This window comes from Nuphar pumila, chromosome 1 (genome assembly GCF_984573655.1).
Source record: "Nuphar pumila chromosome 1, dmNupPumi1.hap1.1, whole genome shotgun sequence".
NCBI classification, from domain to species: Eukaryota; Viridiplantae; Streptophyta; class Magnoliopsida; order Nymphaeales; family Nymphaeaceae; genus Nuphar; species Nuphar pumila.
The window spans coordinates 120807550-120879638 of NC_143249.1; the positions used below are offsets into that span (position 1 = coordinate 120807550).

Sequence of the window (72089 nt, forward strand, 5' to 3'; positions counted from 1 at the left end):
TTCACTAACAAGATTTATATATTACCGTGTAACAACAAGATCAATAGCTTATATGGTGACCTGCCGGAAATTGCAAAGATTCCAATGGATTCAACCTCAAATTTCAGTTATCACGAATCTCAGATTTCATGACAGTGCTTCACAACAGTATCTATTAGTTTTCACTCTCTTACGATAATAATGACAGAGCATTCCTTGTTTGAACTCCATTCTTCAGATCATTCACCGGAATATCACCGGATTCAGAGATTAGAATTCACCGTACTCTGCCTGGTCATTAAAATTTGTTCACCTGACTCAGAAACAGTAAAATCATGGCTGCGATCGCTGGATTTCAGTAGATGTTTCATTGTTATCAGATACACATCGTCATCCCTCTGTCAAATGCCAATCGTGATAGGATTTCATGATCTGAAACAGGAAATTCCTGCAGGCTCTCTACGGCAGGTCCATAGTTCACATCGTCATCCCTCTGTGGATTTCACGATCTGAAACAGGAAATTCTGGCCGGTTCTCTATGGCAGGTCCATAGCTCACAACGGTACCAGAAATCTCTTTCAAGAATCTTTGAGAAAAAAAAATTTGATTGCCGGAAAAAAAAATCGATCCAGAAGATCGATTGAACTTTTGTAGAAATTTGTTAATTGCTCCAGATCCAGACGATCTGGATGCTCCGGTGACAATTTCAGATCAATGTAAACGGAGGTTTCAAATCATATATTGACAACTTTGAATCCGATTAAAAAAAACATTCAAATCATATTCAAATCATATATCCAGCAGTATCTGATTTTTTTTTCTCTGTTTTTTTTTATATTTTTTTATTTAAATGCAGAAACAATTCACTAAAAATGCATATAAGTACAAACTAAAATCTATTCTAAAGATTTATGAAACAAAAACAGTAAATCAGAACAAATTTCTTTTAACATGAGTTATGAATGCTTAACAGAAAATAAAATGAAAATTCAGAAAGAAGAAGAAGAAGAAGATAAGAAGAACTCACCGAAGGGGTTAGAAGAGAGGTGGAATCCTCTCCCTTGCTTCAGCCGTTGTTGGGATTCTCCACCGGAAAGAGGATGAGAAAAAGAAGGGAAAATAGGGAGAAGGAGAAGAAGAGGTAAGAAGAGGTGGAGAGGAAGGGGAAGAAGAGAGGGCTTGGGCAAAAGAGAGAAGACAAGCTTTTCTTCCCCCTACGTATCATATTTAAAGAGTTTGAGTTTTTCCATAAGTCCATTTCTTTTTAAAGAATTTCATTTCAAAACCTCTCTTCAAAAAGTATTTGCAAAACAACTCAAAATGACTATGTTCTAGAAATTATAAAACTAAGTCTATTTTAAATCTAATTTTTTTATGATTTTCAAAAACTAAACAACTACAACTATGACAAAAACTAAAATAGGCATTAAAATGTAAAATAAAACTATTTTTCATGCATTTTCTATTTTTAAATCATTTTAGCACATTTACTCGAAACTAACATAAATTTGGGTTTTTAAATCATTTTCTCATGAAATCATGCATATTTTTATATAAAATATCCCTAAAATATATGCATGATCAATGATCAAGAACCTAATTTAGCCATTAAAAGAGGGATTTGATCCTTAGAGGGATCGAATCTTGTTCTTTTTTAGGCATTAACGAAATAATTCAAATGTAAGCCTTATTCATGGATCAAAAACGTGTAAAGAACATCAAATACTCTTTAGATCATCATTTTGAATCATGAACATGGTTCTTAAAAAAAAAGACTAACTACAAGGGGCGGCAATAGTGGATTTAATGGAAAATCCAAAGAAAATAAATAAAAAATAATAAAGAAGCAAGAAGAAGAAGGAGCTCACCTTGGATCTTCAATGGAGGCTTCTGAAATTTGGAGGAGAGGAGGAGAACATGAGGGGGTCGACCCCTAGAGGTAGGTATTTATAGAATTTGTTTTGGCTTTGTTAATTAGGGAGTTTGGATTAACATTAAAGAGTTTTAAAAAATTAAAACTAAGGGGGACGATTTTTCTAAAGAGTCCTCATGGGATTCATTTTGACTTTTCAAACTTCAACTTAATTAAAACACTAACTAAACCTAAATGGACTTAAATGCTTTTAAATGTGGTGCCCTATATGGGCCCCATTTGGTTTTTCAAAAATGATTTTAAAAGGGTAAAATAAAGGGGTTAAAAACAAGATTTTTACGAAGCTTTAAAAGACACCTAGATCCACTAAAATTTTTGTATTTTTGAAACAAGAAAAACATGAAACTGAATAAAGATGGAAAAATTAGGGTTTGGCGCCCCCTCTCTTGCAGGGTGGGGCTCACTCAAAGAAAATTAAAAATTGGTTTAGAAATCAAGTTTAAAACGAATTCAGATCATTTTTCTAAGGAAAATACTTTGAAATAAGGAGATATGAAGTCCTGGGGTTGGCCAAATGGCGAAAATTGGTTTTAAAACCCTGGTTTTTTAAATTGGTTTCGAAAGAAAGGTTTTAAAATCAAGTCTGGATTTGATATTTTAAAAACAAGAATGTTGGATCTCAAAAATGATATGCAATGATATGAAATGCAATAAAATGACATGAAATGACATGCAATGACATGCGAAATACAAAACCCTGAATGAGGGATTTGAAGTCTCAGACCCCTGGTAGAGACAAAGAATTAAAAAATCTTGTCTTACGATAGAAATTGGGTATTAGATATTAGATCTGATATTGGATCTGATCCAAATGTGAATTGGATCTCAAATATAGCTAAAATTTCAGAAAAGGAATTGATCCTAGCCCAGATTGGCAATTGTACGAGCTTAGAAAATGATAGAAATGACTTGAGAAATTATTTTGCACCTACATGGCAAAGAGTGACACTGGAAAATGAGGTTTGAACTGGTTTGAACTGAATTCTAGGGTTTTTAAACTCAAATTAACTAAAAGGACACTGACTCAACCAAATTCCTTGACTTGATGATCAACAAATGACCCAGTTTCCAGAGAAATGGTAGGAAATGCACACTGGAGCGAAGTGAATGACGAGGGTGTCTTGAGTGTGAGCTGAAATGAAGGTCAGTTATACTGAGATGAACTAAATTTGAAGCTCATACACTAGCTAGACAGACTGGGATTAGCTCAATTCTAACTGAAATGAGCTGATTTGAGTCGAAATGAACTCCAAGACTATGGAAAAGGAATCTGAATTGGAATTGGACCACTTGAACTTTTGGTGAGCTCAAGTTAGATTCAGGGGAACAAGGTTGACTAGAATTAACTGATTTAAAGATAATTGGCCAGAATTCGAGCTAGAATTGAGCTCATTCCTCATAAAATAGATCAATTTTAGCTGAAATGGTCAGAAATGAACAAGATTCGCTCATCGTGAGCTCAGGAGAGCTAGAAATGATAGACATGCTAACTATTTTGAACTTAAAATGAGCTTGGTTGGGTCTAACTGATGAGGGTTTAAGGTGACCTAGGAGTAACATGGTAATTTTATTGATAAAAAGGGGGTGAAATGATACCTAAACTGGAATGGACCTATGGTTAGACTCCTACACTAATCTATAGAGTTGACTGACATCTGTGAGAGGGTGTCCAAAATGGATTTGGAAAATTGGGGGTGTTTACACACACAAACCAATGATCATAAAGAGGTGTTTCGATTTATCAAGCACAACATCTTTAATAGGTTCGATGTCCCAAGAGCTATGATTAATGATGGAGGTAAGCACTTCAAGAATGTACATGTGGCTTCCTTACTCAGGAAGTACTATGTACATCATCGGATTACTATGTAATACCATCCACAAATGAGTGGCCAGGTTGAGGTCTCTAACAGAAAGATCAAACGGATTCTTGAAAAGACAGTCTGGCCAAACCGAAAGGACTAGCCCCAGTGCTTAGACGATGCATTATGGGCATACAGGACTGCTTTCAAGACTCTGATTAGTATGTCTCCTTACCGATTGATTTTTGGAAAGTCATGTCATCTCCCTATTGAGTTGGAGCATAGAGCGTATTGGGAAATTAAGCGCGAAGCACAAGTTACAGATGAGTGAGCTTAAAGAGTTGCAAAATGATGTGTACAAGAGAACTAAAATCTACAAGGCTCAAACTAAGCATTTTCATGATCAGCATATTTTGATAAAACAGTTTGAGCCTGATCAGAAGGTTTGGCTTTTTAAATCGCGACTCCATCTATTTCTAGAAAAGTTGAAGTCTAGATGGAATAATCCATTTATAGTCTAGGAAGTTTTTCTGCATGGTTCTATTGATATCTTGGACCCACTAACGGGCAACAATTTCAAGATCAATGGGAAATGGTTGAAGCCCTACATTTCTAAGGTTGTTACTAGTCAAGACATCGAGGTCATTGACCCCATTGATGTGTGAGCCAGTACGCAGTGTATGTATGTTGTACCATTAGTATTTAGGTTTATTTCTTTCATAGTTTTTTATAGTCTTTTGCATATTTCTTTTTGCCTTGATTTCTAAGCATTTATGATAGATCATGTATACATTTCATTCTTTTTGCATATATGATTTATGAGTTATAGGTGACAGGATAGATTCCTAGCACGAATCAAGTGACTTTTACTCATTACCTTTCATGTCTTTTGTTCCATAGTGTGCATTCATATAGTTTCACATAAGCATGGGGGAGTGCCACTGAAGACAGTGGCATTCCAGCATGGGAGAGGGTATAATTTGTACACCCAAATATTTGTCTTTGTATCCATGTATTTGCACTGATGAAAACTCATACAAATTAGGCTTTTAAGGAATGAGTCTTAACCTATATGAATGTTTTACATAATTTAATAATTTTAAAGAATTTTTAAGCCCCACAAAAAAAATTCTGACACTAATCTAGAAAATTGTGGTCACTTATGTGGATTTCAAAGAAATGATGGTAAATGCATGTTAGAGTTTTATTTTGAATCACAAGTATGAATATACACGATTTATTTTTTAAAACTAAGCAAATGAACAATATTGAAAATAAGAGCTCAAAAGTAAAAATGAGCATACATTTAGTCATTTGATGTCTTCGTATTACCCAGTAGTTGGGCTCAGACACAAGTTAAAGTGTTTTATTCCTATGTCAAAAAGGATAACGAAGGAAATCACTTCTTTGTCTAAGTTGATATCTGTGGCCTATTTGGTTCGAGCGAGTAGAGTCTGAGGGGTGTTTACACCTGGTGCCCTAAAGCCATTTGGGTTGGGGACCACTGGCCTGAAAGCCCGTTACATGGATTTTATAGAGAGTCTAATAGATGCTGACATTGCACATGACAAGAAGCAAGTTATACGTAAAACTATCAAAATTGAAGGTTTAATGACTTCAATAATTAAGTTCGAAGAATACTTTTTATCTAATGCCCTAAGGTAGTCTAGCTTGGGAGTCACTGACCCAAAGCTTATTACATGGGTCATGAAAAATTAAAATTTGATATAGTGCTCAACAAAAACAAAGAAAAAGGGTGAAAATTAAAAATCTGGAAAAAGAAAAAAAAATCAAGAGTATAAAGATAAAGTTCACTACTTAGGAATAATCTTTGAGAAACCTGTGCAGAAAATATATAAGTGAGGATAAATAAACAATGATATGTGTATGTTTGATTTTCTAAGAATAAAGCATAAATGATTATGATATTTAGAAAAGTAAAAAAAAGTTTTACTCTGTGGTGGCATGTTAAAGACTCTAAATATGTTTTGAAAGTATAATGGCATGAAATATTTGTGAAAACAAACTCCTTAACTGTTTAATGTTTTTTGAATTAGAATCTTTTGTATACATGACAGAGATGTTTGTGAGTAGCATCACTGCAAACCCTCACAAAACCTTATTCATCTGCTGGGGTAACACAGGGGTTTAAAGAGCTTGTTGCATGCATTAAATGCAACTGTGATTCTTACGAAAGTGAGTTAGGATTTTGCTTTGTTAGTTTGCTTTTTGTTATTCAGAGTTAGTTTGCTCGAGGACTAACAAACAATAAGCATAGGAAAATTTGATCATGCATTAATTTTGTATTTTATATACATATTTTTATGCATGATCTATCAAAAAATTGCATTAAAAACTCATTCTTGTCAACATTTTTTAGAAACTGCTTTAAAATCAAAATAATGCTAAAATCGCTAATTTCCAAGTCTTCCCTGAATTTTTCAGTGTTTTGATTAGTTTAGGACATTTTAATTGATAGTTTAATTAGTTTAGGAATTGTTAATTAATATTCTAATTGGTTTAGACATTTTTTTATGAAATACGTTTATAGAGGAGAGAAGTTTTTAGACTTTTTGAAATTTAGTTGGACATTTTTAAAATTTTAGTTCTAACCTAATGTTTTCAATATAAATAGTATTATTTTAACAGAGGGGGCGTCTCCCTCTTGAGAAAAAATGTGATCTCCTTCTCCCTCTCTCTTCTCTTCCTCCTCCTTCTCGTTCCCAACTGATTCTCCCTATTCTCTTCCTCTTTCTCTCCCGTTTTCGTCTTGCTTCTAATTTCTTTTGGCGTTGGTTCTTCTTACCCTTATCGACGGAGGCACGTGCAGTTCGGAAGAAAGATCGTTTCTTCTTCTCAACCCCTCCATCGAAGGTGAATCATGAGGTTTGATTAGTTTTTATTTATCCCATAGAATACATGCATTATATTTCATCATGGCATATAGCATAGTTTAATCTTCGTATACTCATTGCATTTAATTTAGATTGCTTGTTTTTATTCATTGCAAAAAGGAATATATACATATTGAAAACATATATATATCATATCTAACATTGCATATACCATAGTTTACATGCAAACTAATATAGATCGTTAGGTTTAAAATAGTTTTTTTTTTTTAATTTTATGATTTTAAGATAGTTTAGGTTTAGAATTAGTGTAGATTTAATTTAGAATAGGTCCTTTACTTTTAGTATTTATTAGATTAAATTATTTAGAAAAATAACTTAGTCGATTTAGGGTTTTGATAATTTTTTATTTTTTTAAATTTTTTGTCAATTATATCTGATCAATTCTTGTTTATTTACAATATTAAGTTAGTTTATTTAGTTTTTAATTCCTGTTCATGACTTCCATTAATTGTTTGAGTTAGTTTTTATTATTAGTTAAATTAGATAAATCGATGAAAAATAGATTAGTTATTTAGTTTTCTTGTTAATTCAACCAAATAAATTAGTTCTATTTATCAGTTAGTTAATGTTAACTTTAATTCCAGAATCTTTGATTTCGTCACTTAGATATTTAATCACGTTATTTCTTAATTATCATTTTTAATCAATAGAATTAGTTAACCAATTTATGCTTTTATCGTTTTCCATTTAAATAATAAAGTAGTAGTTGTTTTCTTCATAGAATAATCATAGTCTTCTGCAGTTTATTTTCATTCAATTCATTAGTTAGTAGTAGTTTAATGCACGTTGGTTTGCTTAGCTTTAATTTCAATTCGGTAGTCATAATAGCTTTAGTTTTATTAAATACATAATAGCCAATTTTTTTATGCATTTATGTGCATTGATAATCAATTAGTTAGATATTTTAATTCAGTTCGTTATTAATTTCAGCATTCATTAGTAGTTAGATTTAGATTTAATTCATTAGTTTACTTCAGCTTTTGATTTCAATCTTGCATGTAAATCGCGTAGGTTAGTCAATTAGCATAGCTGATTCTTTATTTTGTTTATTATGTTGTTAATTAGAATAGCTAGCATAGGTTAGTTTGTATTATTCTTTAGTTCCAGATTTGTTAAAGTTAGTTCTATAATCCGTACAGTAGCCTAGTTAGTTTATTATTAGGTTGTTACTTAGTTATTTTATCAAATTCTTGAATTAGTAGTTAGCTGGTTAGAGCGTTTCTTGTTTAGTAAATTAAATTTTTTGAGTTAGTTAGTTGTTTGTTAGTTTGACTTCTTGAAAGTAAATTTAGTTAGTCTTTATTTCTTTCTTGCTTGTTAGTTTATCAATTAATTGAGTTTCTTGAATTTGGTTAGCTTGTTTTCTTGCTTTCTTAGTTTGTTTGTTTTGATTCATTTCAAGATTACATAGTTTGTTATTTAGTTAGCTAGTTGTTACATGTTAGTTTCTTTATTGTTTCTAGTTAGTTAGTTTGTTATTTAGTTAGTTTAGTTGTTACACATGAAAGACCACTATTTTTTTTAAAAATTTATTTATATGTTAAGTTTAGTTGCTTTTGCTCAATAGAGAAGATGGCGTTAATGTGGAACTACTTAAAAAGACTATAATAATAATATATCAGATTGTATATAATTTGAATTGGTAGGTTTAGCATGTTAGATAACCTGAAAAGTACATGTTACCTAAGAAAATTAAAGCTTACCCCGGAACCAATGGAATAGGCTTCAGCCCAAGAACCGTATAACCAGGTACACGTTCGTTACAAGCCCACCTACGGGAAGCCACTTTCCCATGAAACCCATGCAGGAAAGTGCTTCTCCTTGGTGGGATGTGTGATCCCGTTTCCATAAGGTATCATCATTTATTATGTGATCTCCCCCACATATTCTACATGGGAGCATTTGTTTCACCCTCCATGGGAAACAGAAACTCTTTTATAAGAAAGAGGGTCGCTTTCATAAGAAAGGGTGTGAAACAAACCCCCCTAAGTCTACGAATTGGGCCCGGCTAACCATATCGTGGCCCATTTGGAGGAGGCCTGTATTAGGTTCTGAGGCTTTGCCATGCCGAAAGAGTAGGCTGGATCACTTAACCAGTCCATGGCCCCAGGCTAGGGCCTGCCCAAAAAGAGACTCAGACCTGGCTTGCTTATCCCAACCCATTGTGCATTTTTTCAACCGAGACAGATGGCCTATGAGTTATGAACAGCCTGGCTCATTTGAACTTGGCTTATCGTAGGTTTTGGGACTTTGACCTAGTCAGGCCTTTTAGAAGGTGGCATTTGACTAGGCCACAGCCCATCCACAGGACGGTCAGCCTGTACAAAACCGGGCCAGTCCAAGTTGTGCTGGCTGGTTACTTGCTCCTATGTATCATTGAAGTATGCAGACTGACAACATTGACCATGGAAAATATATAAAAGTCAGCTTGTATTTTTAATTTTGTAAACAATCCAGTAGGTTTGAATCACATTAATCCAATGTTTTGCTAGAGAAATTGCTCAAAACAATTCAAAAAAGCAGAGTTTAGAGCAGTGACAGTTGATCAAATTATCAATTGTAAGCGTCCATATAGCATGGCTGAAAAAGAGACTTCTATGGATATGCGTACTATCAAACGAACTTCAGTCATGGAGGAGAAACTGCTATTTCTCAATTGCTTTTTCTATTTCCATGATGATTCAGGAAAAGATTCTATACAAGCGGGTAAGAAAGCTTTTAAGAATCCTATTTAAACTCTTATGAATAAAAAGAGCACAGATTAAAGTCGCCATTAAGGAACTGAAGAAGAAATAAGAGATGCAAAAGCATCATATAGGAATACGAGTTGCAAGAGTTGTAAAGACTCTTTGAAAGTCTTAGCCCTGGGCAGGGCGTAGCTAGGATTCATGTGAGGGGGGGGGGGGGGGGGGGGCAAACAGGGGTGTAGCAAAAAAAAAAATTTATTTGTGCAATAGTCGGGGGTTCGGGGGCAGCGCCCCGAAAATTTTTTTTTTGAGATAAAATAAAAAATGGCTACAATTATTAATAAAAATCTATTTCATATGGACAAATCAAACTATTTGCTGCAGTAAGGGCTGGGCTAGGACTGGGCTACAAAAATGGATAAAAATCTATTTCATATGGAATCAGGGCTGGGCTTTTAAAAAAAAAATTAACTGTTTCGGGAGGCAGGACTGGGCTACAGCCCAGTCCTGCCCCCCCTTAGCTACGCCCTTGGCCCTGGGGCCCTGTTTTTGGGTGTGCTTCTTTTTACGAACCCTTTTCTAATAGTTATTAGTTGGTATATAACATTACTTTAAATCTTCCTCAAACAAAACATTCCTTTAAACGATTGAAAACCACAACCCAATGTTTGACTCGATTAAATTTATCATAGATCCACATAAATGTTGGGTAATCTTTGGCTGTTTCATGTTTAACGGCATCTAGAATACAGTGAAACCCCAGATGCATCAATAATTGTATAATGCTTAAAAATCTGAATTTTCATTGTGAATTGATGGGGAACAGGTCAACCTCGCTAACCTGGTGAAAATCCATACCTTGTCTCGAGCCAATCCGATACAATTATTATCCAACCCGCAGCAATGAGTTCATAGCCAAAACATCCACCCACGAATGAAAGCTTTTTTCAACCTAGGGTCGCGGTTCGTCACCCTGAACTCGTTCGTGTTTGGTTCATGTAGCTGAGATTATAATAAATTTTTAGAATGATTTGTCATTAAAAGATAATTTTGTGCAGTTGATAAGTCTTATGGTTTATGAATGATGGGGTCAGAAGTTAATATCTCTGTCATTGTAAAATACTTGGCTATTTTTTTAACGAGCCACCTCGCGGCTTGGCTCAGTTGACTCAAGCTCGGTTCATTTAGTTACGATCATGAACCGAGATCGAGCTGACTTAAATAGTAAAGGCTAACTTAAACAGTAAAGGCTAAGTTCAGCTCATTTACCCGCCCTAATCATATGTACTTCATACCAAACCCAATTAAATCATAGTGGTCAGTAGATTTTAGAGCAATCATTGACATCTCTATTTCAATAGACCAGGCTCTTCATGTAAAACAAATAGAATTTCAAGTCCCAACAAGTCTAGGTTTGATCGTTACATCTCTTATCTTGAATATCAGAATAGAAATCATTTACATCATTTAATAGAATTTCCCAAGTCCATGCCATCATTCGTTATAAAACATGCAACTGCTTAGGACCTGTGAACATAAATTAGTCCAGTACCGGAGAGTGAGTGAGTGAGTGAGTGAGAGAGAGAGAGAGAGAGATGCAACAACACCAAACAGAGAGGGATAGACATTCACTCAGATCAGATCACTAAATCTAAAAAACACTCGGAAAATCAAAATGGGATGATAAGGAAATCATAAATGTATGACTCGTGGAAAATGCCTTCCATGAGACAAAGATGAATACCACCAGACCTTAAAAGCTCCTCAAAGGTTCAGAACTACTCTGGCTGAAACTTGCAAGGTAGCTGCCAGTGAGTCATCAAAGTACATCCATCAGCAACGGCCGTCAAGAAGACATCATCACCTGGTCACATGCCTGGAGAGCCTGATTGGCATAGTATCTCACATCGACGTCTGGATCTTCACTGAGTTCGACCAAGCATGGTCTGATCATCTGGTCGACTAGCTGCATCACAAGATACATAAAATTCAAGCCTGTGCATCTGAAGCCAGAAGAGTGGACAGATTCTCTTAAAACCCAGCAGGCTGGATCAATAAAAAATGATACCATGGCACAAGATTAGCTTACAGATTGATCGACTATCGGAATGAGGGATTGTATCACCTTTGCCACGTTAAATTTGATATTAGGCACCCTGTCAAGGATCAAGTTCACTGGGTTAATTAATAGGATGGGCACAGATGGGGCAAAATGATTAAAATTTGTGAGCCAACTCGGGATTCCGAGGTCTCAAGTCATCTTCAACAACTCCATCTCAGTGAAATACCAACTTAGTTGAGTTGGAGCACCTGGTTACTAAAGCCTGAGTCACTCTAGGATCAAGTTTTACCAACTCCTGAGTTAGGTTAGGAACTTCTGAAAACAGTCAAGTAGGCGTAACAACAGCTTCTGGTAATGACCATTTCCATTCGAATCTTCAAGTGCATGCATACCTATCCTTTGAGGCAGTGATGACAACAGGCAATAGCTTATGGCACGTGATATCAGGTCCCATGACAGGCGCAAGCAAAGAAATTGCATGCAGAATTGTCATCCGATACAAGTAGTGTGGGTTGGCAATCATGTTCAAAACCTACAGATGAAGCAAGAAAATTAGAAAAAACAAAAATACAAATAAAAACATAAATATTAAAAAAATATACAAAAAATAGCTAATCTGTCATACTTGATGAAGCATCACTATACAGCATTAGCATGACAACTAGTTTTTTCTATTAGACAGGGTTCTTGTTTTGTATTTAAGTTTGGATCCGGATCCAAACTACTTGTGTGTATCATGTCCAACATATAATGGACATCCTTGTAAATACCCTCAACTTATCAGGGTCATAGTGAAGACCATGTATTAGGTTTTTGTCTATATATTAAAGAAAGAGGTCACGGTTTTTTATTATGAAAACCATGAATCGTTGCAGCCTCACTCTCTCTTCCTCCTCTTAGTTTCTCGTTCGCAGGTTCTGGAGAAAACTTTCATGGTATCAAAGCACATTTGATCCGAGGGCTGAAATTCTTCTACACAGCTACGTCCATACGAGATCTTTTCTTTTCGTATTCTCTCAAATCTTTCTTCCTCTCTTTTCTTATTCGGTGTGGCTGCTGGAATACGAGCCCAGATCTTCCTTCATCTATTCATCTGCTGGAATACGAGCCTCAGATCCTTCTTCTATCTGCTAGTTTCTTTCTGCAACAAGTCAGTCTGATTTGCGTATCAGATCTGACGTCTTACCTTCCCATTCTTCTTCACCTCGCTTTGCGTCAAATTTGATTGCTGAAACTGATTTGGGTATCGGCCAAATCAGTTTTCACGATACTCTTGTTCATCAAATCAGTTGATCTCTCGAACTGATTTGAATTCTCTGATTTGGGTTTGTGCCAAATTTGTTTTCACGATTTCCCTATTTCCAGGGATATTCTTTTGAGGTTTTATCGGCTGCTCCAGATCTGTACATCAGATCTATCATTTTAATTACATTCTCCCCTTCCCATTTGATTTCGCAGATCTGTACATCAGATCTGTCTCTCCCCTTTCCATTTGATTTTGCAGATCTGTACATCAGATCTGTCCTTTTTTTTGTTTCTGTTTTATTATTGCTGTGTGCAATATATATATATATATATACACAAAAAAAAAGAGGAGAAATCTTACTTATTTGATGAAATCAGATTAGACCTGATAATCTGGATATCAGATCTGATAATCAGATTCACGCTGAATACTCAACTCTCCACTAGTTAAAAAAAAATTTGCTGCATTTATATACTGATTGCACACGCCAATAATATTTTTCCTATTCTAAGTCATGGATTCTTCTTCTTCTCAAACTTTTCTCTCATCCAACTTTCTTGGCCAACTCATTTCTGAAAAACTTACCAATTCCAATTTCTTGATCTGGAAGAGACAAATTCTTCTATTCATCAAAAGTCAAGGTCTTTCTGGACATCTAAATGGATCAATTTCAGCCCCTCCAGAATTTATCACACAAGAAACTAAGGATGGAAACGAGGCTAATTTTATACAACGAATACCAAATCCTCAATATGAGAATTGGATGAAGCGTGATCAAGTTGCAGTTGCTTTTCTTATCTCCACTATCTCTCAAGAAGTATTGGTGGGAAATTCAGATGAGTGTTCAACAAAAGAATTATGGGACAGGCTAGTGAAGACATATTCTCAAATTTCAGAGGCTAGAATTTCCTTCCTTCCGCGTGAATTTCAACTCCTCACTAAGGTCATTGAGTACTTGAACAAGGTTAAGAACATAAGTGATCAACTAGCTTTTGTCGGCTATGAAGTGACAGACAAAGATAAAGTCAAGCAAGCCTTGAATGGATTGGGACCGGAATTTCATGTTCTTTCGACCTCATTGTTATGTCTACCCAGCTTACCATCGTTTGAGGACTTGCAAGCGAAACTACTTCAATATGAGATGACCTTAAAGGGGATGTCACATGATAGTTCTTGATACTGGTGTTTCTTTTGGCCAGGGACGTGGTGATAGTCATTTTGGTGCAGGCAAAGGACGAGGACGAGGTACTCCAGGGGGTGTGGGTTACTACCCACCTTGAATGCTTCTCCTTCTTATAATGTGAAAAACATGCCCACCTGTTATCTTTGTAACAAGCGAGGTCGCGTCAAAGCCAACTGTTGGCACAATCCACAGAACAAAGGAAAGTTCCAGAAAGATGAGAGCTCGTCAGGACGAAAGGAGAACCCTACAAAGTTTGGTGGAGATGTGAAAGAGCTTCTTTTGGCCACGTTGTCTAAACTTGATCTGAAACGCGATGATAAAGAAGTGTGGTACATTGATTCAGGGGCAGCTACTCATGCCACAAGTAATGCGGGTAAATTCTCTACTTTAACTCCCTATTTTGGCAAAAGTAACATCGTCACTGGAGATGGGTCACACCATCCCATCACGCACATTGGAAATGTTTCTATTCCCTTGCCTAAATCTTCACTTCATCTTTCTAATGTTTTACATGCTCCAGATATTAAAAAGAATATTGTTTCTGTTTCTAAACTTGTTGATCATACCAATTCTTCTGTCGAATTTACTCAGTCTTTTGTTTATGTCAAGGACCTACAAACGAAGGAGACATTCGCTAGAGGGGAACGCCAGGGAAATATGTATGTCTTCCAAGAAAATCCTTCTACTTGTGTCCGACCCACCTTGAAGTCCTCTCCTCAGTCTATGTCGTCAAAGAGTATTCATGTGTTTAGTTTGCAACATTCAAATAAATGTAATAAGCCTGATTTTTGACATTCACGTCTTGGTCATTGTGGTCGAGTCTTCGTTGAGAGACTGGTATCTAATGGGCTTATTCTTGAATCTAGCTTTATTCCTAGATCAGATGATAAAATATGTTTCAGTTGTCAATTGTGTAAGAGTCATGTTCTTCCTTTTCATTCAATAAATGAGAGAGCTTCAAGGCCTTTTGAAATCGTTTGTTCTGATGTGTGGGGACCAGCCCCTAATTCCTCTAATTCTGGCAGCAGATATTATGTTATTTTTATCGATAGTTTCTCTCGTTTCACTTGGATATATTTCATGAAAAATAAATCGAAAGTCTTCTCTATTTTTCGTTGTTTTCATGTATTTATCAAAAGTCATTTCTCTTGTAATATCTTACATTTCCAATGGGGGGGATACTCCTCCAGAGAATTTATCAATTACCTCCAAGATAGTGGAATAAATCGTAGAGTATCTTGCCCGCATACGCCTCAACAGAATGGAGTTGCAGAACGGAAACATCGTCACATTGTGGAGAGTGCTATGAGCATGATGCACAGAAGTCGTGTTCCCATAAGATTATGGACAAAGGCCTTTCACTCTTCTGTTCACATTATTAATCGCCTGCCCATGAAGCTTTTAGAAAATAAATCACCTTATGTCGTCCTATTTGGGAAACATCCTAATTATGATGAACTAAAGATTTTTGATTGCATGTGCTATGTTCATATTGACTCCTCTCTGCGAAACAAATTTCAAGCTAAGGCATCAAAGTGCAGATTTGTTGAATATGCAGATCATCACAAAGGGTACAGATGTTATGATCCTGACAGTAGGCGAATCAAGATATCTAGAAATGTAGTTTTTGATGAAAATGATTTTGGAGACGAAGAACATGTTTCTGCTCAAACCAATATGAATGTGTCCTTTTATGATCCACGGCTCAGTGCAAAGCTTTTTCCTGGAACAAACAATGATTGTTCTTCCTCCTGTGCTCAAAGGGTATTCTATCAAGATGGAAACAGTGGAATTCAGGAACTTGAAATAGAAAATCCATTAGAGATTGATAAGTTTGTTGGGCAGGTTTATAGTAGAAGAGAGAGGGACTCTCTCCTGACCCCGAACGATGTTGAACAAGAAGCTATTGTGTCTCATTCGTCCAATGACATCACTTCTCCAGTTTCTAATGCAATAGCACTCCCGATCAGACGATCTGAGAGAGCCCGACATCCTATTGAAAGGTGGGTTAGTTTTGAGAATTTCACCATGGATTTTTAGCTATTTTTGTCACAGATCAAGAAAGAAACCGAGCCTAGATATTTTCATCAAGCTATTAACTCCAAAAAATGGATTCAAGCCATGAATGAAGAGATGGAAGCTTTGTATCAATGTCAAACATGGACAATTGTTCCTCGACCTCCAGATAAGAATGTTGTTGGGTCACAATGGGTCTACAAGATCAAATACAAACCGGATGGGAGTGTTGAGCGATACAAAGCTCGTCTCGTAGCAAAAGGTTTTACCCAAAAATTTGAACAGGATTATGATGAAACTTTTAGTCCAGTCGTGAAAATGGGCACAATTCGCATTGTTCTTTCATTAGCTGTAGATTATGGTTGGAGAATAAGTCAGCTAGATGTGAAGAATGCTTTTCTTCATAGGGACTTAAAGGAAGAAGTTTATATGGAACAACCGTCAGGATATACAGAAGGAGATTCAAAAGAGTATGTATGCAAATTAAATCGAGCACTCTATGGCCTGAAACAAGTGTCTCGATCTTGGTTTGAGAGTTTTCCCCTAAAAATTCAAAGACATGGTTTTTATCGGTCACAATTGGATCATTCCCTTTTTATTCTTCAAGGTAAGAAGTTTATTACCTTCTTGTTGATATATGTTGATGATATAATTATTACAGGAAGTAGTGAGAACCATGTTCAAGAAACTAAAGATCTATTAAGCCAAAGATTCAAAATGAAGGACCTTGAAAATCTTCGGTACTTTCTTGGAGTAGAGGTGGATAATCAAGAAAATAAGCTTACTTTGACCCAGCATAAATACACCTTAGATATGTTAGAAAAGGGTGGAATGAAAGATTGCAAACCTCTTGCTACTCCTAGTGTACTTAACGAGAAATTAAGTGCGCAAGACGGAGACTTGTATCATGATCCCACCAAATATCGGAGTTTAGTTGGGATGCTTCAGTATCTTACATTTACTGGGCCCGATATCACATACTCAGTCAATCAAGTTTCTCAATTTATGCATGAGCCAAGGACATAACACATGGATGCAGTAAAAAGGATATTAAGATACTTGAAGAGTACTGTTGGAGATGGACTTTTGTACACCAAAAGCAGATCCATAAATATTGCTCATGACATCATTGCTTATTCAGATGCAGACTGGGCCGGAGATCCTGATGATCGAAAATCAGTTTCAGGGTATGGCGTTTTCATTGGTGTCAATCTTATTTCTTGGAGTAGTAGAAAACAGAAAGCAGTGGCTAGATCTAGCACAGAAGCAGAATACAGGGTGATGGTTGCAGCTACGGCAGAAGTAACATGGACTAGACATTTGTTAACAGAGCTAAAAGAGTCGATTGCTAGTTGTTTTCTCTTTTGTGACAACCAAAGTACTATTCAAATATCTCTTAATCCCATTCATCACAGCAAGACCAAGCACATTGAGATTGATCAGCATTTTATCAAGCAAAAGATTGAAGAAAAAGAGATTGAGCCTCATTATATTAGAACAAAAAACCAAGTGGTTGATTTTCACTAAAAGACTCACAAAGTGTCATTTTTGGTTCCTAAAGAGCAAGTTGTCCATGATCCAAAATCATGCACAACTTGAGGAAGACTATTAGACAGGGTTCTTGTTTTGTATTTAAGTTTGGATCCGGATCCAAACTACTTATGTGTATAATGTCCAACATATAATGGACATACTTGTAAATACCCTCAACTTATCAGGGTCATAGTGAAGACCATGTATTAGGTTTTTGTCTATATATTAAAGAAAGAGGTCACGGTTTTTCATTATGAAAACTGTGACTCGTTGCAGCCTCACTCTCTCTTCCTCCTCTTAGTTTCTCGTTCGCAGGTTCTGGAGAAAACTTTCAGATCCGGATCCAAACTTAAATACAAAACAAGAACCCTGTCTAATATTTTCCACACACACGCACCCCTAGCTTTTCCACACACCAAAAGAAGCAAACACTACACAATCTTTAAAAAATTTCATGCAAAGGGACCATGTCTTTATAACCAACCTACAATACCATGAAAGCAAATGGACCAAATGCAATTTAATTAATCTTAAATATCAAATAACAAATCATCCGCATCTGCTCCAGTTAGTGTACAGAATTTTTCATCTTATGTTATCCCATCCGTTAATTCATCTAAAATGCATCATATATGGCAATAATGAGAAATGAAAAAACTGATTGACCTGCAGACCAACATAAATTTCTATCTACCTAAAATCGTTTACATGCAGAGGTTTAACCAATTCGATAGATACAATCGTTTGCATATGAATTAGATCCATAAAAAAAACACCAGTTGACAGTTAAAAGTTTTTAAGTTTTCTTTAGAACCAAAAGTTCCAGCTTTTATGTGAAAACGATCATAGCAAAACCATGTTATGTTGGAATAATTTGTGAAAAAACATACGAGCACAAGAAATACACAGGAAGTTGACCAAGTTCATTAACTGACCTGAGGGATTATATGACTCATCGCCCACTCTGGGCCAAATTCTTCAGCAAGCCGCTTCAAGTTATTTGCAGCAGCATCACGGATAGAGAAAACCTACAAAATGAAACCAATAACTTACTAAAAGAAAAGGCATTACCAACTAAAGATACTCAAACAGAATGGATGTGATTATGGACTCATAACTGAGTCAAGCTGACAAGGACTATGATCAAAGTGGCATAAGAAAGAAGCAATTGAACAAAAACTACAAGTGCATGTTGAAAGACAGAACTCCAAAATTTGCAACAAATGGTTTATGGATCAGAAAGAAGAAAACATGTTTAATCCATCATCTCTAAAGACACCGGAACAAGAAAGAGAGTATCTAAACCTGATCTTCAAGCCACTGCATGCAAAGTGTACCAAGCTTATCATCAAAAAATCCAACACCTAATTGACTTGCCAATAGAGGAATATATTCAATTATGGCAAGCCGGACTCTCCAATGCCTATCCTCTGCAAGCTCCACAATTGCTGGAAGGAGGGATTGTGACAAGAGATCAATTCCAATCACCTGAAATAAGGTAGTAACTTAAATGATTAAAATTTCTAAAGCTTAAATCAATTACGGAAAACTTGAAGTTCTACACACATCGCCATGATGTGAACTTCAACACAAGCTTGCAGTCATGATTCAATCATAATGATGGAACAAATACAAAAAGAAAACAAGGAAAATATATCTGAAATAGACGAAATGCAAAATCGTAGTGACAGCATTTTCAACATGTGATGGATGAGCTTACGAGATCAATTCAAGAAAATGTGTCGTGGTGTATGTTGTTTGTTGATGATATTGTTTTGATTGATGAGTCTAGAGCTGGGGTTAATGCTAAGTTAGAATGATGGAGACAGACATTGGAAGCAAGAGGTTTTAAGTTGAGTAAGAGTAAGACAAAATATATGAAATGTCGGACGAAGTAGTGATGGGAGTGTAGTGAAGCTTGGTGAGCAAGAAATACCGGTGGATGATTGTTTTAAATATTTGGGATCTATCTTTCAAAAGTATGGAGAAATTGATGGAGATGTAAATCATAGGATAAAGGTTGGGTGGATGAAATGGAAAAGTGCAACTGGAGTGTTGTGTGATCGTAGAATGCCATTGCGGTTGAAGGAAAAGTTTTATAGGACGACTATTAGGCCCGCTTTACTATATGGTACGGAATGTTGGGCTGCCAAGAGGCATCATATTCAAAAAATGAGTGTAGTTGAGATGCGTATGCCTAGATGGATGTGTGGAAATACAATAAAAGATAAGATTCGGAATGAGGAGATACGTAAGAAGGTATGCGTTGCACCCATTGAAAATAAGATGAGAGAGAATCGTTTACGGTGGTTTGGGCATATTCGGCGAAGGCCTAATGATGCTCCAGTTAGAAGGATGGAGAAATGGGAAAATATATTAGTTAAAAGAGGTCGGGGTAGGCCTAGGAAGACATGGATGGAGATGATAGGAAAGGATATGAATGCTTTGAACCTCACCGAGGACATGGCATTGGATAGAAATGATTGGAGGAGAAGGATTCATGTGGAAGACCCAGAATGATTTTCTTTTTTGGTTCATATCGCCGACCCCAATTGTTTTGGGATGAAGGCATAGTTGTTGTTGTTGTTGTTGTAGACGAAATGCAAAATCATAGTGACAGCATTTTCAACATGTAGGACGACAAAGAACATTGTATGATTTCTTGGAACACCTTTGCCAGGTGCATTCCTTGACCAGCACCAAGTTGCCAGTAGATAATAAATTTAAACAAAAAACTCTTACAGTTCCACATAATTCAATGCAATTTCCACTCAAATGGAGATGCACTTATTTGGAGTTATATTTCACAATGATCCATTTTATATAGGCACACTTTTTTAAAGTCATGTTAATGATGGGATAATATTGTGATAAAACAACATATTTTCAAAATAGGTGATATTTTGAAAATATCACTTTTTCCCCAAGATTGTACTGGTTTTTGAAAACCTTGCAATAAAAGTGCGACAATTTCATAAGACTGATATTTGTGACTGGTCTATACCAAATACCAGCTAACCTGTCACATGGGTGCGGGTGCGGGTGCGGGGATTCGGCACTTCCAAAAAACCAGGGTGTGGGGGGTGTGGCAGGGGCAAAAATGTAAATATATATATATATATATAAAAAGGGGGTCAGCTGCTGTCAGCAGCTGACAGACAGCTGCTGTCAGCAGACTGCTGCAGCTGTTCTGACAGCTGCTGCTGCTGTCAGCAGCTGACCAGCATTACTTTTTTTTTTTTAAAAATCGCAGCCCATTTGGGCAAATTTTAAAAAAAAAAAAATCCAAAACAAGAATGGACCTAAATGATCCTGGGTGCGGTCAACGCACCCAGGATAGGGTTGACCGCACCCGCGTCGAGTCGCGTCGACGCGGGTGCGGCACCCTGCTAGCCGAATCCCTGTGACATAGCAGCTAAACGGTGAGAGATTTGCAAAACAAGTTATCATCTGCATTGAATCATTTTATAGACAACAAATTCAATGAAATTGAAGAAGCTACTGATTATTTTCTATAAATAAAATTGAAAACATGGGTTGGTTATATAATCAAGAATATTCAGGTGGTCCATAAATTGGATAAATACATTTTTGTTTTCACTACCAAAGATGAATATAATAAAATATAATATCTCCTGTAGCAGGGCAGCAATGAAAAATAGTCAGTGTTATGAACATCACATCGGATACAGGTAAAAAAATAGATTTGTTCAATATTGAGCTTTAAAAAAGAATTGATCAAGGAAAACAACAGTAGCATTATTAGTGGCAATAGCATGAAAACAGACCTGATTTACTTGATCAAGTTTGCTAATAATATTCAGCCGCACATCAGGAAACTCATCTTTCAATAGGGAAAGAAATATTGGAAGAAGTTGCTCAATGGTTGCATCCTGCATATTACCATCAAGATAAGCATTTGAAACAAATTATGAAACAAAAATAAAAAATTCGCAGGGTTCAGCAAATTAGATATAGAAGATTATATTAAACTCTAGTTTTCATTAAGTGTAAAAGCATGGCTCTGTAGTACTTTATAGCCTGCACTATTCTCCAAACAGTGAATGATTCCAGGCAGACAGCACACTCAGTAACCTTTTAGAAGATGACGCAGGAAAAAAGAAAAGGGTATGTGTGTGGGTTCATTCTATGTCCATGCTGGTTGGTGCTATTAACAAGACTGCAAATGTCACAAATCCAAGAGGAAGCAAGGAAAAAATCTTGAAATAGATTAATGGAAATCTTTTATTATTATATATAACTTTTGAAAACATACAAAACATAAATAAAAAATATAAAAATATTTTTAAAATGTAGATATCATGATAAAATCATGATATTTTGAAAATATCACAGCTCCACCAAGATCTTATCCTCTTTTGCATATCATCATAGGATTGCAAGTTTTCAAGATATCACCAATAGTTGTGACCACGCTTGTCAACTAAAGATGCCCAAGAGTAGATCATCCACAAAAAACTCACCTTCCCTAAGACTGGTGCCATTCCCATTATGACGGATGCTAATGCAGAACGTACATGCTGAGAAGAATCTGATGACAATTCCTGCAAAAGTGTTGGCTTTCTCAATCTCACAAACAATTACACAAGGTTACTAGACCAGATATTCTAAACATAAAATAACTTGGAAAGTGTATAGGTGTATGTTCATAAGAAAGAGAAATGGCTCGAGTCTACATTGTAGTAGTAATGACATGGGTGACAGAACAGGCACTAAAACTCAAGCCCGTAGCGTGTTGCCACCGCTTTTACCAAAAGAGAAAAAGGGAATGCTTTTTCATTTAGCAAAAGATGTTGCATTGTGAGATCTTCTTTGTTAAATTCAACAGTAGGCTTGTCTTTAACATTCAATAGCTCATTCACGGATCATTTTCACCTGCACACATACATGCAGACATACATTTTATATATATATATATATATAGAGAGAGAGAGAGAGAATATGAGAACTAATTGTGAACCGCTATTTTCATGGATTTTTTGTCCTTTTCTCTTGAATCTAACTGTATGGATGTGATCTACATGTTTGGATTTATAGGAACCTACTCTTGAATCATCCGATTTTGATGCATAAACATGATTTTTTAAAGGTTTAAAAATCAACGGCTAATAATCTTTATAAATATTCAAGCATTCAAAAATCACATTTTTTCATCGAAAAGACATGATCCAATGGTTGATTCCTAGAAAATTCACCATGACAAGCACATCCACATGGTTGGATTTGCAAAAAAAGTGTTGGAAACAACCATATTTCTAGTTCTCATGTTCTAGTTACTCCATATATATATACATATATATATATATATATACACACACACACACACGCGCGCGCACGCGTAGCAGATGCATGTGTGCAAACAACACAGCCAAAAACTCAATGAAGCACAAAACCAACACCTTGACACAAGGAAGAATGTGCTGAATGGCAAGTTGTGGGTTCAATATTCTGCAAAATTTGGTCACTTTTCCCGCAGCTGCAATGCGCACTTCTGCCTCATTGTCTCGTAGAAGCCGGACATATGCAGGCACCAGGTCCACCCTTAAAAACCAAACCACTAGAATCAGCTCGACTTACCCAAAAAAAAAAAAGTGGAAATCAGAATCTGCTCCACAATCACGTGAACAAATATCACCACATTGTTGAACATATAAAAAATCCTGCAAGAATTAAAGCATTGAGTACACCGCAATATGTTGAAAATATCATGATATTATTGCCAAAATGACTACATGACCAATTAATTGCAATATATGACAAAAGAAACACATTTAGTTTTTTTTTATTTTGTTGTTTTATGCCTTATTATATCTTTTAATTAATTTAGTTTATTTATTTTTTAAGACTTTCCCAGAAATAACTGTGAAAAACCAAAAAAAAAAAAAAGGAAAGTGAATCTCCTGAGATAATCATCAGAAATAAAATGCTAACCTTAACACATAACACACTAGACATTGAAGAGATGGACCATAATGCAACTTGGCAATGTAATGGTCCAACTAATTGGCATGAAGGAAATAGGGACTAAACTATGAGAAATGGGAGGTAAATTACAAGGATACAAAACAATAATAAGGAAGTGAACCATTGAAATAAATTCTTTAAGGTGAATGTCAACAGTATGGGAGATCCTTTAAAGCAAAAAAATCACATAAACCAACACCTGGAAGACATTCCACGCAATAACAAAGCAGGGTTGAAGAGAAGATTGAATTCCAAAGGTCCACATTACTGGAAAATAAAGCAAAGGTGCATTATTACCTAGTGGGCTCAGGACCAACAGCTTCACAAAGCTCGTATAATTGATTTGCAACCATATAGCGAACACGCCAAGACTTGTCCTGTATAAGCACTTGAGAAATTCAGCGTGGATAAACATTTCACTGATGTATCAAACATAGATTTAAACCAAAGTCTGTTATGAACTTTTGCTGCGACTCCCATGCAGAGAAACTGTAGAGAAAAAAGTACATAGACAAACCACAACAATTGATGAACCCAACGATTTCTGAAAAATACTGATAGTTTAGACTAGACACTATTAAAATTAATGAATTCATCCAACATCTCAACAAACAAAGAAGCATTAGATTTTGCTGTGGATAATCAAACATGACAATGAAAGGTCATAAAGAACCCAAAAACAGAAAAACATACCATAAAAAGCTAGCAGTTGAAACTTATAGCAAAGCATTAGGAAACTAATTTTGACATTGAATTTGCACCTATCTCACATAGGTGCGGGTGCGGATGCGGCACTTTAAAAAAATTTGGTGCGGGGAGGGTATATATATATTAACAGTTTTAAGTTAACACTATGTGTATGTGTATGTGTATGTGTATGTGTATGTGTATGTGTATGTGTATGTGTATGTGTATGTGTATGTGTATGTGTATGTGTATGTGTGTGCATTTATGTATTTATATATATAATATAGATAAATCTGGACTTGGTTAGGGTTAACTGAATCTACTTTTGGACAGAAATGGACCACAGTATGGTTGACTTCACCTGACACAAAGGAATCTGTGTCCAAGTGTCGCACCCGCATGGCTGCGGGTGCAACGCAAGTGCGGTGCCCTGTTAGAAGAGTCCGTGTTACACAGATTTGCACATATTTCAAAACTGACGCTAAGAGAGGAAATTTAAGGATGTAGAAAAAAGAACAAAGAATTCCTAGCCTACCAAGATAGTTTCATGAATATTGAGCAGAGTACATCATTACATGGATGATCAAGATAATCTTTTAAAAGAAATTCTTACAAGACAAATGCCAATTTATGCCAGCAAGCTTATGTTAAGCACACTGGCAAATAGATTGTCAGAATACTAACTTGTATAACTGATAAATTCGTTAAAGAAACAAAGATTTTGGGGGGATCAGTATCTGGAAACATATCTAAATAGATGCCGCAACAACATCAATTTATATCAGATGAATCAAAAGAGGTCGCTTGGAATACAAGAAAAAATATTCATCATTTTTGTGTCAAAAAAATATTATTCATTACAATGCACTTTTCAACCTTGGAAAAGTAACACGTTATTACAGAAGTAAACACCCATCAAGGGAAAAAAGTAGAAAAGGAAACAGATAAAATCAATCTAGCCTTTATAAACCTAAACTTTTTGAGTTTGCTTACGGGCATACCTGGGAGAAGTTAACAATGACAGGAAGTATATGAGCTACACAATCTTGAGGCTCTAACAACTTCCCGAGTGCTGCACATCCCTCAACAGCCAACAATCTAACAGAATCTTGATCTGAAATGCATAATACAATGAACATGGTCCCATGAGATAGAAGAGAATGATAGAGAAAATTGAGAAATCATTAACAAGAAAAAAGAAAAAGGAAAATGAACTTCTAAATAAACCAATCAACCAGTATAAACAGGAATATCCCACCCATATATACTGACACAAATCTTCATTAAATTTCCTATAAATACACAAGTTTTTATGATCAGCTTCTGTTGATGGTCAAGAATTAAGTAGCCAATATCCAACCAGGCAATATATCTGGATTAGAAATTGACTAATCAACATCAAATTAACAAATAAGTTGGATTCTACATACCTTGCACCAAGAAGCAAACCTAGGGAACCTTCTAAATATTCATGTCAGCATTTTCATTAACTTACATGGTTAGATGTTGCCTGCCTGACTTTGACCACAGGGACTTTTGTCATATGAATCTCAATCCACATGAAGATTATTTTGATGAAAGCCCCTTGCAGAAGGAATCTGCCATCATTGTATCCAGATCTACCATCAAGCCCAACACAAGGCTCCTCTAAAACAAGAAACGAATCCTACTATTACTTTCATAACCTATTACAACGGCATTATGGACAGGCTCTGAACGCCATTTAATCAGTCTCTCAACCAGCTTTTACCTCTACCCTTATCATCAGAATATCAACCATCTAATTCAAGAAAAGTCTGGACAGCACTCCCAATGGTAATGTTGCACTGGGACATTAGTCAAGGTTAAGAAATGTTTTGAGTTGGTATAGGCACAAAAACCACAGAATTGGTCCCTGCACAAATATTTTTGAAACTCATGGGCATTCTAGAAGGTTGAGACTACGAAGATAACACTACAAATAATCTACTACCAGGAGGGCAAGGTGCATCAACCCCTAGACCCTTATGCTTCTATAACAAAAATATAAAGCAGCACATGAGAAAAAAGATGAGATTGAATATTCTAAATCCAAAGTGGTGAATAAGCCAGTTAACAATGTGTATATTTCTCTGACGTGTATAACTACATATATACATCCACATGTGCTTGAGTTTGCCTGCACAAATGCATGTCATTCTCGAAGGGCACAAAGTTAATAGAAGTGCCCAATGCCCATGACATCTTCAACAGTATATATAGGCATCCAATACGCTATTCTTCGTCAAGATGCATATATCATTGTTGAACAGCATATATAGTTATCATCTGTTAATCACCCACCCACTGTTTAATAAGAAGTCCGACAAAATTTTAAAACAAAAAGTTCCAGAAAATGCACCTAACTGGAGGTTAGTAGAAAGGAAATGCACAGGGCCCCAAGCTATCACATGGATGACCAGAATTATTCTACAGCTGGATCAGATCTCAGATGGGCTTTAGAAGATGCCAACAATTATGGGCCTAAATGGTCGAATTTAACACCTACGAGGCATTGACATACCACATGTGACCCATGAAAGGAAGACATAGTGGTTCCAAATAGATGGATTGACTTGAATTTCTTGCAGCCTGGATCTCAATAGATATATTAGATATTTAATGCAATTTTAGAGAAGGTACTTACTTGGTGCATACTAAGAAGTAATCGCACATAGATGTAACATAGGATGGTAATGTTTTCTCCAGATTATTAACCGAAATTAGATTTAGATGTTCAAAGCACAGCTTACCAAGGATTTTTAAGACCATAGTGCTATTCCTATTTTTCTTTGGGCAAGGATTTTAGTGACTAAGATGGATGCTTTATTTAAGTGAAGATGTATTATATTATGAAATCAACTTTTACTCTAACCAATTACAGTAATTTACAATTACAATATACCTATGTCACATGGGTGTGGGTGCGGGTGCTGGGGTGCGGCACTTTCAAAAACCTTGGGTGCGGGGGTGTGGCAATATATATATATATATATATATATATATAAGGGGGGTCCAGGGGCTCCCCCCGGCGCAGGTCAAACGTACAGGGAGGAGGCACCCCTTCAATGCCACCTTGAAGAAGGTGGTGGTGAGCATCCAAGTCATGGGGCAGGTTGGCTCCGGTCGACCCAAAAGAGTTGAGCAAATCTGGCCTGTCATGTTCAGTTTGAGAAACCGGGTCAGGATCCACTTTAGGTACTGGGTCCGAGCCTGCTTCAAGTATTGGGTCTGGGCCCACTTCAGGTTCTGGGTCCGGATGAACTTCATAAAGAGGGTCTAGAACCGTTACACATTATGGGTCTGAATCAACAATAGTAATAGTGGGGCCATGTGAAGATCCAACCAATCATGCGTGAGAGGCCATTTAAATGCCTTGAAACCGTTGGTGATAGGGAGAGGGCAATAAAGGGTAGTCTCACACGTTATCAAAAAAGAGAACATTGATTGGCCCAACCTTGTTGCCAATAATATTGAGAGCATCCACATAATATTCAATAATGACTCCTCTATTTAAGGGGCTATTTTGCCTCTCATTGGCTCTCATAAAAGGAAGTTGAGAGGGCATGATAATCTCCTAGGTAGCTCCAGCCAATGGCACCACATTGAGAATAGTGAATCGCCCCATCCAATGATGGTGGCCCCTCGTGAACCGCACCTCCTTGGCGAGGTCGAGTCTAGCTGGACCGGCGATCGACGGTGGCATCCAACCAGTAAGGTAAAACGACAAAGAAGAGGATGAAGGTGAGGGCTCCATGGCAGTCACCGAGTCGAGGGCTCCATGTCGTCTCCTTCCACGCTTCCACGAGGTTTCATAGGGCAAAATTTTAAAAAAAAATCCAAAAAATGGACCAAAATGACCCTGGGTGTGTTGACCGCACCCAAGGTCGGGTTGACTGCACCGGGTGTGTTAGACTTTCAGATCTCCAGTCCTTTACCTGTAGAGGACAGAAAAACAGCAGAAAAGAGGGGTATACGAAACAAAGAGGAATACCTACTCTGGGCGTCCTTTCTCATTGTATATATAGGTATTACAAAACATGTTAGGGTACAAGTTTACCCTTAATAATAAATAAAAATTACAACATGAACACTTACAAGAGACGTCTGGAATATTAAGGATAAATGATTGGATCTGGATCTTAAGGATTCGGTCCAAGGTAAACAAACGCTATCTTTTCACCCTCCCTCAAGTTGTGCATGGCCTTGTACCATGGACAACTTGCCCTTTTGTATCCAAAATTTGTCCTTCGTTAACCCTTTGGTGAATAGGTCTGCAACTTGATCTTCAGTTCTCACAAATTGAGGTTCAACCTCCTTGTCTTCTACCTTTTGTCTCACAAAATGCTTGTCTATTTCAATATGCTTAGCCCGACTATGATGAATAGGGTTGAAAGACATATTAATCGCACTCTGATTGTCACACAATAAGAGTGTTTGTGAAATATGTTGTCCCACTTCAGTCAATATATGTCTGATCCAAGTGGCTTCGGCAGTGGCAGCAGCCATTGATCTATATTCGGCTTCTGTACTTGATCTCGCAACAACCTTTTGTTTTCTACTACTCCATGATATTAAGTTCAGCCCCATATAAATGCAGTAACCTGAAACGGACCTTCGTTCATCTGGATCTCCTCCCTAATCAGCATCGCTATAGACGACAATCTCATGTTTGGTCGTTTATGACAAGCTCGGTTTATACAAAAGACCATCTCCAATCGTCCCCTTTAAATACCGAAGGATCCTTTTAATTGCTTCCATATGCCCTACCTTGGGTTCATGCATAAATTGTGAGACCTGATTGACTGAATAAATTATGTCAGGTCGAGTAAAAGTAAGATACTGGAGCATGCCAACCAAGCTTCGATATCATGTAGGGTCTTCATATAAGTCTTTATCTCTTGAACTTAACTTCTGGTGAAGAATGCATGGAGTGCTCAGAGGTTTGCATTCTTTCATACCTACCTTTGTTAAGATATCCATGGTGTATTTATGTTGAGTGAGACTTAAGGCATTTGATTTTCTGTCAACCTCAATCCCACGAAAATACTGCAGCTCCCCTAAGTCTTTCATCTTAAACCTTTGACTTAGAAGTTGCTTGACCTCTTCAATATGATCTCTAGAGTTCCCAGTAATAACAATATCATCAATATATATGAGCAGCAAGGTGATTACATCTCCCTGTCTAAAAATAAACAGAGAATGATCTAAAAGTGATCGGGAAAAACTGTGCTCCTGTATTGCTACCGAAAAACTGTCAAACCAAGAACGTGATGCCTATTTCAATCCATAAATTGCCCTTCTTAACTTACATACATATCTTTGTGGATCTCCTTCAGCATATCCTGTGGGCTGCTCCATGTAAACTTCCTCCTTTAGATCACCATGAAGAAAAGCATTTTTAACATCAAGTTGGCTTAGAGTCCATCCATACTCAACAGCTAGAGAAAGAATAAGCCGAATTGTCCCCATCTTTATAACAGAACTAAATGTTTCATCATAGTCTAGTCCCTGTTTTTGGGAAGCCTTTGGCCACAAGCCTCGCCTTATAACTTTCAATGGTGCCATCTGGCTTGTATTTGATTTTGTATACCCATTTTGACCCAACAACAATTATATTGATGGTCTTGGAACAATCTCCCAAGTTCCACACTCACGTAGTGCTTCCATCTCATCGTTCATGGCCTCAACCCACCGTCTAGAATGTGTTGCTTGGTGAAAAGTAATGGGTTCATCCTCTTTGTCCAAAGCGGTCAAAAATAATTGAAAATCCATAGAGAAATTCTCGTAACTAACCCATCTTTCAACAGGATGTCAAATTCGATTAGACTTTCTAAGGCCAGGATTTTGTGAGGGTGCCTGATCAAGCATGTTGGTCGTTGGCCTGTGTTGTTCTCGCCGAGTATATACAATGTCCTTGTACCTACCGGGTTGTGGTGAGGCTTCTGTATCTTCTTGGTGACTCCAATTTTCATGATGACTCAAATTGTCATGTTGTTCAACTCTCTCTGTTACCTGCCTACATTCTGCAGGACAGCTGATATCAGCTTCAGTAAATAATTCTGAGCTCAACCATGGATAGTAGAATTCAACAGCACTCGACGAGTATTCTGTGAAACCTGAGTGGAAATCAAAATTCACCTCATCAAAAACGTGTCTAGAGACTTTGATGCGCATTGTCCTTGGATCATAACATCTGTAGCCCTTGTAGTCATCTGCATACCCTACAAATCTACACTTTAGGGCATTATCTTGAAATGTGTGATGAGCTGTCAACATGAACATAGCATACACATCCAAACACACGTAAATCATGGTAATTGGGATGGACTCCATGTAGAGTAAAATATGGAGATTTATTTTCCAAAATATTCATCGACAATCTATTTATAATATGAATTGTAGTATGGAAGGCTTCCGTCCATAAATTTATGGGTAAATTAGTGTCATGCATCATGCTCATTGCAGTTTCCACAATGTGTCGATGCTTCCTCTCAGCAATTTCATTTTGTTGAGGGGTGTGTTGGCAGGACACCTTTCTTCCTATTCCATTTTTCTGGAGAAAACTAATAAAGTCACTAGAAGAAAATTCACCTCCCCCATCGGACTGTAAGTACTGAATATTTTTGGAGAAGTGATTCTTGACATAGGAGTGAAATCTTTGAAACAAGGAGAAAGTTTCTGACTTATGTTTCATGAAAATATCCACGTATAACGAGAATAGTTATCAATGAAAATAATATAATATCTAGTACCAGAACAGGAACTGATTGGAGCAGGTCTCCAAACATCCGAACAAACAATTTCAAAAGGCCTTAAAGCTCTTTTATTGACATTATGAAAAGGGAGCACATGGCTCTTACATAGTTGACAACTAGAACATTTTTGTTTATTCTTTTCAAGACTCAGACTCTCACTAGGAATGAGATTATTAGTGACAAGCTTTTTAACAAAATGATCACCACAGTGACCCAACCGACCATGTCATAGATCTGGCTTATTACAATCTGAAACACTAAAAATAAAATCAGATGAGACAAGGGAAGACACAGACGAAGGCTTCAAGGCATTACAGATTGGCAGACGACATGCAGAAGGATCCTCTTGAAAAACATACATGTTACCTTGTCGCTTGACTTCAACGAATGTTTTCTTCGAATGGAGATCCTTCACACGAATAGGAGTGAATTCAACAGAGACATGATTATCATCAACAAGTTTGGAAACAGAAATAATATTCTTTTTAATATTTGGGGCATGAATAACACTGGAAAGGTTGAGAACAGACTTGGACATAGGGATAACTGAATTTCTAACATGAGAAATAGAGTGATGGGATCCATCCCCAGTGACTATATAATTTCCACCAGAATAAGGAATAGGATTGAGAAGCTTACCTGCATCTCCAGTAACATGAGTTGCTGCCCCAGAATCAACATACCATGTTCCCTTCTCATTCCGCTTTAAATTCAATGCTGCTAGGGCTGACATGAGCAATTCTTTTAATTCTCCATTTGATTCAGTTCCTTTATTATGCTCTCCTTGCTGGTGATTCCCTTTATTTTGCGGATTAAACCAGCAGTTGGCCTTAACATGACCCTTTTTGTTGCATATATAACATGTAGGCACATTTCTCTGTCCTTGAGAATTTGGAAGAGCATTAGGGGTGGGTAAGAGCCCACGTCCCCCTGATGCGTTTCTACCCTGTCCTCCACGTCCTCGAAAACCATATCCTCCTCTCCCTCGTCCATAGTTGACTCCTGTAGCAAGAACATCCTGATTGTTTCCTTGTGTATGAGATTCTTCTGGCAAACCCTTCAACGACATCTCATACTGTAGCAACTTAGCACGTAAATCCTCAAACTTTGGTAATTCAGGTAGACACAACAATGAAGTTGTAAGAACATGATAATCAGCTCCCAATCCATTCAAAATCTGTTGAACCATGTCTTCATCACTAACAGGGCATCCAATGAGGGCTAACTGATCAGCTACATGTTTCATTTTATTCAAATATGCCATGACAGTCAAAGAATCCTTCCTCATCATCTAAAATTCAGGCTTGAGGAATACCACTCGAGCCTCTGAAATTTGAGAATATGTGCAAACCAATCTGTCCTATAACTGTGCAGTTGTGCAATCATCTGGAATGGCAATAAGGACTTCCTGTGATAGGGTCGAAGTGATATAGGCCACAAGTAGCTGATCTCGTTCTTCCCAGCTAAGATATTTTGGATTTGAAATGAGACTAGTAGATGTTATCCCTTTGTAATCCTTATCTTCACGAGATATAAGTTCTGGAGGGGCTGATACGGATCCATCAAGATGACAGAGGAGACCCTGACTCCTTATAAAAGAGATTATTTGTCTTTTCCAGGTCAAAAAATTGGAAGTGTGTAGTTTTTCAGACACAAGTTGGTTAAGGAAGCTCGCGGAAAGACTGGACTGTGCAGCGGGGAAATCCATAGTAGATAAAAGAATATTGGAAAATAAAAACAGAAAACAAGGATGGTGATAGACAGACCTGATACTAATCAGATCTGGTTATCTTTTGGCTCAGCAGTAAGAAGAATATAGAAGGCATTAAGATAGTGGAACGATATTCAGCGAAAAAGAATGTGGATGCAGAAAGCAATGATTTTCAAATCTGGGATTCACAGTTTCAGATCTAGAGATCTGACCCAGAAAGAGAACAGTAGATCAGAGAAAAAAAAATAGGGTTGCGACAGGCTGGAACAATCTAGATCTGAAGTCAAAACAGAATAAATCTGTGACAGGCTGAAACGAAAGGTAGTTCGAGGCTGTCGCGAATAGAGAAAATCAAAAGAGAACAGAAAAAGAGGAAGGTAGGACGTGAAAAAATTAATAAGGGTTAAAGGCGAGAAACAAGACTACGAAAGATTTTTCTTTTGATTTGGAGAGTAAAGAGTTTCTTCGGTCATACCTTCTGGAAATCACGTTCATGCCCAGATCTAACGTGCTCTGATACCATGTTAGACTTTCAGATCTCCAGTCTTTTACCTGTAGAAGACAGAAAGACAGCAGAAAAGAGGGGTATACGAAACAGAGAGGAATACCTACTCTGGGCGTCCCCTTTTCATTGTATATATAGGTATTACAAAACATATTAGGGTACAAGTTTACCCTTAATAATAAATAAAAAATTACAACATGACCACTTACAATAGACGTCTGGAATATTAAAAATAAATGATTGGATCTGGATCTTAAGGATCCGGTCCAAGGTAAACAGACACTATCTTTTCAGGGTGCCGCACCCGCGTCGCGTCGACGCGGGTGCGGCACCTGTCTGGCTGAATCCCTGTGACATAGCAATATACTCTCCAGTCTGACAATGACAGCAGGAATAATCAATTTGACAAATGATAGGTTAATTCAGATGTGTCATTTTTTAATGTAATAAAGACGATAGTTTATCCTGATGTCAATTAAAAAGCATAATGGCTCTATTGAATATTAGCTAGCTTTCACATATGGAGATGTCATATGTTAATGTTTAAAACGAGATAAATAATTTAAGAGATAAAGGGAGAAAAAATAATAACAGCTATACAAATATCAATAAATGATACAAACAAACATTACCCAGATAGGCATCCTAACAAGAAATTCCATACCATCATGTGTTAGGTCTTCAAAGATTGACATAATATCTGTCTTCAGATGGCTGGATTCAACGGTAGCAGCAAATTTTCCCAAGTTTGATGCAGCAGATCTTCTAACCATGGGCATATCATCTTGACACAACTGACTGTATATAGATCTTAGCTCTGCTTTCAGCATTTCTGGGGCACTGGGATAAGCAATATGAAATAACCCACATGATGAAACACGTGCAGTAAACCACTCACCAGCAGATAGTCTCTGAATGGAGGAAATGTTGAAAACAGAAGAGAAATGTCAAAACAATGCAACTATTAAACTAGGAAAATTCACAATAATGAATCATTAACAAATTATACAATTCAATCAAATGGTGAAAGCAACAATATGAAATATCTTGTACAAAATAGAAGGAAAAAAAATCTGATAAGATATTTCAGTTAGTTTTTATATATGATATTCAGTGTGCATCCTAGCTTTAGACAATCTGGATCTGAAAATTATTATAGATAGTTCATTGGCAGAATGTAAGGAATTGGGGGAAGGACAAACTATAAATGACTGTGAAGATAGAAAATTCTGGCTTTTCCACAAATACAAGAACAGGTCCTAGACTATGTCACATGGGTGCGGGTGCGGGTGCGACACTTTCAAAAACCTTGGGTGCGGGGGTGCGGAAAATATATATATATATATATATATATATATATATATATATATATAGAGAGAGAGAGAGAGAGAAGGGGGGTCCAAAATTGAAACTTCTAAATAAAATCATTTAAAACTTCAAAATATGGGTTTAATTTACACGGACTTTAGGAGACCTTTCCTATTCTCAATGAAAACTTTTAATTTCCAAGAATCTAAATAAAATCATTTAAAACTTCAAAATATGGGTTTAATTTACACATTGGACTTTAGGAGACCTTTCCTATTCTCAATGAAAGCTTTTAATTTCCAAGATAGATTTTAGGAAACCATTTTCTATTATCAACACTTTCCAAAGCTGCCTTGTTGAGAAACTCGTTTTATGTTTTTGGTGGATGAGAGGAAGTTTTATTACTATTAAATGAGAAAGAGAGAGAGTTTAATGAGAATTTATTCACTTGAAAATAATGTTGTTCAATGCATTTTAAATGAATTTAAAGCAAGGGTCTCTTTTTTTTATTTTCCAAAGCAGATTTTTTTTAATCCAAAAAAATGGACCAAAATGACCCTGGGTGTGTTGACCGCATCCAGGGTTGGGTTGACTGCACCGGGTGCCGCACCCGCTTCGCGTCGACGCGGGTGTGGCACCTGTCTAGGCGAATCCCTGTGACATAGGTCCTAGATAGATGTAGCATACTACTAGATTTAGATTTTGATTGGGCCAGGTTAGAGGTTTTAGCCTATGTCATTATTTAGACTTCATTTAATTGAATGTCATTTAACTCAGGGGTAGAGTAATGCCATGGTAAAGTGTAAATAATCGGTTCAAATCTGATAAATGCCATTTTTATGAAGCTACAATGATTGTTTTTCTGTATACAATTACAATTTACAGCTCTGATTACTTCTGTTCTTTCTAGGGGCACATTCCAAACTGCTCCTTTGATTATAGCAACAATACCATCACTGATACGAGTATACTAGCAATTGATAAACTAAACTACAAATGCAACTAAATGGAGAAAGCAACAATATGAAATAGCTTGTATGAAATAGTCAGACAAAAGAAAACTTTGACAAGATATTTCAGTTAGTATTTACATATGATATTTAGTATGCATCTTAAGTTTACTTTGAAATTAAGTCGTCATAAAGATCTAAAATTCTCAATTTATGCAGGAAGGTGAAAGGGAGTCCATGGGATCATGTACATATGTATATTAACAAAAATATCAATAGCTGCAGATCCAGCAACATATCTTATTGCAAAATTGGAAAAATAAATTTTAAGAAATGTTTAGACTACACTAGACAAGCTTTTGGCCTTGATTTTTATATGCATTCATACATTCAAACAACTTATATATGTGCTTTGGTAAATATCGATAACTTCACTAAATTTTGTGCCCCTAACAAATTCCAAAGTACCATGGTGGACCTTTACAACAATCAACACCACCAAGAGAGTTCTGATAAGCTTATACAAAAACATATTAATTGGAGCAGTAATATATCAACTGATAACAAACAGAATTTGTAAAAAAATCAATGGCTCAAAACATGTTTCACAGCTTTGAAATAATTTGTTTTGATACAGATAGTTTTTTATACAAACAAGCATACGGAAGAACATGCAATTGTCAATATACAAATTCTTAGTATAATAAAAGAAAATCATATGAAATAACACTCATTAGTCATGAGTACTCATATTGAAACCAATTACCCGCAAACCAACTGACCCAGCTGAATCAAATTCAGGAAGCTAAAAAGCAGGTATTGCTCTAGCTTACCTTTACCAAAGGAATATACCAATCTACCAAATCGCTTTCCTTCATCTGAGAACCAATTCGGCATAAAGACTCGACAGACTTGTCTCTTACACAAGTTTCCTCTACGGTGCATAAAGTCTCCAACGGTGGAAGCAGAATATGAGCATAGTCCACCCCTCCCACATAAGGAATAAACACCCCCAACTCCTCAGCCATTGCAAGAAGCACCTCGTCGTCGTCGTCATTGTTCTCACTGAGAAAGGGAATCAACTCCTTCCTAGTTCTCTCCTCACCAAGAGCTCGTGCAATTGTAGACAACCTCCGGATGGAGTTCAGCCGCAACTGAATATCTTCATTTTTCAATTCATCTATCAATATAGCTATTGGATAGAGTGGTTCATCTATCATAGCCATTAAGTTTCCCAAATTTTCTGATAACTGAAAAGAACAACATAGTATCTTCAAATCATAAAGCTCCTAAAGACCAATAACAACAAAGCCCATGGCTTCTAAAATTAAAATCAGATGATAAACCATAAAAGGATAAAGGCAATATTCACAATTTGCATGCTCAGTTCATAAAACTGAATGACAGCTTAATGAATTTGACTTTTTACCTCTGCCTTTTCATCTATATCCCACAAGAAGGCTGAAGAAAACTCATTCTTAACAAAGACATGAAAAAACGCACTCCTCAATTCTTTACGAATATGCATTCCATATTCCATGTATTTTGCGAATCCAAGTTTTGGTTCTATTTGATGGGATTCAACTCCATTAATCACGCATGCCGATCGAGGCCTAAGCATGTGAATAGCTGTTTGTGCAAATACAAGACCTAAAACAACATACAGAACCATTTTTTTTTCTTCATTCCCTTTTCTGTTGTTTTTTTTTCCTTCAACTTTTTTTTTATTTTGAGCAGATAACTGTAAGTTACAGTAGATACGGCAGTACAGAGCAAAACATATAGAGTATAACGTGAAGACGAAATTACGCGAATGTTTTGCGCCAACAAAATCATGGCATTCACCATTTGGACAAATTTCTAGCACACGAAAACAGCGTAAGACGAACTCCAGCAAGCAGTTCTAGATAAATCCAGCATCCTTAGACCACAGCTCCCTAATCTTAAGGAGAAAACTAGAAAACACACAGAAGACCAGGCCCAGATCAACCAGCTAAAACACTCTAGCCATTAAAAAGTTGCACAGAAACCCTTGCACAAAAACTCAATCACATAACCAGCAAACAAGAAAGAAGTGAAAAAGGAACAAGAGTTCCCCGAAAAACAATAGATCTCCAAAGAAACTCAAAAAACCACAAACAACACTAAGGAGTCCACATTCTCCTGATCGGATCGCCCAAATCTTATATCAACGTCGAATTAATCCTCCGAAGAAATGCAAATCAACTCAATCAGCGAGAACGCCCCCTGACGAGAGAGAGAGAGAGAGAGAGTCGTACCTTCTGAGGATGGGGACGACGATGGATTGGAGCTCAATTAGGGTTCGAGGGCGTCCCGAAACGATGGGTTTCTGCAGAAAGCAGAAATCTAGGGTTTCGTTTCGGGGGGGAGATCTGAGAAAGGAGACCCTCCCGAGTTCGTCAGAGAAGAAGGGGGGAAAACGATAAAAATGAAATTGGTCGCGCAATTTATATTTTTCGCTTTTCCTGTCGCTTTTATTTATTTTAATTTCTCGTTGAGGAGTTGTTGAGTGAGCTCCGAACTTACGTAAGTTGGATAAGCGACGCTGTCCCCAAAATTGGACGAAATAATTATAATAGAACAAAACATTCAGAATGCATGTTCTCTCTGTTCTATAACAATTGTACTCCGTCCATTTGTGTCTGCCGTACATGAAAGTCGCATTTGGCTTTTGATTCAGAACACACATGAATAACAGGTTGGATAACTTCATTTTGAAGTGTACAACTCAAACTGCCTCACTCATACTGAGTTTTGACATGTTTATTATGGGTTTTAATAACGAATATAAATCTAGGATTAGATCCAAATACTAAAATATGGTGGTCAATAGAGACCCTTCTCTCGCTAGAAATGGCCTCTCAGACGCACATTTTTGTTTTGAGAGAGAGAGACTTGTCACCAAATTTAATGCAGAAGGCTCGCAGTGTCTGGAGGCTCAAAGAGGAGAGAGAGAGGGGAGGGGCTTAGGGCAAAGGGGGCAATGAGGGTGTCAATGGTTATTACCCCTACCTGATTTTTTTTTAGAGTGTTTCTCTTGCCCCGTTGTCGACATATCACGTTCCATGAACACTAGTTCCGCATGTATCAATGTTTGATTTTTGCGGCATCCTGCGCGATGCGCAATCAAACACACTCATAGGGATTAATATGGTGAAGATTTGGATCTGGCCAATTTTGACCTGATAATGGACCCAAGTTTTGATGGGTAGGTCCATTTATGATTGTAGCTTGACTTGGATCTTACGGCAGAGTTCCAGGTCCGGTTATAAATTGGGTCCTATGACACGGGATCTGCTGAAAATGGGGTAAACATATTGATTTCGTGTGAAAATTTGTTGAATTGCTCAGCTTAGATTCCGTCCGTTCCAACCCAAATTGAATCTAATTTTGTTTAATTGATTTTGAATCAGATCCAAATAAACTGAAAGACATCTGTTTCAAATCCAATCAGGAATCAGACAGAGAATAACCGGATGTGATAATATGGGTTAGATCCAGGTCAAACCCAAGACGAACCTTGTATTCGCTTAAAATAGTCGTAGGTCATACCATGCTTTCTTGTTCCCTCGAATAAAAGGGTGTTTGCGTGCCCCAGAAACTGGGGCTTTTCCGTGGAAACGCATGGACAGGCGTGCATTTTTGCGGGCCCCACTGTAACCAAACAAACTGAGCACTCCTTTTCCTTGCAGAAAAGGAGGCCAAAATTTAAGAGAACCCCCCACTTTTAGCTAGGGGTCTGTCAATGAGTTGGATCTATTTTTAGTATCCAACCCAACACAATTTACAATATGAATTGTTGGTTATGGGTAAGAATAAAGATCCACATCATCCTAATCAATTTTGGATTGGATATTATTCTGATTATGTTCAAGCCTGTTTAATAAGTATTAGGTGTTTCAAAAATATAGTGATTTTATTGTGACATTTTCAATAGCTTAGGGTGCTTTTGATTCGTAAAACTAATTGTTATTGACAACTGATTCAGTACAAGCTTGTGTTGAGACAAGCTTGTCTAGACCAAGCTTTCCTAAACTAATTTTTGTTCTCTGTTTGATTTGATAGAACAATTAGCATTGAAAAAATTAATCTCTGTTTGAGTTACCTGAACAACTTGTTCTGGCCAGAAACTAACGGTTAACACGGTTGAATATTGTTGAATAGTGCGTTGAAGTTGGATTCACAAACAAATTGATATTCCAACAAAAAAACTTTAAAGGAACTGTATCTAATCGAATAGAATTGACTTATTTTAAAAACTGATTCGGATAAATTTGAAGATTAAAATATCAAAAATTGAAAAATTTAAGAAAAAAATTTAAAAATCATAAAATCAAGAGGAATTGGCCTATTTAAAAATAATTTTTGATTAGAAAAATTAAAAAATTCATAAATTTTTTTAAAATAAATAAAATTCAGGAAAATTAAAAAAACATTTTAAAAATAAAAAATTACAACATTCATAGGAAATTAAAAAATTAAAAAACATAAAAATAAAGAGGGATTGGCCCATTTAAAAGATTGTTTTTTAAAATGATAAAAATAACAAAAAATTCAAAAAAATTAAGAAAAAAAGATTTAAAAATAAATGCAAGAGGAAAGCTAAAAAGGCAGAAGATGAATATCTTGTGCATAGTCACAAAAAAAAAAATTGATCAAGGAAAATCTCATCAGCTTCCTAGAAAGCAAAAAGGAAAGAAATATGCCAAATCAACAAAGGAAAGTAATTAAATTGTTGGTCATATGCATGACCATGATTGGCCATGTTCACGCGTGGGTTTGTGCATTTAGGGGAGAGGTGGGATCACTCTCTCTCCAATGCATGAACTGCCCAGTAGTCGGCCTATCCAAATGAGCCACATTCAAATGTTTTTTATTTGGATAGACATGGAGTGGGTCAATTACCGATTTTCCCTCCTTTAAGAGAAAATCGGTAGATCTCCTATTTTGCTGGGTAACAGCTACCCAAGAGTGGAGTTTGACCAGCAACTCTCCTTTATTGAATAATAGGTTCTCACTTAATGTAAGACCAGCGAATTTTTTGAGAAAACTATTTAATATATGGTGGAATTTCAATATATATATATATATATATATATATATATATATATTAGCAAGTATATATATAGATAGAGGTGTATGTATGCGTACATATCCGCATATATATATATATATATATATATATATGATACCCTAGAGCGAATATACATACATATATATATATGTATATATATTCATTAGAATCGAGCCATCAAGAATTTTTTTTTAAAAGGGGCTTAAACCCATTTTATTATAATATTGTACTTTGAATGTAGTTTAAGAGAATTTTTAGGTTTTATCAATTAGAAAAGGTATTTCCAAATATCAAAGCATAATTTCAAAAAAAAAAAAAGTTTTTGAAAATGAACCAAAATGAAATTTAACAAAGTTGAAAAAGTGGTTTTATAAAATTTTGGAGAAGTTGGCATAAGGCCAACGTCATCCTAGGCGCATGGGCGTACTCTAGAGTGCAGTCCACGCCATTTTGAAATGATTACACACATTTTAAAAAAAATGTGATTTGAAAGCCTTAAAAACCGCCCAAAAAAGGGGGTGGTGGTGGCATTTTTGAAAAGAGTTTCAAAAATTCAAACCTAAGAGGGCATGAACTTCAGTGGACCATCCATCTCCCCTTCTAATCTCAGTCATTCAATACAAACCCTAAACTATAAGTAGTTTGAGAAAAGAGAAGAGAGAGAAAACCCTAGTCATTTTGGCCTCTCTCTCTCTTCTCTTCTCTCCTCTCCTCTCTCTCCCACCGGATGTGCGTGAAGGCTTGAGGGAGCACCCCCTCCTTCTTCCTTGTGCTCTTGTGTAGGGTGAGGTACCACGTAGGGACTTCCCCCTACACTTTCAACCAAGTGAAGCTTTCGTTCTTTCGGTTCTCCTCTTCAAAACAAGATGAGTTTTTCCTTCTCTATGCCTAACATTTTTTTTTCTCTTTTGAAAATGCATGCCATGTCCGAATGCCATGAAGCCTCGTACCCTTCTTGCATTCGATGAAATACAAGGGGTTTGTGCGGATTAGATATTGCATATGCTCGTTCTTGCATTTTTTCATCATTTTTGTGCACACACGCCTCATCTACTTGTTGTCTTTGTCTTCTTTCGGTTTCCCCATTGTGGTGGGGTTCGCACGGTTTCTTGATGGTTGTGTGGAGCCTCAACTAGAGGGGTAGAACGGTGTAGGTGGCATCAGCTGGAGGGGTAGAACGGTGTAGGTAGCTGGAACACACCCTTACTGCTGAAAGCAAGGCGCTGTTGTTCCAGCACCCCCACCTCTTTATTTTCTCATTGGGTTCCGACCATGGAAGGGTTGAGGCCAAGCCTCTTCCTTATTTTTTTTTCCTTCTCTCTTTTTCCCCTTCCACCGTGGTTGCAGCCCTACTACTGGGTTGTGGGGGAGGTTCAGACCTGGTCTGCCTGCAGTTGGGTGACCTAGGCTAACCTCACACAGGTCAGCCCGGCCCCCCTCTCCCTCTCTTTTTCTTTTTTCCCGCCCCTTCTCCTTTTCCTTTAGGTGTAGCAGCACTTGGCTGCATGTCAGGTGGGAGTTTTGGGTCCGGCCAACACCCTGTGCATGTGCTATGTATGAGTCCCTAGCACCCAGACCAACCCCTCCCTGCCACTGCAGCAGCCCCGGTGTATCGAGTGCCTTGTTGTAGCTGTGGCAGGCTAGATGGTCCAATCCAGCACAACACCAGCCTATGCACCCTGTGTGTCAGGCTGCATGTCGGGCTGGCAGCGTCACCTCTGGTCTAAGCCACCATGGCTCGAGCCCAAACAGTCATTGTCTGGGGCAACCTCTTCACGGGCCGCAAGGCAGCAGTGCGCCTGGCCTACACCCGTGCCCCTTTTCCACTATTCAGTTGGCAGCCTGTCAGACTGCCATTCTGCGACCTACAGCAGGCCCGGTCCCTGGCAGTGGGGATACTTTCTGGCCTGCAAATGGGGTTGCAGCCTCTGCCGTTGCAGGTCAGCCTTGGGCAGCACCATTTTGTTGCCCTGCAGACTGTGAATGTGTGCTGCATTGACACCCATTTTCTGTCGTTATGGCAGCGGGTTGCTCATGTCCCGTGGCAGCTGAATGTTGTCCCATTTTCTCAGGTTTTAGCAATCTGTTTGGTGGCTTTCGTTTCATGCACGAGTGTTTCATGTGTAATGCACTTTCGCTGGGTTTTTGTTTTTGCGCTTGTTACGACATGAACCAACTTGTAGAATGGATGATTTTTGCAATTTTTTACTGCGTTATTTTCTAGCGACCGTGACTGCGATAGGTGGTCTCCTGCATCGAATCCTAGCACGTGTATGTTGAGGCATGAGCGCCCTTGTTCAAATTTTGCAAAGAGAAGCATGTCAATATAGTACTCTCAAGTATATCTCGTAAGATGTTGCACACCACTTGCACATCATGACACGTGTATGATAACCTTTCATTAAATTGGGTAAGAATGATGGTGAAGTGAAAGAAATGTGTTGCGAGTATGTGAATCATCTTTGCACTTAATGGCACCAAATACGATACAAAAAGGCATGTGATGTGTCATGAAATTTGTAAATGCTTATTTGGTCATAAATGTAAAATAATACGTGATAATAAGTAGTTGGCTTATGTATCGATTATTGTCGCCAATTTCACTCCTCACTTGCACATGTTGACACAAATACGATATGAAATGTATGTGACATGCATAGTTGATGCGATTTACGTCCTAGCATGTGTGCAAAATTGATCAAAACATGTTTGATTAAGTTAGAAATTTTACTTATTTTGGCAAATCATGCCACTGAACTTAAACATGTTGAATTAAGCAAGTTTGTATATCAAGTGTCTTATTCTGTAAGAAGTTCTTATCATGCAATGAATGTTTAATGGAATTGTGTGCATTTATAGTTGGCACATGATGCACACTTGACACTTGGTTTGTCTCGAATGACATGGGGACATGAACATCACAGTAGGGTTATGACACTTGTTTTGCTTATTTGGATGCTTGTTTGAAACTTTGTGGGGAGTTGTGTTGGGCATTGGTCTATTTTCGTGAGTAGAGTTCACTTGTGCTCGTTGTGTCATAAACCCCTAAATAATGAATGTGTGATAGTCGCCTTTACAAGCGAAGAGCTTTTTTGAGGTCGTGAGAGGCTTGAGCATGTGAATGGCGGGCTAGACCTCTGAGTGTGTTCGTGTTACCCTGTAGAGAACACAGGGCCGGATGGGCCTAAATACCTCGAAATGAGGAAATGTATGTTAGCTGAAGCCTTAAAAAGATAAACCGCCTACTCGCTCGTTCACAAAACGATTCACCCTGGAGAGGGTGGGTGGTACAACCCTGAGTGATCGGTCGATTTTATGATACAATTTAAGGAGTAAAGGCATCCTTTGACCTCCAGTCACTTAGAGTTAGGGAGGTTGAGTTGACCTATTAAGGTGTCTCAGTTATTGCAGTAGTGTGGATTGCAATCCGTTACCTATGTGAGGTTTTCTCTCGGCTACGAGCCGCCCGCATGAGGTTTACTCGGTCTATAGGTACCCCGGTTATCACATAACATAGAATAATAAACGCCGGCGGTATTTTTCATAAAATGCGAGGTTCTTTTACGTACCCGAAGGAGTAATCAAGACAGAACAATTAAACTAAGTTGCTAACTACTGATGTATGAATTAATGCTTATGTCGTAGTTCAATTATTAGTTGTTTAACTGCTTAGTTGTTTAGATGCTTAAATTCATTGTCTTGTTTATCATTTTTTACTTGTTATTGTTGTACTTAATTAATTATTTCAAATGTTTCTAATTGTTTCATCATGCTAAAGTTAATTATGTCATTATGATAGTTAGCCCTGTTGATACCTGCATTCATGTCATTAGTGCTTTGTTTTCATAAATGTATTGTTGAAGGTATTATCTCACCAACTCGCAAGAGCACTGACCCCATTTCATGGGGATACAAGTGACGACTGCTAAGGTGGGATCGCAATGGCTGCGCAGCAGAGGCTTGGGACCCACACTCTAGACTTACGTGGTCTTGGCAGTTGGTTTGGGAAATCCTCAATTTTGTTTTAAGAGACCCTTTTGTAAATGAGTTGATGTATATCTTTTGGTCTTATTTTGTAAATCAACTGTGGAATAAAATGTTTCCTTTTGTTGTTTATTCTATAACCTGCTCAAAATTTTCAATTGATTTCCTTTATGGTTTTTACGCTTGCATAATGTTTTCAAAAAAAAAAATCTCTAAAAATCTAAGGATTTTACAAGTTGGGATTTCGGGGCGTTACAGAACTTGGTATCAGAGCGGTGTTGAAAGGATTCTTGAAGCTCTACACGACTTGGTTCAAGGCGTAGAAGCCATGGACCGAGCAGTTTAGTAGATAGTACAAAGTGCTCAAGTGATTGCACATCTGGTACCTCCATGTGCAAGGTGCAAGTTGTATCATATGGGATAAATTTGCCCCCGTGAATTGAGTGATTACCCTTACTGTGGCCTTAGAGGGCATATTGAGATTGAGTGCCAGCATAAACTGGGAGACGAAGTCTGGAAGGGTAATGCTGAGACCATAGAAGACGTAGCTTCAGTGACCGGTCCAGTACTGCTAGAAGTTGACCCCGTGGGAGATTTGCGCACTTCACCAAACTCTCCCTAAAACTCACCATCATCCTATTCATACTTTATTTCTCCTCAGTACATGCCAGCTCTTCTTCTATCTTTAGTGCAGAATGAAGTTCTTGACGTAGGCTCTGAGATAGCTCGGCGTACTTCACCGAATTTCCCTGAGTACACACCAGCATCTCCTTCTCATCCGAAGCGAAGACGGTGTGGGAACATGTGATCGTTGCAAATTTTTTCCTCTTTTCCATTTTCTTCCTTTTCTTCCTTTGAGGGAAAAAGCAAAAGAGAGAATGAGAGAAGCTCTTTTGCAAGGTCTCACTTGACGTTTTGAAAAAAAAATATTTTGAAAATTACTTGCCTCTGTTTTGAAATTTTGCAGAAAAAATGGAGAGACGGGATTTGCTCGTCCGTACAAGGTTCAACCATTCTTGGCGCCTTTATCAGGGGTAACTGAACCATGGATCGAATTTGATGCCTGTTGCTTTGCCTAAAATTTGTCTAAATGATTATTCTGAAATCCTAAATGCACATAGAGTCATGCTTGTACTGCAATGTATGCTTTTTTGAAGATTTTTCAGAAATTAGGATTTTTCCAGTGATTTTGAAATAAGTTTAAAAATATCCTTTGGAAAATTTGAACTTGATTTGAAAAGATTGAAATTTGAATCTAAAAACTTGGGATTGAAGTGAATTTGAGATTTAAAAGGAAATTAGAAGTTGAGACTTTGAAATAATTATGAAATTTGATTTGATGTTTGAAATCAGAATTGAGTTTGGAAATTGAATTAGATTTCAAATTTGAGACTTTGAATTGATTTTAAAATTCAATTCAATATTTGAAATCAGAATTGAATTTAGAAATTGAATTAGATTTCGAAATTGAAACTTAGAATTGATTTTGAAATTCAATTCAATATTTGAAATCAGAATTGAACTTGGAAATTTAATCTTGAACTTGAATTTGGAATTAATATTGAATTTGAACTTCGAATTTGGAATTTGAAATTGAACTTGGAATTTAAGATGGGATTTTGGAATATATTTCAAACATTTGATTTAGAATTGAATTTGAAATAAACTTTAGAATTTAAAATTGAATTAAAAAATGAGAATTCAAAATTTTGGAGTTTTTGAAGAGAAATAAAGAATTTTGAATTCAGCATTTGAATTTGAAATAAAATTCAAAATTAAAATATGAAATTTAGAAATGTAAAGATCAGAAATATGAATTAAAAATTAGAATTTTGAAATAAGATCTAAAACTAAGTAGATTTGAGAAATAACAAGATAAATTTGCATTTATGAATGAAATTTGAAAATGATTTTGAATTTTGGAAATGAAAATTGTGTTTTTAAAAAATTTATTTCAAAATCACCTGGAATTTTGAAAATGACTTAAGATAATTTGAAAAGATGGCAAATAATAATGCAAAATGATGAATGCCTTGAAAGAATTTGTTTAAAATTGGAATTTAAAAGCAAATTTCATTCTTTAATAGAATTGAAATGAGATTAAATTTTAATATATTCATGACTATGGTCACAAATATATTCTAACTTAATCTTCATTTAAATTCCAAGAAAGAATAAAATTAATTTTTTTGTGCTTTTATAGAATTTAAGAAAAAATTAAATTTCAATATATCCATGACTATGACCACAAATATATCTTGATTTGATCTTTGCTTTGAATTATGATAAAAGAATAAAAGATATGATGATTTTCAGAAAGGACCTAAAGTGTAGATCAAATTTTATTTCATAAAAGATAAAAATCTTAAGTATTGTTCACATTCTGACTGTGGCCATAAATGTGGATTATTTACTTAGGATTAATTACCTTTTATTAGAATGGTGCACATGTCATTCGTGTTTCACTATTATGCTTTTTAAAGAATAAAATAAAAGGAAATGTAACAAGCAATTATCAGAATTTAAAGTACAATTATATGCTCATACAATCTAGTCTAAGCAGAAAAGTAGAAATTCTCATTAATACAAAATTATTACAATCTTGAATATTGAAATTCCCTAATCTAGGAAAGAAAATCTAAGTTTTTCATGTTTTTCTTGCAAAAATGAGTTAGCACAAGGCAAAAATGCAAAATATAGAAGAAAATGAAAAATGCCATGTTTAAAACTAATCATGCATATGGTTATGCCTATGCTAATGGAAATGCATATGCATATGCCTAAGTGCAATGCAGATGTTAATGGAGAAATGCTTATACAATGCCTAAGTGCAATGCATATGCTAATAGAAGATGTGTATGAGAATCCATATACAATGCATTATGTTAATGAGAAGGTATATAGGAGAATGCATATGCAATATATTATACTAATAAGAAAATATATGTGAGAATGCATATGCAATGCATTAAGGAGAAAATATATGTGAAAATGCATATGCTATGCATTATGCTAATGGGAAGATATATGAGAAAAGTTATACGCAATGCATTGATGAGAACATATATATGAAAATGCAGATGCAATGCATTATGCTAATGAGAAAATATATGAGAAAAGGCATATGCAATGCATTAACGAGAAAATACATGTGGAAATGCATATGCAATGCATTATGCTAATGAGAAAATATGTGTGAGAAGGTATATGAGATGGAGATACAACAACTCACGAGCTGCTATGAGGCTACAACAGCTCATGAGCTACTGTGAGTGCTTACGAGATCACAACAACCAAGAGGCTACTGTGATATGAATACACAGGAGATCACAATAGCCCCTTGGTTGTTGTGCTATGAATGCACTGAAAATCAAAACAACCCTTGGCTGTTGTGCTATGAATGTACAGAAAGCCACAACAACCCATAGGGCTACTGTGCTATGAAGGCACGAGAAGCTATAGCAGCCATAGGGTTAATGTGCTAAGAAGGCATAGGAAGTCACAACAGCCACAGGGCTGCTGTGCTATGAAGGCACAGGAAGCCACAACAGCCACATGATTGCTGTGCTATGAAGTCCACATGAAGCCACAGAAAAATATAAAGTACTATGAATGTGCACAAGCTATAAGGAAATATGAAAAGGTTGTGTTGTGAGTGCTGGGAATGATGCAGGGGCTGGATCAATGAATCAGGTAGACAACAAATGAGCAAGTGAATCAGTGAATCAGATAAGCAGCAAATGAATTAAGTAAGCAACAAATGAATCAATATATTAGGTAAACAATAAATGAATTAGTGAATTAGGTAAATAACAAATGAATTAAGTAAATAGCAAATGAATTAAGTAAATAGCAAATGAATTAAGTAAACAACAAATGAGTTAGTGAAAATCGTAGGTGACATGTGGGTGGTTTAATGTGCCTACGCATGTGATGTACAAGTAACTAACCTAATTTACTGCATTGTTCAAGTGAATGATGTGTTGTGGATGTATATGATGCCACAACCACTCATGGGATGCTGTAAAAAATCCAATGGTATGCTATGGTGAGGTGGTGTATAGGTACATGGCATAAATATGAATTTATATTAAAGAATCATGATCATTCCTTCAGAGAAATTTGTTGTTCTACTCCGAAGAAGTAAAGAACCCTTGACCATTCAATTTTTTTTTTGTCTGAGGAGAAAATCCAATTCAGTCCATCATGGAAAAGAAAATCAAAGTCATACCAACGATTTTCTCATCTTATCCTTAGAAATTGGTGAAACATGGCTGTCATTAAAGTCATTCCCACGATTTTCTCCCAGATGATGAACATATGCAATGTAGTGACCACCTCCCATGCTTCCATAATTGTGGCACCCCAAACCCTGCGGCCCTTCGCTGTCCCAACTTGGCAGCATTAGTATGAGTTATTGGGCAAGCAGTACGCTGCCCACTCTTATACACACATATTCCCTTCATCTTGGGTTTTAGCCTTTTTCATTGCATACATCGTTTTGGCATCGTTGCTTCCAGCAAGTGCGGCAACCCACCGTGGAAATGCCAATGTAATTCCCATACGTATAAGATAAGTTAAGATTTCATTCTCAATGCTTGAGTGTGTCGAAATCAAGGATCTTCCTTATGAAAGTGGCCTCGCTATGCGAGAATTGCCAATATATGACATTTGAAGTCTAATTATGGCTCACAATACTGATATATATGCAATTATGATTAAGTTAGGCTTGGTGAGTTTCGTATCGCTTAAGAATGTGAATTGGTACACTCACTCGCACATTGCCACTTGTTGAAATGTGTTTTTCATAGTTATGCATATGTATCTTGCCTTTGTATCATTACTTGTACGAAGAACTTAAGAAAATGTGGCATTTAGCTTCGCACATGCACATAGCACATCTTGACACATGTACTATTTAGTACATACCTCAAGAGGTACAATTTGGTCTCGTGCCTAAGGCATAGATGAGTGCACAAAGTGCACATTACACATGTGATATAAAGAATGACAAAAACTTGAACACCATAGGGTATGAGCAATACACTTGCTGTGGTTTTTCGACTCAGCTGGAGTCTTTGGGCGATGACCCCATGTTCGTAAGTGAGCTCACGTATGTCTATACCATAGGATAAAAAGGATAAAATGGTGTTGTATCGCCTTCACAGGCGATATGCTCTTTGTTGGTCGTATGAGGCTGAGCACGTGAATGGGCAGACTAAGTTCTCGTTTGCGTACCCCGCGGGAACCACGAGGCATAAATACCTTGGAAGGAGGCATGACTTGTCAAACCAGCCTAAGAAAGATAAACCGTTGCGCCCCATTCACAAAACGGTTCACCTTAGAGAGGGTGGATGGTACAACCCTGAGTGACTAGTCGTTACTACGACACGTATTTTTATAGGAGTTGAGGCATCCTTTGACCTCCAGTCACTCAGAGTTAGGGAGGTCGAGGTGACCTTTTAAGGTACCTCTCTACTGCAGTAGTATGGATTGCAATCCTTTACCTATGCGTGGGTTTTCTCTCAGTTGTGGTTGCCCGCATGAGGTTTGACTCGGTTTGTAGCATCCCCGGTTACCACACATAATTTTGAATAACAGACGCCAAGTGCATGTCTCACAGAATGCAAGGTTCTTTCGTGTACCCGAAGGAGTAATCAAAAGAACATAGTTACTAACCAATCACAGCTAACTTACTTTAGTAGTTCCTTTACTTGCTTGTTATCGTTCTCGTACTGCCTTACTTGTTGCTACTTAGTTACCCGTCGTTCTGTGATTGTTTAGTTCTTTGTTCTATTACTACTGTCTGTTGCACTTGTTACTTCCCTTTTACTTAGACTTGTATCACATGCACTTACCTGACACATGCACATGTATCTGATGCTTCACTTGCTTCCATGCTACATGATGTTTCCTTGAACAATGGATATATGATGTTGTTATTCTTCACCAACTCGTAAGAGTTCTGACCCCATTTTATGGGGTTGCAGGTGATGAGTAGGCACAACTGCAATACGATGGTGCACAGTTTGGAGGCTTGGGGACCCACAGTTAGCTGCAAATTCTGGCTCCTTTTGGGTTTTAGGGTTTGAGAGGATTTTCTCTCTCATTTTGAGAGATTGTGAGCATGGATGTATATTGTCTCATTTTGAAAAATTGAAACACTTGAGTTTTGTACATTTTAGACTTTGAGGTATATATATCACTTGTTGTGGCCCGCTTAGACTTGCAGCCTTTTTACCTTTGTTTACTCCTTTCTTTTGACTTTCCATTGTTGTCATAAAACCAACTTTCAAAAAAAAAATCTCAAAAATCAAAGGATTTTTCCAAGGTCGAGGTTTGGGGTGCCACAGAGATTGATATGAGAGTAGGTTTAAGTGTGGTCCAAGACTTCAACGTGCATCATCCATCGCACTGTAAGTATGCTTAAACTTGAATTTATGTTATTTAAATTCTCTTTACTTTCTTAGTTAGAATTGTATGCTTAATTGAATATGTATGGGTTAGATGTCGATGAACACAAGTTACAAAAGGATTCTTGAAGCTCTTCAAGACTTGGTTCGAGGTGAAGAATCCTTGGGCCAAGGTGTTCAACATCTTGCTCGAGGTGTTCACATGATGGCTAATCAGACACCTCCATGTGCAAGGTGTCTTGTGGATCATGCGAGACAGATCTGCCCCCATGAGTTATGTGATTGCCCATATTACAGTCTTAGATGGCATATCGAAGCAAAATGCTAGACGAAGCTACATGACGAACTCTGGAAGAGTAACACGAGTGACATTGAAGATATGTCATCAGTCATTGGACCAGAAGTGGTAGAAGTCGATAACCATGAAGGAGATAGGCATGTTTTACCGAACTTTCCTCAGTATTCACCAGAATCCTATCTGTATGTTGTTTCCTCGGAGTTTATGCCAGATCCTCTTGTTCCTTCAGTGCTGATGGAAGTTCAAGAGATATCGGATACACCCTTGAATACTCCTGCTTCTCCTCCTCGTGTCAGGCCGCGACAATGTGAAAGTTAGAAGGATTATCGAGACCTTTACACCAGTAGGCGGTGATGATGATATTATGTTGTTTTGGGTGGAAACACTGAGTCAGTGTTTCATTTTTGGTTTGCCTATGTGTTTGGATGTGGGTTTTAACCCTGTCTTTGATGAAGGGTATTTTTGGCATGTAATGCATGAAAACATTTGCTTATGAAATAAAATTTTGCTTTTAAGAAATTGTATTATTGCTTACACGATGTTTCTTTATTAAAGATGGCGTGGTGTACTCGATGTGACGATCTGATGGCATCTCTTAACAACCTTACGGAGGTTGTTAAGCGAAAACCATGCAAACCATGGGTGACCATATTCAGTAGGCCACTCAAAAGCAGGAAACACCTGGTCAAGCTTCTGTTCCCGTTGTTCCCTATAAACAACTTATGGGCATGAACCCTCCATCTTTTGATGGAAGATCGACTCCAGAGATGGCAGAAGACTAGATACGAGAGATTGAACGAATCTTTCATGTCTTGCAAGAAAGTGATAACCAGAAAGTTGATTTCAGGATGTACCGTCTTTGAAAAGATGCAAAGAAATGGTGGGCGGCCACTTGGAAAATCAAGTTCGCAAATGAGTCGGTAACATAAGAACAGTTTGTTGAAGCATTTTTCACAGCATACTTCCCGGCTCATGAGAAGAGTAGGAAATTACAAGAGTTCTTTGATCTACAGCAAGAAAGCTCTACCTTGGCAGAATATGTTACTAGATTCTGTAGTCTCGAGCGTTATTGTTCCAACTTATACGCCACAAAGAAGGACCGAGCATTAAAGTTCGCTTGAGGATTGAAGCCCGTTCTCCGCACGAAGGTGTACACTCATGCTCCAACGACAGTCGATGAAGCTTTAGAGACAACTTCACTTTTAGAACAAGATTGGTCCTAGTCTTAGAGGACGCAATCTTTCAGAGGTCAGCAACAACAACAAGGCCAAAAGAGTTGGCCTAAAAAGAGACAGTTCCAGAAAAATTTGGGTGAAAAAAAGTTTCATCCACTGACGAAGAAGAACTGATTCTACAACAACAACCAACAACAGCAACACCAGTATCGACGACCCCAACATCAACATCCTCAGCAGCAACGGAGATACATTGTAGCAGTCCTGAGATGTCCAAAGTGCCCTGTCAATCATCCGGGTCGACCGTGCCCTCGTGACACCGGGGGATATCTCTATTGTGGTAAGATGGGCCACTACATAAAGAACTGTCAGAAGAAGCAGTCAGATGATTTAAAGAGAAGTGCTCCAGAAACATCACAGCCCGTGCATCAGAGACAACCTCAGCAGCAACATCAGCCACAACAGTCGCATTAGCCGAAACAAGGCAACCAGAAAATGATCGCAGGACGAGCTTATGTAGCGACAATCGAAGAAGTAGCCAAGGAAGAGTTGGTCCAAGGTACTATTCCAATTACTGGTCACGCAACTTTTCCGTTATTTGATTATGGTGCTTCCCATTCTTTCATATCTGTCAGATTTGCTATGACTTTGCTTTTGACAGTAGAATCTTTGAATTACCCATTGGAGGTTCGTACTCCGACTGGTGATCAATCATTATGTAATTCATATATTTCGAGCATCGAGGTGTCAGTGACAGGGCAGAATTTGTCAGCTGACGTGATCCTGCTAGACATGACTGAGTTTGATGTCATTCTAGACATAGATTGGTTGTTTGAGTATCATGCTCAAGTTCTCTGTAGAGAAGGCAAGGTAGTCATATTTCAGCCTGATCGTCCTATTTTGAAAATCAAGCTTTCTCGACCATTGCAAGATAGTCGTTTGGTTTCTTCTTTCAAAGCCCAGAAGTATTTGCGGAATGGGGGTATTGCGTTCCTGATCAGTATCACTCCAGTTGAGCCTGAGGTAGTTTTGATCAAAGACTTGGATGTAGTTCGGGAGTTTCTCGATGTGTTTCCAGAGGAATTACCTGGATTGCCCCCAAAACGCGAGATCGAGTTTTGCATCGAACTATCCTTATTTTCAAGGCATCGTACCGTATGGCTCCAGCAGAACTCGAAGAGTTGAAGCGTCAGTTAGAAGAGCTTTTCGAGCAAGGTTTTATCCGACCTAGTGCATCTTCTTGGGGTGCACCTGTGTTGTTCGTGAAGAAGAAAGACGAGTCTTTGAGGTTGTGCATTGACTACAGGATGCTCAACCAAGCGACGATTAAGAATAAATGCCCGTTACCGAGGATTGAAGACCTTTTTAATCAGTTGCAGAGAGCGAGGATTTTCTCGAAGATAGACCTCAGATCAGGCTATCATCAACTTCATATTAGAGAGAAAGATATTGTGAAGATAACTTTCTAAACGAGATATGGTTTGCATGAGTTCGTGGTGATGCCTTTTGGACTCATGAATGTACCAGCTGCATTCATGAATTTGATGAATCAGATTTTTCGTCCATACGTGGACACTTTTGTAATCGTGTTCATTGACGATATCTTGATCTACTTAGAGAGTCCTGAGCAACATCAAGAACATTTGTGTATCATTCTGGAAGTACTTTGTGAGCACAGACTGTTCGCCAAGTTCTCTAAGTGTGAGTTTTGGCTTAAGCGAGTTATGTTTTTGGGTCACGTGATATCTAGAGATGGAGTGTTAGTCGATCCAGCTAAGGTTGAAGCTATGCTATGCTGGAAGCGGCCTCAAAATGTTTCAGAGATTCGTAGCTTCCTTGGGTTAGCAGGATACTACAGGCGATTTATCCAGGACTTTTCGAGAATTGTGCTACCATTAATGAAGCTTTTGCATAAAGACATCAAGTTTGAGTAGAATGATGCTTATGAAGAGAGTTTTCAGATCTTGAAGTCAAAGCTGACGACCTTGTTACGACAATGAAGCCATACATGATACTTCAAGTACAAGGTTTTGATGATGAACAAGTGAATCAACTGCATTTCAGCTAAGGCAATGAAGAAAGATGACAAGCATTGAAGAATTCGATGAAGAATCTTTGAAGACTAGTGTGCAAATGCTAAATTCATTAAAAATCTTAGATTCTTGTAAGAGTCTTACTTAGAGTGCATATTTTGGTTGCATTTCACCTAAAAAGTCTTTAGAAAAACTTTTCTAAAAGAACCCTTCATGAAAATATTTTTAGAAAACTCTTTATTTAATTTTTCGTGTTTATGAGTCGACCAATAGACTCACCAGTCGACTAATCCTTTCACGCCAAATTTTCTAAACAAAATATCATTTTTGTCAAATTAGTCGACCGAAGGTTTTATCAGTCGACTAATGATTTTATCAGTTGACCGGACAGAACATGTATTTTCAGAAAAATTTAGCAGCAGTCGACTGAAAGGTTTTTCAGTCTATTGATGATATTATCAGTCGACTAACTTTTTCTCTAGTCGACTAAGTTTCAAAAGTTCAGATTTTCAAACGGCTTGATAAACACATTAGTCGACCGACGATAACTGTCAGTCTACTAATAGCTAATTATCAGTCGACTAACTACTGTTCCAGTCGACTAATTTTGCCATTTTTCTTGAAACTTTAAAAAGCGTGTCTTTTCATTTTTAAAACATTTTGATCGTTCAAAATGGACTGTTTTGACACCTTTTCATACTCTCAACGTATGAAATCTTTCAACTATAAATATGAGTGCATTCTACACTCAAAAGCAATCAAATTGAATACAATTACATTGAATTATTCTTTGCTTTTCACTCATTTTCATTTTCTCACTCACTTGATATTTTTCACTTCAACTTTTCACTCAAATTCCTTTGAGAGACAGTGAATTCGTGAGTAGAGTATTTCAAAAACCTCAAAAGCCAATTGTATCTCATTTGCATTCATAAGAAGAGCTCATAGGTTGTTTTGTAAGTTGTTACTTATTTTTATTTTCTGTAAAAGGAAGGACTCCTTGGTTTAAAGGAGTTGTTTGCTTTCAGTAGGTGTGTTACTGAAAGTGAGACCAGAATTGGTCTGTATGATCTTGTAGTTACACGAGGTTGATAGTGGAAATCTTAAGTTGGTTTTGCTTGGGGACTGGATGTAGGCCGGGAAAGACCGAACCATGATAAAATTATTGTGTTCTTTGTGTGATTGCTTTGCGAATTACAAAATCCGTCAAAATTTTGAAGACGATATTTAAAAGCACTATTCACCCCTCCTCTAGTGTTCGTTGCATCGATTCTACTGCACTTTCATTTGGTATCAGAGCAGGTTTGCTATTATTTTGATTTGACCATCATCTAGCATGGCAACAACATCATCTCAGCACAAAGAAGGATGCCCCTCTGTTCGTCCTCCTCTCTTCGACGGAACAAACTATGGATACTGGAAAGTGAGAATGACAATATTCTTACAATCCATAGATCTCGAAATTTGAAGAGTTGTTTCAGAAAAGTACCAAATGCCATCAACTGATTTCAGTCAATGGACAGATGAAGAAAAGAAGACTACCTCACTTAATGCCAAGGCTATGAATGCATTGTATTGTGTCGTTGACAAGGTAGAGTTCAATCGCATCTCTCAATGCTCTACAACAAATGAAATTTGACATACTCTTCTTGTGACTCACGAAGGACACATCAAGAAAGATTGTTCTCTTCTCAAAATCAAGCCCAAGGACCAATTCAAGAAGAAAAAGGCATTTCAAGCATGGTGGGATGATAGTGACTCCTCTTCCGATGAAGAATCAAATGAAGAAGTCGCCAACATGTGCCTTGTAGCACAAGAAGACTCGGTAAGTCAATATGAGTATGATGATTTATTAGAAGCATTTAATGATTTATATGCTAAATTTAAGAGTCTAAGTTCTAAAAACAAAGAGTTAAAAACTGAAAATTCAACTCTTGACTCTCAAAACAAAGTGTTACTTCAAGAGATAGAAGATCTTAAGAAGGAAAACTCTTGTCAAACATTTGAGATAAAAGAAATTGGAATTAGAACCAATCTTTTACAAAAAAAAATAACTAGTCTAAAAGAAAAATCAAATGATCTTCTTTCTATAATGACCAAATTCACAAATGGTCAAGAGAATCTAGAGAGACTTCTTGGTTCTCAAAGATGTTCGGTTAATAAAACTGGATTGGGATATAGCTTCTTTGATACTCAAAATAGACCAAACTATGTGGTGAAGAATTAAAGACAATATTCTCAATTATTTGTTCAAAGATCTAAATTTTCTAGTTATAATAGAAATACATCTAATCATGGAACTTATAATGCTTATAAGCCTAGACATGATTACTCTAGAAATGCTAAATCTTTTTATAGAAAGAATATTTATTATCAAAGGAAACCAAAATCCAAATGGATATGGGTTCCTAAGACTAACTCTCATGGACCCAAAAATAGAAAGGGGTCAAATGCTTTGTCTTCTAATTTTGTTGTAGGTACACAAAATAATGAACAAATGGATATTGGACAGCGGTTGTTCCAAACATATGACTGGAAGGCCGGAGTTATTTTCCACCCTTCAAAGTAAGGATGGAGGAACCGTCACCTTTGGTGACAATAACAAGGGAAAAGTAAACGGTATTGGTAACATTGGTAATCCAAAATTTTCCTTGATAGAAAATGTTCTTTTAGTAGATGGTTTAATGCATAATTTATTATCCATTAGTCAATTATGTGATAAAGGTTTTCTTGTTTCCCTTGAACATGATTTATGTTTAATTTCTGATTTTCAATCTAAAAAGATCATTTTTAAAGGTAAAAGAAAGAACAATGTGTATGAACTTTATCTAGATGAGTTACCCACTTTTATTGAAAAAAGTCTTATTGTTTCAAATGAAATTCAATGGTTATGACACAAGAGACTTAAACATGTTAACTTTAAAATTATTTCCAAGTTATCCAAGAATGATCTTGTTAGAGGCCTACCTAGAATACCATATAAGAAGGATCACTTATGTGATGCTTGCCAAATGGGAAAACAAATCAAGAGTTCTTTTAAAGCAAAAGATATAGTTTCAACAAAACGTCCTCTTGAACTTTTACATTTAGATCTATTTGAACCATCTAGAATTCAAAGTTTGAACAGTAGCAAGTATGCTTTTGTTATAGTAGATGATTATTCTTGATTTACAAGGGTGATTTTTCTAAAAAGCAAAAATGATGTTTTTTCTGAATTTTCCAAACTTTGTAGAAGAATTACAAATGAAAAATCTACATCTATTATTAAAATTCGTAGTGATTATGGTGGTGAATTTGAAAATGAATCTTTTCTAAAGTATTGTGATTTAGATGGTATATCTCACAACTTTGCTTTTCCTAGAACGGCTCTACAAAATGAAGTTGTTGAAAGAAAGAATAGAACTTTGCAAGAATGTGCTAGAACCATGCTTCAAGATAAAAATTTACCAAAATACTTTTGGGCTGAAGCAATAAATACAACATGTTATGTTTTAAACCGTGTTCTTATTCGACCAATCTTACATAAAACATGTTTTGAATTGTATTATGATTGTATACCAAAGATCTTATATTTCAAAATTTTTGGTAGTAAATGCTTCTTGTTAAATACCAAAGATAATCTTGATAAGTTTGATTCAAAATGAGATGAATCAATATTTCTTGGATATTCTTCTAGAAGTAAAGCTTATCGTGTTTTTAATAAAAGAATATCTTGCATTGAAGAATCTTTACATGTTGCATTTGATGAGAATTGTGAGCAGGTTGTTCCTCTAAGCGAAGGAGAAGAAGTAATACTTCAAGAAGAACCTTTGATAGAGAGTACTTCTCAAGAAACGGTTCCTCTTCAACCGGTTTGGAAAGAAGTTCCCAATCATCCACATGAACAAGTTATTGGAGAAATAAAGAGTGGTGTCCAAACTAGAAGGCAATTGCAATATATTGTAAATATTGCTTTCATATCTAAAATAAAACCAAAGAATATCAATGAGGCTTGTGATGATGAATTTTGGCTTTTGGTCATGTATGAAGATTTTATGAGGATTAGGAGAGAACTAGGCATTTGCTCATTTTTAGATTTATAAAATGCTAATTTTTTGAACAAAATCTCAAAATCGCACCATATTAGTCGATCGATAAACTTTTAGTCGACTGATGTTTTAAAATTTTTTATTGAAAGAATCACACCTTATTAGTCGACCGATAAAACTCTAGTCGACTGATATTTTTTTTTAAATTTCAACTGAAAGGACCTGATACCCCTTGGATTTTTTTTAACACCCATTTTTTTTAAAGGGCACCGTTTCATTTTTACACCCATTTCATTTTTCTTAAATGATACACACACACTCTCTCTCTCTCCTCTCCCTCTTCCGAAAATCCCTCAGAGTGCCGTTTGAACCCCTATTCGTCGGAATCCTCTTGCCGTGACCGGTGCATCTTCAGTTCTCGCCGGAATCCTCTTGTGGCAGCCTCCTCTCACCCACCGTCATCCACCGCGTCATCTTCTAGCAGATGAACTCCTCCTCGCCTCTTCATTCTTGTCTAAAATCTATGAAAACTCGACATCTCTTTCGGTGGGTTGTTACTGTCGATTATTTTGGCCACTACCAACAATCTTGATCGTAGAAAGCACATCTTTCACTTTGCACAAAGTTGCATTGGTTCTCCGCCACAACGTCGGACAACATCTTCTTGAAAGTGCAGAAGGATCGAGGCAATGAGCACTAGAGGGGGGATGAATAGTGTTTTTTAAAAATTGTCTGTAAAATATTAACGCATTTTGCAATTCGCAAAGCAATCACACAAAGAACACAATAATTTTATCATGGTTCGGTCTTTCCCGGCCTACATCCAGTCCCCAAGCAAAACCAACTTAAGATTTCCACTATCAACCTCGTGTAACTACAAGATCATACAGACCAATTCTGGTCTCACTTTCAGTAACACACCTACTGAAAGCAAACAACTCCTTTAAACCAAGGAGTCCTTCCTTTTACAGAAAATTGAAATAAGTAACAACTTACAATACAACCTATGAGCCTTTCTTTTGAATGCAGATAAGATGCAATTGGCTTTTGAGGTTTTTGAAATACTCTACTCACGAATTCACTATCTCTCAAAGGAATTTGAGTGAAAAACTGAAGTGAAAATATCAAGTGAGTGAGAAAATAAATACTTGAATGAATAGGAGTGAAAAGCAAGAAGTAATTCAATTGGATTTGATATTTTTTAGTGTAGAATGCACTCATATTTATAGTTAAAAGATTCCATACGTTGAGGGTATGAAAGGGTGTCAAAACAGTCCATTTTGAATGATCAAAACGTTTGAAAAATGAAAAGACACGCCTTTTTAAAGTTTCAGGAAAAACGACAAAATTAGTCAACTGAAAAAGTAGTTAGTTGACTAATAGTTAGTTATTAGTAGACTGACAGTTATCGTCGGTTGACTGATTTGTTTATCGAGCCGTTTGAAAATCTGAGCTTTTAAAACTTAGTCGACTAGAGAAAATATTAGTCGACTGATAATATCATCAGTAGACTGAAAAATCTTTCAGTCGACTGCTGCTAAAATCTTCTGAAAAACATACATTCTATCCGGTCGACTCATAAAAGCATTAGTCGGCTGCTGCTAAATTTTCAGAAAATACATGTTCTGTCCAGTCGACTGATAAAACCATTAGTCGATTGTTGCTAAATTTCCAGAAAATAGACATTTTGTCTAGTCGACTGATAAAACCTTCGGTCGACTAATTTGACAAAAATGACTTTTTAGAAAATATGGCGCGAAAGGATTAGTCGACTGGTGAGTCTATTGGTCGACTAATAAACACGAAAATTTAAGAAAAGAGTTTTATAGAAAGATTTTCATGAGGGGTTCTTTTAGAAAAGATTTTCTAAAGACTTTTTAGGTGAAATGCAACCTAAATATGCACTCTAAGTAAGGCTCTTACAAGAATCTAAGACTTTTAATGAATTTAACATTTGCACACTAGTCTTCAAAGATTCTTCATCGAATTCTTCAATGTCTTCATTGCCTTTGCTGAAATGCAGTTGATTTCACTTGCTCATCATCAAAACCTTGTACTTGAAGTATCATGTATGACTTCATTGTCGTAACAATCTCCCCCTTTTTGATGATGACAAACTTAATCAAAGATGAAACATTTAGATGCATAGATGGAGATTTTACTCCCCCTATCAATATGGTATAAAACATAAAAAGTTAGCACATATATCTCATCACATATTGATTGGTTTGCATTTCCATTCATCATGCAAGATCTCCTGCAATTACGATTTTTATCTTTTTCTCCCCCTTTGTCAGAATAAAAAAAAATAAGGGCAGAAATATCATAAGCAAAATGGAGATACAAGTTTAAAATATTACAACCCATAAAGTATCAAAGTTTAGAAAAGACAGAACATAAAGATCAGAAAAGTGAGTTGAGCAAGTACTTGATTGAAGTTATCTCTTTCTGAATCGAAGATAGTTGTTGAGTCACATATTCACGAAAAGTGCGTTGACACAACTCCAAGGCTTCGAGTCGCTGCAAAACTTCATCATTGTCTTGACTTGTAGAAAATTTCTTTCTTTTTGCTTGAGATGAAGGTGTTGCAGAAGATGGTGAGGGTTTAGAAATTGATGGTTCAGTAGGATCAGATGGTTCAGTTTGATCAACATTTAAAGAAGGTAGATATTTAATTTTCATTCTTTTAAAAATTGTTTGATCAAAGAACTCATTTTGCTCAATATATTTTTCATTTGTTAAAGGAACTTTGAAATGTCTGAAAATACAAGTTAGAAGACATCCATAAGGAAGAAGTGGTTTTTGTTTCCACAAATTTGTAAAATACACATTGGCCCAATTTACAGAAATATTTCCAAATAATACATAAAGAGTTGTAGATAGATCTGTGGAATAGTAATCAAAAGAACCAGTTTTAGGTAGAACATTGTGGGTAATGATTCATCCAGCAATGCGTGCACGAGTTTGAAGATTAGTATTTTTGAACGGAGGGCAGTGAGGTGCACCTGGAAGAAAAATTTGTTCAAAAATTCTCTCATCATTCAGTTCAACAGTTTTAAAAAGAGTGTATGAAGATGAAATTTCTAGGATTTCTCCAAGTAATTTAAAATCAAACTCGATTTCAACATCACAAACAAGAGATGACAGAACTCCAGTTTCATGATCAAAATGTAAATTCGTGTAAAACAAGTGAATCAGAAAAGGATAATGAAGGGTATCTGCACAGGCATAAAAAAGATGTGAAATTTCTGGAAATAATTCTCTTATTTTGTAACGAGAAAACAAGTGAAACAGTACATTTCGGCCTAGTAAAATAGGTAGTGCAGAAATCGATCCAAAAGTATCATATAAAAGAGGATTTCAGAGTAATCTGAGTGAAAATCCATGTCTTAAAGAAGGTGTAGGAGGAGGAGAACCTAAACCTTTTGCAGATGCAGACTTCGAACGAGGCATGGTTAAAAACAGATTTACCAAAAAGAATGTCGGCTTCCAAACGACGTTCGACAGAAGGAAGATGCTGTCCAGCATTATGAAACAGAAATAGAGGAGGATACGGTGGCTGACGACGGGTGAGAAGGCTGCCACAAGGGGATTCCGGCAATGGCTGAAGATACACCGTCACGGCAAGAGGATTCTGGCATGATTTGAAGATGTGCCAGTTACTGCAAGAGGATTTCGGCGTTCCCTGTCACGGCAAAAAAATCCCGGCGAGGATAGGTTCGAACGGCACTCCGAGGGTTTTTCTTTCGGAAGAGAGAGAGGAAAGAGAGAGAAAGAGGGTTTTTGTTTTTCAAAGGGTTTTGTTTTTAAGAAAAACGAAAAGGTGTGAAAATGAAATGAAATGATGCCCTTTTAAAAAAAATGGGTGTTTTTAAAAAAAATCCAAGGGGTATCGGGTCCCTTCAGTTAAAATTTTAAACAAAATTTAGTCGACTAAAACTTTATCGGTCGACTAAGAATGTGCGACTCATTCTAAAAATTTTTAAAAACAACAGTCGACTAGAAATATATCGGTCGACTAGTATGGTGCGATTCATTCTAAAATTTTAAAGCATCAGTCGACTAAAATTTTATCGGTCAACTAATATAGTGCGATTTTGAGATTTTGTTTAAAAATCAGCATTTTTATAAATCCAAAAACTAGCAAATACCTAGTTCTCTCCTAATTCTCATAAAATCTTCATTTTAAGAGGTTTAGTGAAGATATCGCCATGTTGTTCTATAGTGGAAATAAAATTTAACGAAATATCTCCTTTTAACACATGATCTCTTAAGAAATGATGTCTAACTTCAATATGCTTAGTTCTTGAGTGCTGAACAGAATTTTTAGAAAGATTTATAGCACTAGTGTTATCACAATAAATAGTTGTTATGGAGTAATTCAAACCAAAATCTTTTAAGGTCTGTTTCATCCATAGTACTTGTGAACACGCTAAACTAGCTGCTATATATTCTACTTCAGTTGTTGAGAGTGACACTGAATTTTGCTTTTTACTAAATCAAGAGACTAAGGAATTTCCTAAGAAATGACAAGTTCCGCTAGTACTCTTGCGATCAGATTTACTTCCTGCAAAATCTGCATCACTATATGAAACTAAATCAAAGGAAGATAATTTTGGGTAAAACAAACCGAAATCTGAAGTATCTTTTAAATAACAAAGAATTTGTTTTACTGTAGTTAAATGAGATTCCTTTGGATTAGCTTGAAATCTTGCATACATACAAGCACTAAACATTATATCAGGTCGACTAGCAGTTAAGTATAATAGAGATCCGATCATACCTCTGTAGAGCTTAGTATCTACATTTTTACCATTTTCATCTTTATCAAGAGAAGTAGTTGTACTCATAGGATTCTTTCTTGATTTCGATGAGTCCATCCCAAATCTCTTGAGAAGTTCTTTTGTATACTTAGCCTGATTGATGAAGATTCCTTCTTCAGTTTGCTTTATTTGAAGTCCAAGGAAGTAGTTTAATTCGCCCATCAAGCTCATTTCAAACTCTTCCTGCATAGCTTTAGCAAATTCTTTACAAAGAGAATCATTAGTAGAACCAAATATTATGTCATCAACATAAATTTGCACAATAAGAATATCTGAATTAAGATTTTTAATAAATAAAGTGGAGTTTACCCGACCAATGGAAAAACCAGATTTTTCTAGAAAATTTCGTAGTCTTTCATACCACGCTCTTGGTGCTTGTTTAAGTTCGTACAAAGCTCTTTTTAATTTGTAGACTTTTTCTGGATATTTCTTATTTTCAAAGCCTGGATGTTGCTCTACATAAACTTCTTCAATTGATGTGTCCATTTAAGAATGCACTCTTAACATCAATTTGATATAACTTGAAGTTCATGTAACTAGCAAAAGCAAGCATCATTCGAATTGACTCTAATCGAGCCGCTGGTGCATAGGTTTCATTAAAATCTATGTCTTCTTCTTGATTATAGCCTTGTGCTACTAGCCTTGCTTTGTTATGAATGACTTTACCATTTTCGTCCAGCTTATTTCGGAAGACCCATCTTGTTCCAATTACCGGATGATCCTTTGGTCTATCAACTAGATCCCAAACATCATTCCTAGTAAATTGGTTTAGTTCTTCAGACATGGCCAAAAGCTAAAATTCATCATCACAAGCCTCATTGATATTCTTTGGTTCTATTTTAGATATGAAAGCAACATGTGCAAAATATTTTTCTAATTGCCTTCTAGTTTGAACACCACTTTTTATTTCTCCAATAACTTGCTCATGTGGATGATTGAGAACTTTTTTCCAAACCGGTTGAAGAGGAATATTTTCTTGAGAAGTGCTTTCTATCAAGGGTTCTTCTTGAAGTATTACTTCTTCTTCTTCGCTTAGAGGTATAATCTGCTCACAATTCTCATCAAATGCAACATGTAAAGATTCTTCGATGCAAGATGCTCTTTTATTAAAAATACGATAAGCTTTACTTCTAGAGGAATATCCAAGAAATATTGATTCATCTGATTTTGAATCAAACTTATCAAGATTATCTTTGGTATTTAACAAGAAACATTTACTACCAAAATTTTTGAAATATGAGATCTTTGGTATACGATCATAATACAATTCAAAACATGTTTTATGTAAGATTGGTCGAATAAGATCATGGTTTAAGACATAACATGCTGTATTTATTGCTTCAGCCCAAAAGTATTTTGGTAAATTTTTATCTTGAAGCATGGTTCTAGCACATTCTTGCAAAGTTCTATTCTTTCTTTCAACAACTCCATTTTGTGGAGCCGCACTAGGAAAAGCAAAGTTGTGAGATATACCATGTAAATCACAATACTTAAGAAAAGATTCATTTTCAAATTCACCACCATGATCACTACGAATTTTAATTATAGATGTAGAATTTTCATTTGTAATTCTTCTATAAAGTTTAGAAAGTTCCGAAAAAGCATCATTTTTGTTTTTTAGAAAAATCACCCATGTAAATTGAGAATAATCATCTACTATAACAAAAGCATACTTGCTACCATTCAAACTTTGAATTCTAGATGGTCCAAATAGATCTAAATGTAAAAGTTCAAGAGGACGTTTTGTTGAAACTATATCTTTTGCTTTAAAAGAACTTTTGATTTGTTTACCCCTTTGGCAAGCATCACATAAGTGATCTTTCTTATATGGTATTCTAGGTAGGCCTCTTACAAGATCATTCTTGGATAACTTGAAAATAATTTTAAAATTAACATGTCCAAGTCTCTTGTGCCATAACCATTGAATTTCATTTGAAACAATAAGACATTTTTCATTAAAAGTGGGTAACTCATCTAGATATAGTTCATACACATTGTTTTTTTTTTTACCTTTAAAAATGATCTTTTTAGATTGAAAATCAGAAATTAAGCATAAATCATTTTCAAGGGAAACAAGAAAACCTTTATCACATAATTGACTAATGGATAATAAATTATGCATTAAACCATCTACTAAAATAACATTTTCTATCAAGGAAAATTTTGGATTACCAATATTACCAATACCTATTACTTTTCCCTTGTTATTGTTACCAAATGTGACAGTTCCTCCATCCTTATTTTGGAGGGTGGAAAATAACTTCGGCCTTCCAGTAATATGTTTGGAACAACCACTGTCCAATATCCATTTACTCTTTATTTTGTGTACCTACAACAAAATTAGAAGACAAAGCATTTGACCCCTTTCTATTTTCGGGTCCATGAGAGTTAGTCTTAGGAACCCATATTCATTTGGATTTTGGTTTCCTTTGATAATAAATATTCTTTCTATAAAAAGATTTAGCATTTCTAGAGTAATCATGTCTAGGCTTATACGCATTATAAGTTCCATGATTAGATGCATTTCTATTAGAACTAGAGAATTTAGTTTTATGAACAAATGGTTGTGAATATTTTCTTTGATTTTTCACCACATAGTTTGGTCTATTTTGTGTATCAAAGAAACTATATCCCAATCCGGTTTTATTAACCAAGCATCTTTGAGAACTAAGAAGTCTTTCTAGATTCTCTTGACCATTTGTGAATTTGATCACTATAGAAAGAATATCATTTGATTTTTCTTTTAGACTAGTTATTTCTTTTTGTAAGAGATTGGTTCTAATTCCAATTTCTTTTATCTCAAATGCTTGGCAAGAATTTTCCTTCTTGAGATCTTCTATCTCTTGAGATAATGCTTTGTTTTGAGAGTCAAGAGTTTAATTTTCAGTTTTTAACTCTTTATTTTTAGAACTTAGACTCTTAAATTTAGCATATAAATCATTAAATGCTTCTAATAACTCATCATAGTCAAATTGACTTACCGAATCTTCTTGTGCTATAAAACACATGTTGGCGACTTCTTCATTTGATTCTTCATCGAAAGAGGAGTCACTATCATCCCAACATGCTTGAAATGCCTTTTTCTTCTTGAATTGGTCCTTGGGCTTGATTTTGAGAAGAGGACAATCTTTCTTGATATGTCCTGCCTGTTTGCAGTTAAAGCACTTGACTTTATTGGGATTGGAAGAATCCGCTTTCTTTACCTTTCTTTGAAATCTTCCCTTTTTGATGAATCTTCTGAATTGCCTTGTAATGAAGGCAATATCTTCATCTTCTTCTGAATTTTTAGAATCATAAGTAGCCTTAAAAGCAAGAGATTTCTTCTTGGGTTCTTCTTCTTGTCTGTCTTGAAGTTGGACTTCATATGCCATTAGGTTACCAACCAAATCTTCAAGAGTGAGAGTGTTTAAATCATTTGCCTCTTCAATAGCAGTGGTTTTTCTCTCCCAAATAGCAGTGGTTTTTCTCTCCCATTCAGGAGTTAAACACCTTAGAATCTTTCTGACTAAATCCATATGTGAATTTTCTTTTCCAAGGGATTTTAGAGTGTTAGTTATATCGGTCATTCTTGTTACCATGTCCGATATAGATTCATTTTGCTTCATTTTAAACAATTCAAATTTATGAACTAAAGAAGCAATTTTAGATTCCTTTACCTTTGACGTACCTTCGTGAGTCACGAGAAGAGTATGCCTGATTTCATTTGCTGTAGAGCATTGAGAGATGCGATTGAACTCTACCTTGTCAACGGCACAATACAATGCATTCATTACCTTGACATTAAGTGAAACAGTCTTCTTTTCTTCATCGGTATATCGGCTGAAATCAGTTGATGGAGTTTGGTATTTATCTGAAATAACTCTCCAAATATCGAGATCCATGGATTGCAAGAATATTGTCATTCTCACTTTCCAGTATCCATAGTTTGTTTCGTCAAAGAGAGGAGGACGAACAAAGGAGCATCCTTCTTTGTGCTGAGATGTTGTAGTTGCCACGCTAGATGATGATCAAATCAAAATAATAGCAAACCTGGCGCTGATACCAAATGAAAGTGCAGTAGGATCGAGGCAACGAGCACTAGAGGGGGGGTGAATAGTGCTTTTTAAAAATTGTCTGCGGAATATTAACGTATTTTGCAATTTGAAAAGCAAACACACAAAGAACACAAAATTTATCCTGGTTCGGTCTTTCTCGACCTACATCTAGTCCCCAAGCAAAACCCGTTTGAGATTTCCACTATCAACCTTGTGTAACTACAAGATCATACAGACCAAATTCGGTGCCACTTTCAGTAACACACCTACTGAAAGCAAACAACTCCTTTAAACCAAGGAGTCCTTCCTTTTATAGAAAATTGAAATAAGTAACAACTTACAATACAACCTATGAGCCTTTCTTTTGAATACAAATGAGATGCAATTAGCTTTTGAGGTTGTTGAAATACTCTACTCACGAATTCACTATCTCATAAAGAAATTTGAGTGAAAAACTGAAGTGAAAATATCAAGTGAGTGAGAAAATAAATACTTGAATGAATAAGAGTGAAAAGCAAGAAGTAATTCAATTGGATGTGATATTTTTTAGTGTAGAATGCACTCCTATTTATAGTTAAAAGATTTCATACGTTGAGGGTATGAAAGGGTGTCAAAACAGTCTATTTTGAACGATCAAAACATTTGAAAAATGAAAAGACACGCCTTTTTAAAGTTTCAGGAAAAACATCAAAATTAGTCGACTGGAACAATAGTTAGTCGACTAATAGTTAGTTATTAGTAGACTGACAGTTATCGTCGGTCGACTGCTCTGTTTATCGAGCCATTTGAAAATCTGAACTTTTGAATCTTAGTCGACTATAGATAATATTAGTCGACTGATAATATCATCAGTAGATTGAAAAACCTTTCAGTCGACTGTTGCTAAAATCTTCTGAAAAACATACATTCTGTCCGGTCGTCTGATAAAAGCATTAGTCGACTGCTGCTAAATTTTCAGAAAACACATGTTCTGTCTAGTCGACTGATAAAAGCATTAGTCGACTGCTGCTAAATTTCCAGAAAACAGACATTCTGTCCAGTCGATTGATAAAACCTTCGGTCGACTAATTTGACAAAAATAACTTTTTAGAAAATATGGCGCGAAAGGATTAGTCAACTGGCGAGTCTATTGGTCGACTAATAAACACGAAAATTTAAGAAAAGAGTTTTATAAAAAGATTTTCATGAGGGGTTCTTTTAGAAAAGATTTTCTAAAGACTTTTTAGGTGAAATGCAACCTAAATATGCACTCTAAGTAAGGCTCTTACAAGAATCTAAGATTTTTAATGAATTTAACATTTGCACACTAGTCTTCAAAGATTCTTCATCGAATTCTTCAATGTCTTCATTGCCTTAGCTGAAATGCAGTTGATTTCACTTGCTCATCATAAAAATCTTGTACTTGAAGTATCATGTATGGCTTCATTGTCGTAACACTTCTTTCCGCCGGATGTCATTTTTAAAGCATTTGGAAGCCGACATCAACACCATCTTCAACTGTTCTTCTCAATGACTGTGTTGATCAATCACTCTCTGCAACTGTAAATTTTTTCAAGTGAATTTGTTTTGTTTCTTATCAACCATGTCTCGTCAGAAGACTGCATCCGCACAAGGTTCTCCTCCAACTACACTACAAGCATGACATGGATTTTCTCTCATACTACTCAAAAATCCTCTTTTATATGATACTTTTGGATTGATTTCTGCACTTCCTATTTTACTAGACCGAAATGTCCTGTTTCATCTGTTTTCTCGTTACAAAATAAGAGAATTATTTCCAGGTATTTCACATCTTTTTGATGCCGGTGCAGACCCCCTTCATTATCCTTTACTGATCCACTTATTTTACACAAATTTACAAATTGATCATGAAACTGGATTTCTTTCCTCTCTTGTTCGCGATGTTGAAATTGAGTTTGATTCTAAACTGCTTGGACAAATCCTAGATATACCACCTTCAGACACTCTTTTCAATACTATTGAACTTAATGATGAAAGAATTTTTGAACAAATTATTCTTTCTGGTATACCTCATTGTCCTCCTTTCAAAAATACCAATCTTCAAACTCGTGCACGCATTGCTGGACAAAATCTTGCCCACAATGTTCTTCCTAAAACTGGATCTTTTGATTACTATTCCACAGATCTCTCTACGGCTCTTTATGTCTTATTTGGAAATATTTTAGTAAATTAAACCAACGTGTATTTTACTAATTTGTGGAAACAAAAACCTTTTCTTCCGTATGGATGTCTTCTTACTCGTATTTTCAGATATTTCAAAGTACCCTTAACTAATGAAAAATATATTGAACAAAAGGAGTTCTTTGATCAAACTATTTTTAAACATATGAAAATCAAATATCTGCCTCCTTTAAACTGGTATATTGATCAAACTGAACCATCAGAACCATCACCCTTTGAACCCTCACCATCTTCTGTGACACCTTCATCTCAAGCAAAATGAAAGAAATTCTCTACTAGTCAAGACAATGATGAAGTTTTACAGCGAATGGAAGCTTTGGAGCTGCATCAACACACTTTTCGTGAAGATGTAACTCAACAACTTTCTTCAATTCAGAAAGATATTGCTGAACTCAAGGAAGTGATCAAGCAACACTTCTCTTGATCTTTGTAATGTCCTTACTAAACTTTGATACTTTATGGGTTGTAATATTTTGAACTTGAATTTGCATTTTGCTTATGCTACTTTTGCCCTTACTCTTTTTTATTATGACAAAGGGGAAGAAAAAGACGGAAATTACATGAGAAATTGCATCACATGGAAATTAAGAGAAAAAGAAATAGAAACTTGCATGAGAAATTAAGAGAAAAAGATAGAAATTGCATATTACATCATGACATGAAAATTACATCATGTAAAAGCATTGAAAATTGCATTTATGAAAAAGATTTAAAAATGCATGAAGTAATGATGGAAATGCAAACCAATCAATATGTGATATATGTGCTTTGAATGTACTAACTTTTAATGTTTTGCAACATATTGATAAGGGGAGTAAAATCTCCATCTATGCATCTACATGCTCCATCTTTGATTAGTTTGTCATCATAAAAAAGGGGGAGATTGTTACGACAATGAATCCATACATGATACTTCAAGTACAAGATTTTGATGATGAACAAGTGAATCAACTGCATTTCAGCTAAGGCAATGAAGAAAGATCACAAGCATTAAAGAATTCGATGAAGAATCTTTGAAGACTAGTGTGTAAATGATAAATTCATTAAAAGTCTTAGATTCTTGTAAGAGTCTTACTTAGAGTGCATGATTCGGTTGCATTTCACGTAAAAAGTCTTTAGAAAAACTTTTCTAAAAGAACCCTTCATGAAAATATTTTTAGAAAACTCTTTATTTAATTTTTCATGTTTATTTGTCGACCAATAGACTCACCAGTCGACTTATCCTTTCGCGCCAAATTTTTTAAACAAAATGTCATTTTTGTCAAATTAGTCGACCGAAGGTTTTATCAGTCAACTGGACAAAATGTCTGTTTTTTGGAACTTTAGCAACAGTCGACTAATGATTTTATCAGTCGACCGGACAGAACATGTATTTTTAGAAAAATTTAGCAGCAGTCGACTGAAAGGTTTTTCAGTCTACTGATGATATTATCAGTCGACTAACTTTTTCTCTAGTCGACTAAGTTTCAAAAGTTTAGATTTTCAAACGGCTTGATAAACACATTAGTCGACTGACGATAACTGTCAGTCTATTAATAGCTAATTATCAGTCGACTAACTACTGTTCCAGTCGACTAATTTTGCTGTTTTTCCTGAAACTTTTAAAAGGCGTGTCTTTTCATTTTTCAAACATTTTGATCGTTGAAAATGGACTGTTTTGACACCTTTTCATACTCTCAATGTATAAAATCTTTCAACTATAAATATGAGTGCATTCTGTTACGACAATGAAGCCATACATGATACTTCAAGTACAAGGTTTTGATGATAAACAAGTGAATCAACTGCATTTCAGCTAAGGCAATGAAGAAAGATAACAAGCATTGAAGAATTCGATGAAGAATCTTTAAAGACTAGTGTGCAAATGTTAAATTCATTAAAAGTCTTAGATTCTTGTAAGAGCCTTACTTAGAGTGCATATTTCGGTTGCATTTAAGCTAAAAAGTCTTTAGAAAAACTTTTCTAAAAGAACCCTTCATGAAAATCTTTTTAGAAAACTCTTTTGAGTAATTTTCGTGTTTATTAGTCGACCAATAGACTCACTAGTCGACTAATCCTTTCACGCCAAATTTTCTAAGCAAAATGTCTTTTTTATCAAATTAGTCGACCAGACAGAATGTATGTTTTATGGAAATTTTAGCAGTAGTCGACTAATACTTTTATCAGTCGACTGGACAAAACTTGTGTTTTTCAGAAAATTTTTAGCAGCAGTCGATTGAATGGTTTTTCAGTCTATTAATGATATTATCAGTCAACTAACTTTTTCTCTAGTCGACTAAGTTTCAAAACTTTAGATTTTCAAATGGTTCGCTAAACAGATCAGTCGACCGACGATAACTGTCAGTCTACTAATGGCTAATTATTAGTCGACTAACTGCTGTTCCAATCGACTAATTTTGCCGTTTTTCCTGAAACTTTGAAAAGGCGTGTCTTTTCATTTTTCAAACGTTTTGATCGTTCAAAATATACTGTTTTGACACACTTTCATACCCTCAACGTATGAAATCTTTCAACTATAAATATGAGTGCATTTTACACTCAGAAGCACTGTAATTCAATCAATTTGAATCAATTACTCTTTGCTTTTCACTCATATTCATTTTTTCACTCACGTGATATTTTTCACTTCAGTTTTTCACTCCATCTCCTTTGAGAGACAGTGAATTCGTGAGTAGAGTATTTCAACAACCTCAAAAGCCAATTGCATCTCATTTGCATTCATAAGA

General features: G+C 36.2%; 1 protein-coding gene across 3 annotated transcripts; it reads right to left on the reverse strand.

Moving 5' to 3' along the window:
- Window positions 1–10642: 10642 nt before the first annotated feature.
- On the reverse strand, window positions 10643–37720 carry LOC149849132 (uncharacterized). 3 transcript variants are annotated; one of them, XR_016430725.1, is made up of 14 exons: window positions 37558–37720; window positions 36112–36528; window positions 33685–33931; window positions 25030–25142; window positions 23639–23718; window positions 22777–22918; window positions 21841–21921; window positions 21145–21249; window positions 18662–18844; window positions 18292–18384; window positions 11771–11910; window positions 11406–11472; window positions 11069–11282; window positions 10643–10843 (listed from the first exon to the last, which is right to left on the reverse strand). XR_016430725.1 is itself a non-coding variant. In XM_089998648.1 (13 exons), the coding sequence occupies exons 2-13, from the start codon at window positions 36502–36504 to the stop codon at window positions 11163–11165; spliced, it is 1764 nt and encodes a 587-aa protein (XP_089854774.1). In that variant the 5' UTR covers window positions 36505–36528; window positions 37558–37720; the 3' UTR covers window positions 10643–11162. The 3 variants fall into 3 exon arrangements, 2 of the variants coding, with proteins under 2 accessions (XP_089854774.1, XP_089854783.1); XM_089998648.1 differs by having other exon boundaries at window positions 10643–11282; XM_089998657.1 differs by lacking the exon at window positions 18662–18844 and having other exon boundaries at window positions 10643–11282.
- Window positions 37721–72089: the final 34369 nt, after the last annotated feature.

Coding starts and splice junctions, on each gene's coding strand:
- LOC149849132 (XM_089998648.1), bottom strand. CDS start 36,504: ATGGCTATGATAGATGAACCACTCTATCCAATAGCTATATTGATAGAT. Junction 25,143..33,684: donor TGAAGACCTAACACATGATG/GTATGGAATTTC, acceptor TATGCATTTCAG/ATCAAGATTCTGTTAGATTG. Junction 11,283..11,405: donor TTCCGATAGTCGATCAATCT/GTAAGCTAATCT, acceptor CTTGTGATGCAG/CTAGTCGACCAGATGATCAG.